This window comes from Gekko japonicus, unplaced genomic scaffold (assembly GCF_001447785.1).
Source record: "Gekko japonicus isolate JY-2015 unplaced genomic scaffold, Gekko_japonicus_V1.1 scaffold110, whole genome shotgun sequence".
Lineage (NCBI taxonomy): Eukaryota > Metazoa > Chordata > Lepidosauria > Squamata > Gekkonidae > Gekko > Gekko japonicus.
In genome coordinates, this window is record NW_015173675.1 from 30,101 (window position 1) to 98,866 (window position 68,766).

At 53.8% G+C, this 68,766-nt stretch overlaps 3 protein-coding genes across 8 annotated transcripts in view; 1 reads left to right on the forward strand and 2 right to left on the reverse strand.

Moving 5' to 3' along the window:
• Window positions 1-8,265: 8,265 nt before the first annotated feature.
• Window positions 8,266-18,688, reverse strand: LOC107120259 (H-2 class II histocompatibility antigen, E-S beta chain-like). Its single transcript, XM_015422910.1, has 5 exons — window positions 18,518-18,688; window positions 12,894-13,172; window positions 10,350-10,631; window positions 9,457-9,517; window positions 8,266-8,362 (listed from the first exon to the last, which is right to left on the reverse strand). Exons 1-5 carry the CDS (start codon window positions 18,615-18,617, stop codon window positions 8,266-8,268), a joined length of 819 nt encoding a protein of 272 aa, XP_015278396.1. The 5' UTR covers window positions 18,618-18,688.
• A 2,392-nt stretch (window positions 18,689-21,080) lies between these two features.
• Window positions 21,081-30,418, forward strand: LOC107120268 (mamu class II histocompatibility antigen, DR alpha chain-like). Of its 2 annotated transcripts, none has more exons than XM_015422919.1 (5): window positions 21,081-21,202; window positions 26,255-26,512; window positions 26,703-26,981; window positions 29,227-29,413; window positions 29,687-30,418. In XM_015422919.1, exons 1-4 carry the CDS (start codon window positions 21,136-21,138, stop codon window positions 29,379-29,381), a joined length of 759 nt encoding a protein of 252 aa, XP_015278405.1. In that variant the 5' UTR covers window positions 21,081-21,135; the 3' UTR covers window positions 29,382-29,413; window positions 29,687-30,418. The 2 variants fall into 2 exon arrangements, with proteins under 2 accessions (XP_015278405.1, XP_015278406.1); XM_015422920.1 differs by having other exon boundaries at window positions 29,227-29,377.
• Window positions 30,419-58,293: 27,875 nt separating this feature from the next.
• The window catches only part of BRD2 (bromodomain containing 2), a 15,929-nt gene continuing 5,456 nt past the window's right edge, over window positions 58,294-68,766 (reverse strand). For 3 of the 5 annotated variants that reach the window (XM_015422940.1, XM_015422943.1, XM_015422939.1), the window contains exons 2-12: window positions 68,593-68,766; window positions 67,137-67,274; window positions 66,809-66,950; window positions 65,621-65,826; window positions 65,127-65,501; window positions 62,981-63,109; window positions 62,621-62,866; window positions 62,314-62,516; window positions 61,759-62,072; window positions 59,276-59,398; window positions 58,294-59,176 (exon numbers count right to left, since the gene is read on the reverse strand). The exon at window positions 68,593-68,766 is cut by the window's right edge and continues 130 nt beyond it. In XM_015422940.1, coding sequence (XP_015278426.1) covers window positions 59,037-59,176; window positions 59,276-59,398; window positions 61,759-62,072; window positions 62,314-62,516; window positions 62,621-62,866; window positions 62,981-63,109; window positions 65,127-65,501; window positions 65,621-65,826; window positions 66,809-66,950; window positions 67,137-67,274; window positions 68,593-68,766 — 2,190 coding nt within the window. In that variant the 3' untranslated portion in view covers window positions 58,294-59,036. Of the gene's footprint in view, window positions 59,177-59,275; window positions 59,399-61,758; window positions 62,073-62,313; window positions 62,517-62,620; window positions 62,867-62,980; window positions 63,110-65,126; window positions 65,502-65,620; window positions 65,827-66,808; window positions 66,951-67,136; window positions 67,275-67,680; window positions 67,758-68,592 lie in introns of those variants that run through there. The other 2 variants (XM_015422941.1, XM_015422942.1) reach the window with 2 other exon arrangements.

Sequence of the window (68,766 nt, forward strand, 5' to 3'; positions counted from 1 at the left end):
TTTCGCTTCCCCCCCCCCGCCCGCCCCCAAGCGGAGCCCAGCGTTTGGGGGAACAAGAGAGGGAAGGCGGCAGGGATCCAAGAGGCTGCGCATCCCCCCCCCACGCACAGCGAAAGCCACTTCGGCCTCCACTACACCCCTGAGCAGGAAAGGTGTATGGGGAGGTCCCTAGCGACAGGGAGGGCATCTCCGGTGCGGCCCCCTGACTTACTGGCAAGGCCCCCCCCCCCGGACTTCCCATCCAGCCCCCAAGCGGCAGCAGGTGCAGGGAAGGAGCCGGGTATATTCCTTTAATTCAATTACCCAGTGACACCCCCAAAAAATGTAAATGCCCCCGGCACTAAAGACCCTGGCTAGGGGCGGAGGGGGGGGGACCCTCACCTCCAGGGTGTGGGGGCCCCCACGAACTCCCCAACAAAAGGCCTTAGGCGGACTGGGGAGTGGGGGCCCTTTCTGACCCTCACCCCCCCATCTTCTAGAGGGGGAGAAAAATAGGCGCCGCCCTTACAGGGTTGTCGTAAGATACACCTGAAGCTCCCTATGAATGCTAAGTGCAGGAGGCGTCAGGAGGAGCCCTGGTCAGGGGTGTGTCCGCTTCCCCATGCATTCATATAAATCCACGTTTGAAGAACAAAGTAGAATTTATTATAAAGCGATGATTAGATCAGAACACAAGCATTGTTAGGAATAACTATAAGCCCCCTAAGGGAACATAATAAAGGAACTTTGAACCAAGAGAGGACCAATGAGTCTATTTCCCACTGGCGGGAAGGTAGATAAAACAAGCGCCCAATTCCTTGGGAACTCAACGGTTCTGCAACATAAACACTAGTTCAGTTCTCAGGCATGAGATACCTAATTAGCCAAGCAATGCCATAACTCCATCCCACCTCCAGCTGGTTGACCTTGAGCAGTTCCGCAGATGTAGCAGCAAAGACAATAAACATCTACTCGGGAAAATACAAGGGGGATGGGCCGGGTGCATAGTAAAACAGAAATTGAATACAACATATAATGGCAGCTTGCTGACATACTGCCTACCTGAAAATACACTTTACCCACCTTCTCCCGGCACGGGCGGGAGACCTCCCGGTTTGTCCGGGAACTTTGAATGAAACTCTCTGAGCATGTAAGGGGCCCGAATATCCCCTTCTTCCACCCATTCCCGGTGCTGGGGTCCGAAGTCAACCCATTCAATCAGGTAAAATAGTTTACCATGTTTCAATTTACAATCTAGGATGTCCGCAATTTCGAAATGTTCTTCACCCTCTACCAAAACTGGGGGAGGGGTCGTTTGTGTCGTCCTCCACTGGGAGCCATCCAAGGACTTCTTCAGGAGGCTCTGCGGCGAAGTGGCCCTTCTCTCCGCACCTGAGACAGAGCCCCATTTTATCCTGAGGTCTCGTGCTGCTTCCGACAGGCGTGGGGTTCTTGCCTTCGGTGTGGTTGGTTGACTCGTCTTCCCTCCGCTGGCTGCCATGTCAAGGCGTAATGTCTGAAGACGGCTCTCCGTGTTTTCCGCTTCTTGGGTCCACGCCGTCAGTGAGCGGGGGTCTACCGATCGCAGTACCGTCTCTTGGATATCTGGATTCAGCCCCACCCGGTACATCTCGACGAGGACGTGGTCCGGCCAGTCTCTCAGCTTCGCCGCGTGGTTTTGGAACTCAGCTGTATACTCTCTAACTGACCGCCTTCCTTGTTTAAAGGTGCGCAAGAAAGCCTTGGCTCTTTGGTCTGCATTCACATCTTCGAAGCATGTTCTTAACACCCACATAAATGCCCGTAAATTAAAAAGTTCAGGGCCTTGGTTATCGTGCAACCCCACATACCAGGTCGCTGCCACCCCTTTCAGTCTGGCGGCTATCACATCAATTCGCCCGCTGTCATCCTGGAACAAGTGACTGTGCTGCGCTGCGAATTTCTGCACCCTCACCGTGAAGAAGGCGAGGTCCTCCGGGTTTCCGTCAAAGGTAGCCTCCAACAGGTCCTTCGGCCTTGCCCGCGGTCCCATCAGCATGGGCCCTGGTACCCCCGGTACCCCCGGTAAGGGAAGAGCAGGGGCTGCCGGGGCTCCTGGTTGTGCTGGCAGGAGCGGTGGTTGCTGGCCTGGCGGGACCTGTGGTTGTTGACCCAGTTGGGGGGGCGCCTGCTGTGGAATCAACGGTGGTTGCTGAAGAGCTTGTGCCGCCGCCGCCTTTGCAATGCGTAGGTCTATCATCCCCGGCAATGCATCGAAGACATCGGCCACCGTCCGCATCAGCTGCTGCATGGTCCTGTCGATGTCGTCTAGTCGATCTCCCATCGCCTCCTGCTCCCCAGTTGGCACCGGTCTTCTCCCCCTCTCGGTTGGCTGCTCCATGCCCAAGAGGTCTTCTTCCTCTCCGGGCCAGTCCCCGGGAAGACCCGTGTCCCTTCCTCGGTACAACCCTTGGTCGTACATACTCTCGCAGAGTCCGCTCCCACGGTGCGAGAAAGTTTCTCATGTGCCCTGCGAGTCAAACATAGTCCAATCGTCCCAGGCGGGTGCTGCTCCTTTGCCCCACCAGGAAGGGGTCGGACGTGGCCACACTAGCGGTACCTGTTTCGGCACAGCTCCCCCCCCGCTCCCGTCGCTGGCACCGAGACCGGTACCGACGTAGCTGTGGTGGTAGGGGGGCTAGAGGTGACCGGTGTGGATCCCTCCGTGGTTGGTAGTTTCTCCTCGGCCCCGCTCATGATCTCTCAGATTCGGGGTGATGAAGAAAAGGGGGATTCCTAACAAAATGTCCGCTTCCCCATGCATTCAAATAAATCCACGTTTGAAGAACAAAGTAGAGTTTATTATAAAGCGATGATTAGATCAGAACACAAGCATTGTTAGGAATAACTATAAGCCCCCTAAGGGAACATAATAAAGGAACTTTGAACCAAGAGAGGACCAATGAGTCTATTTCCCGCTGGCGGGAAGGTAGATAAAACGAGCGCCCAATTCCTTGGGAACACAACGGTTCTGCAACATAAACACTAGTTCAGTTCTCAGGCATGAGATACCTAATTAGCCAAGCAATGCCATAACTCCATCCCACCTCCAGCTGGTTGACCTTGAGCAGTTCCGCAGATGTAGCAGCAAAGACAATAAACACCTACTCGGGAAAATACAATGGGGATGGGCCGGGTGCATAGTAAAACAGAAATTGAATACAACATATAATGGCAGCTTGCTGACAGGGTGTTTTTAGGCCGATCCTGCACTGAGCAGGGGGTTGGACTAGACAATCTCTATGGCCCCTTCCCACTCTGTGTGCTTCTATAACTCTTCCGGCCCAGAGGGCCAAACCAGGATCCAGAAAGCCAGTCAAAAAAACCACATCCCTCTGAAGGAAAGGCAGATGGAGGGAACTTTTTTGCCTGCTGAGCTCTGGAGCCAGCCCGCTTTGCTTCTCAAGTGCCTGTTGGAAGAGAACAATGAGGTTCTGGCACCGCCGGGCCTCCGGCCTCTCCCTTCCTTTGAGCCAAGCCTTGTGGGAGGCACAGCTCTGGCCTGCAAGGGATTCCAGACTGTGCCTCAGAGGGGCTAGATGCATGACATCGCTTCACCTCAGGCACTAACAGAGACTCTGGGTGTGAAAGGACCGGGCAGTGAGGCGCGCTCTCTCTCTCTCTCTCTCTCTCACACACGCACACGCACACACACACACACACACACACAGATCAACATGGGTCACCGTCTTAGTCTGTCTGCCACAGCAGAAAAGAGGAAGAGTCCAGGAGAACCTTATAGACTAACACAATATGTGGCAGGGGAGGAACTTTCGGGAGCCACTGCTCACTTCTTCAGATACAGCTAGAATGGGAGTCCTTCTGTCTTCATACCTTGGAAAGGGAAGTGACATTGGAAACCACAACATTCAAAAACCAGTGGAGGAACATTCAGTCACTACTGACTTACGGTTCTCTTACCAAGGAATTTAAAAGGGAGATTAGAAAGAGAGACTGCTGAATTGCAACTGAGGATAAAGCTCAAGACAATGCACCCTCCTGGACTGAATTGAGACCTTGGTTTCCTGTCTCATTACCAACGCTGATTTCTCCACACTGACTTTTTGTTGTTGTTGTTCAGTCGCACAGTGAAGTCCGACTCTTCGCAACCCCACGGACCACATCACGCCAGGCCTTCCTGTCTTCTGTCATGCTCCGGAGTTTGCTTAATCTCATGTTCATTGCATCGATAACATGACTGACTACCCGATAACATGACTGACTACCACACTGACTACCCCTCTACATATCACACCTCATCCAGTCACACCTGCTACTCTCATTCACCTGCTGGGTTTTTTTGGCATCTGAAATCGCTCCACTCTCCAAGATATAAGGGCAGATGGACTCACATTTGTATCTGAAGCGTGTGCGCGCGCACATAAAAGCTTACACCTTGAATAAAACTTTATTGGTCTTAAAGGTGCCACCGGACTCAAACTTTGTTTCACATTCGAACTGGATCTGTCTCTGAAGAAGTGAGCCATGACTCCAAAGAGCTCCTCCCCTGCCACAAATTCTGCTACTCTTTAAGGTGTTCCTGGACTCCTGCTGTGTTCTACTGATGTGCACACAGAGGCAGCCCTTGGCCTGCAGCCGTAGACTCCTGAGAGAGAACCACACTGTGCAACTGCCTTCCTTCCTCAGCCCACCAGGGGGCAGCCGTTCTCCACACACGGACCCGCTCAGAGGGGATTTCCTCCAAAGCAGAGGACAGCAGAGCCTTAAAGTGCCACGGAAAATGGGGCTCTGCGAGTCCCAGTCCTAGTGTTGAAAGGTCTCCCGGACTGACTGATCTCCTCCTGCCCCTTCTGCTGATGAGGGGAGTTGCATTGCTCCGAAGCTTGTGTATTCAGACAGCAACAGAAGAGACCCCCAGAGAACTTTCTCACCTCGCCTGTTCCCCTCAGGGTCCCAAATGAAGAAGAAGAGTCCGTTTTATACCCCGCTTTTCAGCACCCGAAGGAGTCTTGGAGCAACTTACAATCACCTTCCCTTCCTCCCCCCACAACAGTGATAAAATATTTATTTTTTTAAAAGAAATGTTCACACAAAAAGAAATGTTCACGCAAAAAAATGTTCACAAGCATACTTTTAGCACAGAGCCAGACTGAGCAAGGGATTCAAAAGAAATGGGTACAACGCAGGTTCCCTTCCCAGTTCCGAGGCCCTGCCTCTGTGTCTCCCGCTGCCCAGCGTCTGGTCACCACAGGGACAGATTACTGCCTTGCACGCCCCTGGATGAATAGCCACTTGCCAACTGCCTGCCCGCCCCCTGGCTCTCCTTTCAAAACAGCATGTCCAAGAGGGTGGAGGTCTATGTGCTACAGAGAACCACTACCAGCATCAAAAGTTATAAAATATTTATTAAGAAAAAGAGAATGATCACACTCACACAAAAAGGAAATGTTCACAAGCATACTTTTAGCACATCACCAGGCTGAGCAAGGGATTCCAAAGAAACGTGTGAAGCGCAATTCCTCTGTCCCGCTCTCTATTCATTCCCTAACAGATGTTAAAATGTAGAACAGCCTCCATAGGTTAGGAAGTTACAGATCTCTACTGAGTTACCTTTACCTTGATGATCACGCCAGCTCTTCAGGCCACTGCATGATCAATGCCCGAATTCCCCAGACCCCAGTTAAGAACTCTGACTGCTCTGATGGACCCAGCACAAAAGAGACCCTCTTCCTTGCTGCAAGGAGTTTTTTTTTATCATGTCTGCTTCTCCACCCACTGACCAGCTCAGGCCAGAAATTTCATTTTGGGAACCTCTGTTGTATTTTATCCCTCCTCCTTTCAAAATATCTCTCATCAAACAGACCTGCAGGAGTCCCCGTATTGTACCAGCTGGTCACTGTAGTCAGGAGTCGCTCCCCTCTTCAGGACACGCTCCCCTTGCCCACAGAACGAACCTCCTTCCCCACAGAGGAGGCCCCCAAACCCTCTCCTCTCCCTGCCTGTTTCCAAGGCAAAGCCCGCTTAGCTCAGAGTCACAGACGCATCTCCAAAGAAGGGTTCATTCTATTTTTATTAGACGGTTCCTCCAGCCACAGCGAAGACAGGTTAGTGAGCAATATGAATTCTGGAAAGTACAGATTTATAAGCAGTGGTCTGGTTGCAACACCCGTTCTCAGCCCCTGCTCACGGACGCCCCCCCTCCCCGACTGCACCTGGAGCTTCCAGCTGAGTCCAGAGAGAGAGGAGGGCGGGAATCTTACAGGACCAGCCAGGCAACAAGATCAAAAGCCGGTTTGAGCAGCAAATTCCGACTCCGAACACCAGAGACCCCCTTGCCGGAGGAGAAGGGCTGACGGTGGCCACTCAGTCTCCCTGCCTGTTCCTGCAAAGTGGGGCAAAGCATGTCACCTCCATTTCTGTAGCTGATGACAGTTGCCAACCTCCAGGGGGTGCCTGGAGACCGCCAGACAACAGAGGTCCGTTTCCCCGAAGGAGGAAACGGCCACTTTGGGAGGGGGGGTCCAAGGCATCCTACTCCACTGTGGTCCCTCCCCTTCCTCAGGTTCCACCCTGATGTATCCAGGAATCTCCCAACCTGAACATGGCAACCTTTGGGGGTGCAGTTCTGGAGGAAGGGAATCCCGTCCTCCTCCGGACATAGCAGAATGAGTCCCCTCTCCCAAAACACCAGAAGGGAAAGACAGAAGAAGCCAGCTGCAGGGTAAGGGGGGAGCCGTGCTGGGCGCAAAATGTCCATCCATCCTCAGTCCATCTTCAGGCCCTGGCAAGGGGCCCTTGGTGACAGGAAGTGCTTCTCCACAGGGAGGGTCCTGGGGCGGGAAGGGTTAACCGATGAGCGCTGTTGGGGAAAGAGGGGGGGGAGTGTCGTCAGAAGGGGAAAGGTCCATGCCCAGGGAGGGGGGCAGAGACCGGGGAGCTCACCTGGGCCTCACGAGCTCCGCCCACAAATCCAGGGATATCCATCCTGTCCCCACCCACCCCACCCCCCTTGCAGGTCGCTGCAGGTAATGCCTGTGGGGGGGGCAGATTCAACTCGCAGGAAAGGTTTTCAGACTCTCAGAGCCCTCTTGGTGTCTTGTGGCCCCTTTTGAGCGGGGGGGGTTCCTGATTTTTTCGTCTGCCTGGAGTCTGGGTTGGGGAGGCGGGCGGCAAAGAAGCAGAGAGACCCTTACCTGTGGGGGGCGGAAGGGGAGTTCCTGCAAAAGAGAGAGAGAGAGATTTGCTTTATTTATTAATTCACCTCTCCCTGCCTTAGGAGCTGCGGTGGCTCAAGTGGTTGAGACACTGAACTGCAGGCTGTGGAAGGTCGATAGTTCAGCCGTTCAAGACCCGAGTGTGCCACATGACGGAGTGAGCTCCCGTCTCTCGTGCCAACCTAGCCGTTCGAAAGCCAGAAATTGCAAGTAGATAAATAGGTACCACTTCAGTGGGAAAGTAACAGCATTCCGTGCACCCTGCCATTTAGTCATGCCGGCCACATGACCATGACTACGGAAATGTCTTCAGACAGCGCTGGCTCTTCAGCTTTGAAACGGAGATGAGGGCCGCAACCCTAGAGTCAGATTCGACTGGCTTTCACGCAAGGGAGCCTTTACCTTTATCCCTCCAGGAAGAAATGACGAAAATATCACAGCTTAATAATCCAAATAACGTCCCTCCAATCTGCCCACCCCCCAAGGTGCCAGCTGTTCACATCCCCTCCAAGGCCCTGGCAAGCAAACAGGCCCTGCGGCCCCTACGGAAGGTCTCGGAGGAGGGCCCCCCTCACCTTTTCAGGGACCCCCTTCCCCAGAGCGGGAGGTGTTGTGAAGTAGGCCAGGGGGAGGGGCTCTGGTCACGGGGGGAGGGGCCTCTGGTGGGTGCCAGGGAAGCCTCCCCCCAGAGTGGAGGAACGGCCCACCTGCGGGCAGCCAGAGGACTGCAGTTGGGGCCCAGGAACACCTGGGGGGAGAAAATCCTTCCCAGACTGGGAGTGGGGGGGGGCAGCAGGTTTGCTTCCTGCCGAGGGTCCAAAGGCCCCCCTCCTGACACCCTGTGGCCAAAAGGCCTCCCTGGTTCTCTCCTCTTTGCTCCCTGGGTGCCCCCGGGGGCGGGCGAGTGACTCTCTCTCAGCCCCGCCCGCCTCATAGGGGCGTTGTTGCGAGACTAAAGTGAGAAAAGGGGAACCACAGATGTCAGATGAACCGGGAGCCCTCCACCGCTCCTGAGGTCAGGAGGGACAAGCGAAAATACGGACTTGGACAGAGAGTGATTAAAATGTGGCATTCACTGCCAGAGGGCGTAGTTACGGCCACGGGAATAGACAGCTTTAAAGGGGGACTGGATGGATTCAAGGAGGATAGTCAGGCAGTGGCTGCTGGCCCTGGTGACGATGGGGAACCTCCACCCTCAGAGGCACTAAGCCTCTGGATCCCAGAGCCAGGAGGCAGCCTCAGGGGGAGGCCTCGGCCTCCAAGCCCTGCTGTCAGCACAGCAGAGGAACTGGCTGGCCCCTGTGTGAGACAAGAGGCTGGACTGGAGGGACCCTCACTGGCCTGATCCAGCAGGGCTCTTGTGAGGTTCTTGTCTCAGGGACCCCCTTGCATGCCCTTCCTCTTGGGAACAAGGGTGAGGAGGGGTCTCCTCAGTCCCTCAGCCTGAACATGGAATCAGAGGCGGCCGCAGCTGGACTCCTCTCCAGGCCAGTCAGGTCTCCTCTGACCATCAGCAGTGCTCTCTCCGGGGTCCTCAGGCACAGGGGGGCCTTCTCCATCACCAACTGTCCAGGTATCTCAACTGATCGCATTGCCAGGAATTGAACTGGGGGCTTCCTGCGTGCCCCCAGTTCGATTGATTGATGGACCAAACCTCCATGAAGCTCTCTCACCCTCTTTTAAAAGGCCATCTGTGCTCACCGACAACACTACATCCGCTGGCAGAGAATTCTGCAATTTCACTACTCCTTCAGTAAGGAAGGATTTACTTGGGTCTGCCCTGGGCCCATTTCCCAACCGCTTCACTGGGTTCCCCAGAATTTTGATGTTGTGGAAGAGGGAGAAAACTCTCTCCTGATCCATTTCCTCCACCCCAGGCATCATTTTACAGGCCTCTACCATGCGGGCCACCCCCCCCCCCAGTTGTCTCTTTTCTGAACTGAAAACTCCCAGACCCTTTGGCCGTTCCGCATGGGGAAGGGGCTCCGACCCCTTCATCCTCTCAGTCGCCCTCCTCGGTGTTTTTTCCAGCATTCTGAGTCCGGTCTAAACGGCTCAAGAAAGTAAAACATTTGACTGTATCCCTAGACAGTTGGGGGTCATCTTGTCGGCTTGGAAATGGCAGCCCCCCAAACTGGCTGTGAGAAGAGCCCCCCAAGGACATTTTGACATTGGGCCCCCTCATTTCTCCCTGTCCAGTCGATCTGATTAGGGACAGATTCTGGAACAGGAGGGGGAGTGTGTGTCCCACCCCCCCCCACACCGAACGGCCCCCACGGCCCCCGTCCACACTTTGCTCCTGGCGGAGTCCGACGTCTGTGGCTCTGTGGGGAGAGAAGGAGCCTCGCGTGAGGAGATGGATCGGGGCCAGACTTGGCCTTTGGGCCCACAGATTTTGAAGGGAGAATCGGGTTCTTTTTAAAAAGGGGGGTAGGGGAAGAGTGAGCAGGGATGAAACCAACCCTGTGAGGGGGGCAGCTGCCATCAAAATAATGTGACTTTGGTGTGCACAGCCCCACCCGCTTTCTAAGAACACTTGGCAGACAATGGGAACATTAGCAAGGGCTTCATCCCACACTAGAGAGGGGCTTAGAGGACAAGAGAGCATAAGAGAAGCCAGCGTTGGATCAGGCCAATGGCCCCTCCAGTCCAACACTCTGCCACACAGTGGCCAGAAACACCAGATGCCCTCAGGATGTCCAGCAGTGGGGCCAAGAGGACACTAGAAGCCCTCCCACTGTTGCCCCCCCCCAAGCACCAAGAAGGCAGAGCCTCCCTTGCCCCAGACAGAATGTTCCCTCTGGGCCTTGTGGCAAGCAGCCACTGATGGACCTCTGCCCCAGATATTCATCTAGTCCCCTCTTGAAGCCGTCCACGCTTGTAGCCACCACCACCACCACCACCACCACCACCACCACCTCCTGCAGCAGTGAATTCCAACCACATTGGAGATCCCTGTGCTGCGCCCTGGCAAGGGCTGCATCCCACCCTAGAGAGGGGCTTCAGCTCCCTCACGGAAAAGGGGAGTCCTTGACAAGTGTGGGGGACTCACTGCACCGTCAACTGGTCAGTTGATGCAAGCCCTTGGAACTCCCGACCACTTTATGGAATCGTGTGTCCACGGGGGAGAGGGCAAGGCCCTCCGGAGTCTCTCACCCCACTTCACGGTGATGGGTTCCTTGCGGCTGCTGTGTTCCACCTGGCAGGCGTACAGGTCTCCCCGCTGGGGCACCGTCTCCAGCATCGCCTGGTACTGGTAGGTCCAGTCCGCGTTCTGGAGCTCCTCCGCGTAGCCCACCCCCGCCGTCTGCTCCTGCCCGTTCTTTAGCCACGTGATCTTCACCCCCTGGGGATAGTAGCCGGCCGCGGTGCAGATCAGGAGGGTGTGGTGGGCCAGGGGGTCCCCCTTGGTGGGGGAGATCGTCACCGTGGGCACAACTAGAAGTGTGGTGAAAAGAGAGGGGGGGATTTCAGAGATGGAGGAGAACCAGAGAAGCAGAGACAGATGGAGAAGAGGAGGACTTTCCCATGTCTGCAGCTGACATATTTCTAAAGGCACAATCTCGTGGCCTCTCCCACCCTCCAGGGCAGGAAGTATAGGAAGCTGAGAGAGGTGTGTTTGTGTGTGTCTCTCTGTGCAGGGGTCCGGAGGTGAATTCCTGGCTCTTTGACTGCGCCCCCTAATCGAAGGCCTGGTGGAAGAGCTCCATTTTATAGGCCCTGCGGAACTGTAGAAGGTCCGACAGGGCCCTGATGTCCTCTGATGTCCTCCAGGAGCTCATTCCGCCAGTACGGGGCCGCCACTGAGAAGGCCCTAGGCTCTGGTGATGGCCAGTCTGGCATCCTTTGGGCCAGGGGCAGTCGGGCGGTTTTGAGTCCCCGACCTCAGTGCTCTCTGGGGAACATGTGGGGAAAGGCGGTCCCTTTAGGCTCAGGATCCCAGTTTCTGCACCATGATGGGGCCATGAAGTGACGGGACCGTATTTTCACCTGTTCAGTCCATGTCCCTAGCAACATTCCCTCTAAGGTGAGTAAGTGTGAGCCAGCTCACAGTTTTTTAGCCTCAGCCTCACACATTTTTGCCTTAGCTCAGGAAGGAGGGCTCCAGAGCAAACTAATTGATGCAGTAGCCAAATCGCTCGCTCACAACTTTAGTTCCCATAGCTCACACAGTAGAATTTTTGCTCACAAGACTCCACAGCTTAGAGGGAGCATTGGTGCCTAGCGACAGGTGAGCCCCTGGGGATGTTACAAGTTAGAACACTTCTATTTAGTATTTACTGGGTTAATACTGTGTACTGAATCACATGTTTGCTTGTATCGTATCTGTTTAGAGAGCTAGGAAGCCCGCCAGATTCAGACCTAGTTTGTTGTTCTGATTGGGGAATGAAGTGGCTACTTTTAGCATTTTATGACCCTTTGTCCGAGAGCAAGAAGAAGCTCCAGTCTCCATTAGTCTTAGAATGACTTAACAAGTCTCCATTAGACCTCTGCCATGTAAGGTACTCTCTTTGTTAGTCTGTCTAGCAGTGAGGATGTAGAAATAAAGCTCTTTGTTATTTTTCATCCCGTATACCCTTACCCATGCTAGGTTGTAGTAAACTTTTATATTTTAAACTACCATGGACTCAGACTCATTTATATTCTGCTAACTCTGCTGATTAACTTTAAGAAATTAAACACGAAACTCCAATAGGGGGAAACCCTGAAAAATCCAGAAAAAGGTGTGTGTGTGTGTGGGGGGGGCTTTTTTCAAATTTTCTGATGGAAAGTTTGACCAAAAGTTAGGGCAACACTGAAAAGAGACTCCATCAAGGTATTTTCTTTTGGAATGGGTAAAATGACTCCTACGGTTATGAGAAATGGTCTTTGACCGCAAAGAAACATTCATTCAAAAGGACTCTTCAGGCCAGGTTTTTCACACTCCAAACATCTAGCGTGGAAAAGCGTGCACATATTTCCAGTGGGGAAACTAGGAAATTTTGGGGAAGACTTGGGGCTGGGGGGAGCTCACATGAAAGGCGGCCTCTTTTTGAGGGATCAGAGGCAGGTCTGACAGAGCGTTTCTCTTATTCTGAATAATAGGCGTTATCTTGGGGGGGGGGGGTTGGGTCCCCGGCGAAATTTTCCAGCCTCCCCCGGGGCGACCAGTGCAGGTAGACTTAAAAGCGCAGGCAGGCAGTTCCGGGCGCCCTTGTGCTTCCCCCCCCCCCACTTAAGAATGGGGGGGAGATCCAGAGGGGGGGGAGGGGAGTCCAACTTCCTGCGTCGGTCCTTTGTCCTGCCTGCACGGTACACGCGCCCTGCGCCCGGCCATGGCAGAGAGGCAAGCAGGGAAGCGGCTCCCACCCCCACCAGGCATCTCCAGGGCAAGGGAGGCGCCTTCGCCCACGTCCGGGCAGGGGAGCAGAGGCAGGCGGAAGGGCCGCCCTCCGCCTCAACGGGAGCCGGCCTTGCGAATGAAGATGGAGCCGCTCCCGCTCCACACCCCCCAGCCTCGGGTGGAGGGAAGGAGGAGGGCTGCCCGAGAGACGACGCCCCGCCCCCCCCCGCGCGGGGCTTCCTGCCTGGCCTTCCTCCTCCTCCTCCTCCTCTTCCCCCGCTGGCCGGGAGCCCCAGAGGGAGGAGGGGCGGGGAGGGGCGCCCCCTCCCGCCGGTGCCCGGAGCCCCGCCCCTTCCCCTTCGCCCCGCCCCGCTCACCTTCCCTGCCGACCACCTGCCCCGTCTCCATCACCCCGTAGTTGGGGCGGCAGAGGGCGTCCACCACGCCCCGATTGTAGTCCAGCACCTCCTTCTGGCTGTTCCAGTAGCGGGCGTCGGGCTGGCCCAGCTCGGTGAGGGCCTCGTACCACCCGGTGCGGCTGTCGAAGCGGGCGATCTCCTGCCGGTCGTAGATGTACCTGTACAGGAAGCGGACCTCCCCGCGAGCCCCGTCGGCGTAGCCGCACTCGGCCTTCTCCTGGGCCAGGAAGTGGGCGGCTGCGGGGGACAGACACGGGGGGGAGGTCTGGTGAGCGGCTCCCTCTCTCCGCCTCACCCCCCCCCCGTCCCGCAGGGGGCTCCGGAGCCTGGCCGCCTCTCCCTCCCCGAGGGCCAGCCCCGCCTCCCCCGCCGCCGCCGCCGGAGGTCAGAGAGCCCAACGGGGAGGGGGGGGGGTTGGTTCTCCTCCGGAGACCCCTCTCGGATGGAGCCTCCAGCTCTCAGCGCTTGCCTTTTCTAACTCAGAAGCAGAAGAGATTGGATTTACACCCCATGGCCCTTCACTTGGAGTCTCAGAGCGGCTGACGAACTCCTTTCCCTCCCCCTCCCCCTCCCCACAACAGACACCCTGCGAGGTGGGTGGGGCTGAGAGAACTCGTAGTTGTTGGATCTATTTCTTTAAATGTGTTGGATCTATTTCTTTAAATGTTTCGGTCCACCGTCCTGGCTTTGCCATGTGATTTGACGCTGGATTTGGTGGAATTCAGCTTTTAATAAGTACAGGATCCAGGGCAGGAAGGCACAGGAACGGAGTTCGGGCTGGCTCCTGAGTTAGCCACGCCCAGCAGGAACTCATTAAGCATAATAGGCCACACCCAACAGCAGAAACTCATTAGGATTGGCTACATTAGGGGCGAGTGGCCTAACATGCAAAGGAGTTCCTGCTACAAAAAAAGGCCCTGGGTTTTGACAACGAACAAGGTCAACAGAATAAGAAGCAAAAGGTGGGTGTGGCTGGATGGCCATGGGGGTGTGGCCTAATATGCTAATGAGTTCCTGCTGTTGGGTGTGGCCTATTATGCTAATGAGTTCCTGCTGGGCTTTTCCTACAAAAAAAGCCCTGACGGGATCCATGAGGATCCATGTAGATTTGGCTTTTCCTTTCCCCCCCTCCAGAAGTATCATTAATTACAAGCCCAGAAGACCCTGTAAGTGTGCTATGACGCGCACCCCCTTTATACTGTCAGTTCTGTGAGGGTCTGCATGTCAGGACCTAGTCAGAGTCGATTTTATTTTTCCTGACCAGTCCTCTACACCCCCAATGCATAATATTCTCTTCAGGGTTTGTATTTTTCAGACTGTCTTCTTTGAGGACTACTGCACAGTGTATGGCTCCCCAGAAAGTCAGGCACCAATACTTGTAACATTCAATAAGGCACCGTTATTTTATTGTTGCACAGCAAACACAACAGGGGGATGGAATATGGTTACATGGGATGTTCAGATACTTTGTTGAATGAACAAATCACTTTGCCTTGGCTTAGGTTGTCCGCTTTCCACTCTTAGTTCAGTACCTAGATGTTCCTTAGTTCACACCACACAACTCAGATCTCACTCTCCAGTCACTCCTTTAGTGGTTAATTTTTGGCTTTTATTTGCCTGGCCCCTTTGAGTCTAACTGGTCACCTAACCAGCCTTCCAGACTCCTCTCTCCAGACACTCTAGCCTTTACTCAGCCACTTGATAAGTCCCGTAACAGGCTGTTTCCTCAGAGCTCTGTTAGCCGATTGCTCCTGCTAACTTCTCTGTCCAACTCTCCAACTGCCTCTCCCAACTGTCCGCTAGGTCAGTTTTCTGTCACTCCAAGAGTGCTCCAGCCAAAAGGCCCCCTCCCCTCTCTGTCATGTGACTCAGCAGGGATCTATCTTAACATTCTGCTGGTCCCAGATTTTCAATTCCGTCACATGTGCTGACCCCCCATCCAACAGGAGGGGTCTTTCCAACCACCAGTGGACCCCACAGGGGTACCCCAGGAGTCTACATACCAGGCATCTTGTCATAAGTGGACACAAAGATGGAAGCCAGGACTGGCAGGCCAGAAAATCACACCTAGGACGAGACCCTGGGAAAGCCCATGAGATCTTGCCCTAACAGCTGCCCCCCCCCCCCCCCCCCACACACATATCTGCATGCTCCAGACAATGGACCCGGACTAGCCCCAGGGCCAACTCCTTCAGTTTCCCATCCTTCCTCCTTCATAACAGAACTTCTGCATTTCCTCTGCAAACCAGGTGGTTCAACCAAGCACTATTCTTCTCATTCCGATTAGATTAAATTAGCAATCCTTTAGGTCCCCAGATCACCGGAGGAGCAAGCAGACACCGGAACCCAAAACCTGCTTTACATGTAGACGAAATCTCCGGTCTCTTTTGTCCCATCCTGAGAACTGTTTCCAAAGTTACATTGTTTCCCTCCTGATTGATCTCATCACACCTGGGATTAATCCCACCAGTGCTTTCTCCGAGGGACCCCCCGCACAGTGGCAAGCCCTCTGGGCACATTTTGGGTATAACCAGCCCCGCAACATGCCCATTCAGCATTCCTGTTATCTCAGGCACCCACTAACACACACAAGCCCCGCATCTGGAATACTGTGTACAGTTCTCGTCAGCACATTTCAAAAAAGATATTATGGCGTTGGAAGAATCAGGTGGAAACTTTTGTCTGTTCACTGCTGGGGAGGGAGGGGAGGACCTTTGCCGCTGCAGTTCTGGGGAGTGGGCGGGGTCCCGGCACAGAGGAGCCCCAATGTGAATTCAACCTGGGGCAGCGTCATCAGTCTCCGGGCAGAAGCACCGGCAACTGCTCTCCTGGAGGAAGATTGTTTTTCACTGAGAGCATCAAGGGAAGGCAGAGGGAAGATTGTGTGTGTATCACTCTGGGGGTCAATTCGAGAGCCCCGTTTCCCTCTCCTGCCCCTCTTCCTTTTCCTAGGCAGCCTGCCCCCCTGCAGAGGTGAACCCCACCCGGCCCCCCTGCTTGGAAAAAGGGGGGCAACTTGATGGTCCCTCTGCTATGCTTATGATTTTTTAAAACAATCCCCTTCAGCAGGCCTTGGGTGGGTGGGGGAGATCTGTCTTATATTTGCTGGGGGGGGAGTGACCCCCCCCAAACCCCACTTTTCTCCCCAGTGATGACCCAAAGGGGCTTTCATCATCCTCCCTCTTCTGTTGTATCCAGACGACACCCCTGAGAGGTAGGTCAGGCCTGTAGAGAGAGTGACTTGCCCAATATTACCCAGAGAGCCTGGGGGGGGGGGTGATTCGAACCCAGCTCCCTCCCGATTGTAGTCACTGGGTGGGAGGGGTTCCATAACATTCTCATGCTCAGCCCTGGCTTGACTGCCCGGAGAGTGCGGGAGGGGGGCTCTTCAGGACCCACGAAGGGGGTTTCCGCCTGGGAGGGGCCGGAGAGCCCACTTTTCTCCCCAGTGATGACCCAAAGGGGCTTTCATCATCCTCCCTCTTCTGTTGTATCCAGACGACACCCCTGAGAGGTAGGTCAGGCCTGTAGAGAGAGTGACTTGCCCAATATTACCCAGAGAGCCTGGGGGGGGGGGGGATTGGAACCCAGTCCCACCCGATTGTAGTCACTGGGTGGGAGGGGTTCCATAACATTCTCATGCTCAGCCCTGGCTTGACTGCCCGGAGAGTGCGGGAGGGGGGCTCTTCAGGACCCACGAAGGGGGTTTCCGCCTGGGAGGGGCCGGAGAGCAGTGCCGGCTCACTCACTAGGCGAACTAGGCGATTGCCTAGAGTGGGCCGGCCCTTAGGGGCGCTAAACTGCACCCAGCCCCATACTCTGGGAGTTTTTTGATTATTTGTGTTTTTCATTCTTCCTAAAATGCATTTATTTTTGAAAATTGGTGGGCACACAGGGGTGGGTGGGTGCCAGAAGGGATCCTCGCCTAGGGTGCAAAATAAGCTAGGGCCAGCCCTGCCGTAGAGGCTGAGGAGGCTTCCAGGAATCGGATCTAGATCTCCTTCGCCGTCTCCCCCCTCAGCCTCCTTTCGCCTTAGGCCAGGCTGGCGGCTTCGGGGCTCCAGTGGCAGGGAGTTCCAGGGGGAGGGTCATGGCCAGTGGCAGGGAGCCAGCGTGGAGTCATGGTGAAGAGCAGCGGAGTCTAATCCGGAGAACCGGGTTTGATTCCCATGGCCAGGTGACCTTGGGCCAGTCCCAGTCCTCTCCGGACTCTCTCAGCCCCTCCTGCCTCACAAGGGGATTGTTGTGGGGAGGAGGGGAAGGGAAGGCTGCTTCGTCCACTGCTTCGAGACTCCTTAGGGTAGAGTAAAGGTAAAGGTTCCCTTGCTCGAAAGCCACCCGAGTCCGACTCTAGGGTTGCGGTGCTCATCTCCGTTTCCAAGCCGAAGAGCCAGCGCTGTCCAAAGACGTTTCCGTGGTGATGTGGCCGGCATGACTAAACACCAAGGCGCACGGAACACTGTTACCTTCCCACTGAAGTGGTACCTATTTATCTACTTGCAATTTCTTGCTTTCGAACGGCTAGGTTGGCAGGAGCTGGAACCAGAGACGGGAGCTCACTCCGTCATGCGGCACCCAGGTCTCGAACTGCTGAACTACCGACCTTCCACAGCCAGCAGTTCAGCGTCTTAACCACTTGAGCCACCACAGCTCCTAGGGTAGAGTAAAGCAGAGCATAAAAACCTCCTCTTCTTCACCTGCTTGCCACACAGAAGGCTGCGGGTTCAATCCCCGGCACCTCCAGCTCCAAAGATCAGGTGGGAGTTGGTGGGAAAGGCCTCCGCCTGGGACTCTGGAGAGCCACTGCCTCTCTGAGTGGACAAAACTACCTCTGATGGGCTGAGGGGCTGAGTCGGTGTGAGGAGAACATGGAGGAGAGCCAGGCAGAGCCGTGTTGGGGTCCCCTCTGGGGAGGGGGGGTTATGAATGGAGTAAATCAGGGATCTGCCAGGGCAAGAGGGAGGGGGAATTGGGAATCCCCTCCCCTCCAGGGTCAGAAAGAGGGCCCTCCCTCAATCCCATTTTGAGGGGAAGGGGCCCATCGCTCCAAGCCCCCCTCCCATTTACTCCCCCCCCCACTCCACTTAGGGAGCTGCGGTGGCTCAAGTGGTTAAGACGCTGAACTGCAGGCTGTGGAAGGTCGGTAGTTCAGCGGTTCGAGACCCGAGTGCGCCGCATGACGGAGTGAGCTCCCATCTCTAGTTCCAGCGCCTGCCAACCTAGCCGTTCCAAAGCAAGAAATTGCAAGTAGATAAATAGGTACTACTTGGGTGGGAAGGTCACAGCGTTCCATGCGCCTCCGTGTTTAGTCATGCTGGCCACATGACCACGGAAATGTCTTCGGACAGCGCTGGCTCTTCGGCTTGGAAGCGGAGATGAGCACCCCAACCCTAGAGTCGGACTCGACTGGCTTTCGAGCAAGGGAACCTTTACCTTTTTACCACTCCACTTACAGGGGGGTCCTCCCACACCATGGACCTGAGATGGCCCCATCAGAACCAACAGTCTCTCGCAGCCCCCCCCTCCCCACACACACGTACATTCCTAATTCCTCCCTCCTACCCACCAAAAGCTCTGCTTACCCGGAGGGGTCCGGAGTCTCGTCTCTATTGCATAGACGACCAGGGACGGCCCCAAGAGCAGCAGCAGCAGCGTCTCCAGCAGGATCAGACCGGGCCCCATGGCTGCCCCCAAGGAAAACCCCACACTGACAGCCTTGGGGAGAAACTTTGATGCCCGCACGGGAGGGAAAGGAGGGCTTTTGCCTCTTAAGTCTTGGGGCGTGGGCGGGGCCTAGGCGCAGAGGAGCACCAATGAGGATTCCCTCCGAGGCAGCGTCATCAGTCTCCGGGTAGGAGCACCCGCGGCAGGTCCTGTTTGGGAAGATAGTCTTTTTTACCGACAGCTTTCGAAGGGGTGCCTGTTTTGTGTGGAACCCATGCGGGGTGCGGGGTGTGTGTGTGTGTGTTTCCAGATCAATAAATGACGGGCCCCTTCTGGCTCAGCAAACAAATGTGAACTTGCTCCAAAAGTACAGGGGGGGGGGAGAACATTCAAGGTGTTAAAGGGTCATCGATATAGCAAACATTTATCCTAAACCCAGCAACTGTACAGATAACAAATGACGTAGTGATTCAGATTTACACCGTTTCTCGTGGTGCATTTTATTGACAGGAAAAAAACCTTTCTGGATCCCTCCATGAATCATTCTTTTTGTGTCTTTCATTCTTCCTAAAATGCATTTATGTTTGAAAATTGGTGGGCGCAGGGGGGGGGGAGGCGGCAGAAGGTAGCCTCGCCTAGTGTGCAGAAAACCCTGGGACCGTGTTGGGATTCCTTTTAAGTAAGTCAGCAGAGTATTAAGAGACTGAGTCCATGGTGTGTTTAAAATATAAGAGTTTATTATAAACCTAACATGGGGAAAAGGTACACAGGATATGAAAACAACAAAGAGCTACTATGCCTACATCCTTGCAGCTAAAAAGGTAAAACGGAAAGGGCCGAATGGCGTCTCCTTCCCTCTCAGAACAAAGAACGGGAAGAGAAGCCATAAAATGGTAATACACCTTGACACTTTAGTCCCAATCAAATCCCTAGATCAGGAATGTTCAGAACAATTTAATTTGCTTTGATAATTATTGAAGGTGAATGATAACAGAAAAAAGATGAATGTATATGAATAATAGTAAAAAGTTATGTTACCGGTAGATTGTGATAAAGGTATAAAGAGGTATGGAGCGGATTTAAGATATGGGCTGGAGGTTGGAGCACTGTGGGAAGCCGAGAAAGCGGTGGGAGATAGGAGAAAAGGATGTATGACAAATTGAAACAATGTTTAATCTATTATTACATCCTAATAAAATGGGTTTTTTTGGGGGGGGGGAAATCCCTAGATCAGGGAGAAAATTCCCGGGCTTCCTATTGTCTAAACAGATTGTGACTTAACAAAGATAATTAATTCTGTAAATACTGAAGTGTTTTGACTTGTAGCACCCAACAGACCGGCCCTGTGTACAACTAAAGAGGAAACTGAAGGATTCGTGTCCATTAATTTAGCAAAATCTGAATCCACAGGCTCTTCAGTGTCCTTCAGGAGGAGCACTCAGAGGAAAGGCAAATTCTAGCAAACGGTGTGTCCCTGAACACACAGGGGGAAAGAGAGAGAGAGAGAAAGACCCAGAGGTGAACTTAAGGAACTGGAGGGCTGCCTCTTCCCCGTCTTCTCTTCCAGGGCGCTTCTTGCTCCTCCTCCTCCTGCTGCTGCTCTGGGGTCCTTTCTCTGGTTTGGGGGGCCTGCCAGGAAATGAGCCCTTTCCTTCTGTCAGGCTCTGGGCCTTTTCCCTCCTGCTGCTGTAGGCCAGACCGACAGACCGAGGGGGTTCCGGTGACCCCCTTTCCCTGCTGCCCCCGCCTTGTGACCTTTGGCTCCCCCAGGCCCCAAATTCCAAACCGTTTAATAGGAATGGGGGTGCGCGCAGGGAGGGCGGGGTATAGATGTGAAATAAATAAATGTAATGTTAAAATGCAAATGAGAGCCAGTTTGGTGTAGCGGATAAGTGTGCGGACTCTAATCTGGGAGAGCCGGGTCTGATTCCCCCACGCCTTCACTTGCAGCTGCTGGATGACCTTGGGTCAGTCGCAAGTTCTCTCAGAGCTGACCTTGAAAAGAGCCGTTTCTGTCAGAGCTCTCTCAGCCCCACCAACCTCACAGGGGGTGTCTGTTGTGGGGAGGGGAAGGGAAAGGAGTTTGGAAGCTGCTCTGAGACTCCTTCGGGTAAATCCAATCTCCTCTTCTTCTTCTTCAAATGACAGGGGGGTCGATTTATCCTTTTCCTTCTAGGGATACCACTGCCTGGGCCTTGCATCCCGGATGTCCCCCCCACACACACACCCGCAGCCTTCACCCGCCTCCTCCCGCCGGGACACTTTGGGTCCAGTCTGGAAGACCAGAAGGAGAAGATGGAGGCTCTCTAAGGCAGCTCCAGGCGCCTCCGTCTATCTGCCGCTCGGGCTGAGTTCTGGGGCTCTTCTACCCGGCAACAGCTAGGTCAGCACACGGGCCTTTTTCTCATTGGCTGCCTCTCCCCCATCCCCGCCCCAAGCCAGGACAGCGCTCGATCCTGCGCCTCTCTGGCCCCACTGTTTGCCCCATTGCTGCCTGTCCCTCTGGTCACGTCCCGCGTCTGAAAGAGCAACAGGGATGAAGGGCTTGGCCGGGTACCTGTGGCTGCCGCTCCTGCCCCTCCTGGGGGGGCACCTGGTGGCAGGTAAGAGAGCCGCCCCAAAAAAGTCCCCGCAAAAGTGCCTTTTTTGGGGGGGAGGGGGGAACCTGACAGGGAAATAGATAGTGGGCAGGGAGAAGGGAGGGGGGGGAGAGATAGGTTGGACGTTCACGGCTCTCTCTGGGGGGAGACGTCGGGGTCTGAGAATCGCCTTCCGTGAGAAAGTATTGGCAGCAGTGTTCCCTCTAAGCTGAGTTAGTGTGAGCTAGCTCACAGTTTTTTAGCCTCCGGCTCACACATTTTTGTCTCAGCCCCGGGAGGATGGCTCCAGAGCAAACTGATTGATGCAGCGGCCAAATCAGCTGCTCCCAACTTTAATGCCAGTGGCTCGTAAAGTAGATTTTTTGCTCACGAGACTCCACAGCTTAGAGGGAACATTGATTGGCAGGCTGGAATTCTCCCTCGGACTTTCGCTCCTCCTCTCCTCGAAATCCCCCCCCCTCCGGAGAAGCAAATGAGATCCACCACTGAACCCCCCCCCCAAAAAAAAAATTGCACAGTACGGGCGGGAGGGACTGGATTCTCTGCTCTGAATGACTTGGGGAAGGGGGTGTTGGCTCTCGTCTCCTTCCTCCTCCGCACTAATTCTGGCTCCGGCTCTGGGGTTCAGCCTTTCCCCCCCCACGTGCCCCCCCATTCCAACCCCAGAAGTCTGTCTGTCTGAAGGTCCGTCTTTTTTTTTGCCCCCCCCCAAGGGGATTTTTTAAAATTGATTTTCTATAAACAACAAAGAAATATAGGAGGGGGAGTCTAATATCTACGGGCGAAAGGAAAGCTAACCACTAAAAACCCAAGTCGTGAAGGTCATTACATAAGCTTATCAAATGTTAGTCTAATCGACTGATAATACAATCAGTGTTCCCTCTAAGCTGAGTTAGTGTGAGCCAGGTCACAGTTTTTTAGCCTCCGGCTCACACATTTTTGCCTTAGCTCAGTAAGGATGGCTCCGGAGCAAACTAATTGATGCAGTACCCAAATCGCTTGCTCACAACTTTAATGCCCGTAGCTCATAAAGTAGAATTTTTGCTCACAAGACTCCACCAGCTTAGAGGGAACATTGAATACAATGCGCTTGAATGTTTAAATCTAGCCGATGCTCCCCAGAACCCGATAACAGTCACTGTTTAAGGCAATCACAAAAGCATCAAACTTTTAAAAAAAAAAACACAGCTTCCTAAAGGTGGAATTCAGAGTTCTTCCGCATCTAATTTCTTGGCACTTCTTTTCCTCAAATCATAGTCTCTTTTTGGGGGGGGCCGTAGCCCCCAACTCCGAAGGTCTGTCTTTTTGCACCGTGTTTGGAAGGGGCGTGGGGAAGAGAATCAAAGGCCTGTCTGACTCTGGGGAGGGGGAGTCCAAGGCCCCCTGCCAGCTGCAGCCCCCCTCCCTCTCCGGGATCCCTGGACCCAAGCCCTTGAACTGCCTGTGCCCCGGGTGCAAGTTCTGCCCGTCTACAGAGCTGGCTCAGAGCTCAGGCGGGGGAGGAGGTGCCCCCCAGAACTGAGGGGGATCCCTGCCCGGCCGCCTTTGGTGATGGTGGCCACAATCCTTTCCCGGAGGAGAGGGCCTGTCGCCTTCCTCCCCCTCCTCTTCCCTGGGGGGGGGCAGGACCAGGATCACGTGCCTTTCAACAGCGAAGAGCAGGGCAGGCTCACTCTGGTCTACCGGGATCGCAGCCCTTGGGGAGGGCTTAGTTCATGCCAACCCTGCGGGGCTGAAAATCGGGGTAGGGCTTCCGAGAGCCGCTATGACCCTGATCCAAGCCAGGTTGGTGTGTAGTGGGTTAGAGCGGCGGACTCTAATCTAGGGAACCGGGTTTGATTCCCCACTCCTCCTCCACATGCATCCAGCTGGGTGACCTTGGGTCAGTCACAGTTCTCTCAGAGCTGTGTTCTCTCAAGAGTAGTCCTCAAGAGAGCTCTCTCAGCCCCACCCACCTCACAGGGTTGTCTGTTGTGGGGAGGGGGAGGGAAAGGAGATTGTCAGCCGCTCTGAGATGCCGAGTGAAGGGCGGGGTATAAATCCAATTCGTCGTCTTCAAATAGCTTAAGGAAGGGGAAAAAAACACTTGGTTGGCTGTTAACATAAGAGCATAAGAGAAGCCCATGTTGGATCAGGCCAATGGCCCATCTAGTCCAACACTCTGTCACACAGTGGCCAAAAATACCAGGTGCCCTCAGGAGGTCCAGCAGTGGGACCAGGACACTAGAAGCCCTCCCACTCTTGCCCCCCCCCCCAAGCACCAAGGAGACAGAGCATCCCTTGCCCCAGACTGAGAGTTCATACAAGAACACAAGAGACACCAATGTTGAATCAGGCCAAAGGCCCCTCCAGTCCAACACTCTGGGTCACACAGTGGCCAGAAATACCAGGGGCCCTCAGGAGGTCCACCAGTGGGGCCAGGACAATAGAAGCCCCCTTCCACTGTTGACCCCCCCCCCCCAAGCACCAAGAAGACAGAGCATCACTTGCCCCAGAGCCCCTATCTATACCTTGTGGCTAATAGCCACTGATGGACCTCTGCTCCATATGCTTATCTAATTCCCTCATGAAGCCGTCCATGCTTGTAGCTGCCGCCAACTCCTGTGGCAGTGAATTCCATGTGTTAATCTCTCTTTGGGTGAAAGGAATTGGAATATCCTAGGCCAGGTTGTCTCCAGACACACACGCACACCCAACATGCTATCTGCAATAGAAGGTAAGTTTGTGTAGTGCTTAAAGTATCAGACCAGGGTCTGGTTGGAATCTCCACTCAGGTTGAAATCCCCCCCCTGCCATGGAAGCTTGCTGGGTGACCGTGAGCCTTTCACCCACTCTCAGCCTTGCCTACCTTGCAGGGTTCTTATGAGGATAAACCAGAGGAGAACCGTATTCACCTGCTCTGGGCCTTCCCTTGGGGAGAAATGAGGGACAAAAAGAAACAAACAAATAAACTCTAACTTCTGTTCCTCTTTTGTTACCACTGAACCAGAGGGACATTTATTATCATGCATGTAGAGAGAGGGGAAGCAACCTTTTACTACTTGGATAGATTACGGGGAAATATTAATTCCCCCCTTCTGTTGATAGGATCAAAAAAGATTTCCTGCTACACTTCTGCCAACGATTCTAAGTTGCCAACCCAGGACAGATGAAGAGGAGTTGAGACTGGAAAAGAAGTGAGGGGCAATAAAAATCAAAAGTAGGGATAGACGAATGGCAGGTCATGAAAGGAAGAGAGCAAAATGAAGGAGGAGAAAAGTGTGGGAAAGCGTTAGAGAAATATAAGAAAAGACAACAAAAGGATTTTAAAATTATTTTGCTACTATACACTAACAACGCTGCCCCTTTGCAAGACCTGGCTGTGCAGGAGCTGGGTGTGACTAAAGTAGGGTTACCATATTTTGAAAAACAAAAGGAGGACAAATTTCCTGACTGACTACTTCAAAGAAGTGATCGCTACGACAAGTCTCATTTTAAATACTCCTATATTTAAGCTGTGATTATTGCTACAAACTAGGAATATTCCTAACCTTCCAACCCAATAGGAGGACGTTTTCATCAAAAAAATTTTTTAAAGCGCCCACAAGGGGACAGGCACCAAAAAGGAGGGCATGTCCTCTAAAAGGAGGACATCTGCTAACCCTCACTAAAGGGAAAAGGAAACCATAGACCTTGTTAGGAGGCTTCATCCTGGCATTGATTTTGGCTGGTCCTGGCTTGTCTCGCTGTGCTCCAGTGCTGGCTTGGCTGATGGGCTTAGCAGGATCTGAGAAGTAACTTAGGGTTACCCTCAGCCTCCTGTAAGACCAACAACATTTTAATGCTGGCTTGGCTGCAACCAGGGTTTCCCCTCAACCTCTTAGTAAACCTTGCCGAGAGGCCCGGCCAGCAGAGTCTGAGCTACAGCCACTTATGGAGGTCTGCCTTCCCTGCACCCCAGTGGCTGGAGGGCAGAACTGAATAAGAACATAAGAACATAAGAGATGCCAATGTTGGATCAGGCCAAAGGTCCATCTAGTCCAACACTCTGCATCACACAGTGGCCAGAAATACCAGTGCCATCAGGAGGTCCACCAGTGGGGCCAGGACATTAGAAGCCCTCCCACTGTTAACCCCCCCAAGCAGAAGAGACAGTGAGGGGCAATAAAAATCAAAAGTAGGGATAGACGAATGGCAGGTCATGAAAGGAAGAGAGCAAAATGAAAGGGAAAGGCAATGAAAGTTTTTGCTTTATTTTGTTACCACACGTTAACAGGGCTGCCCCTTTGCAAGATCTGGCTGCGCAGACAAAAATCATGGAGCTGGGTGGAACTCAAGGAAGAGGGAAACCTCAGACTGGGGGAGATAAAGACCTTATTGGGAGGCTGCATCCAGGCCAGGCCCGTAGCTAACATTGGCCCCACGGGGCCTGGCCCCCTTGTGTTTCTTCTGGGGCCCCTCCCTCCGGGGCTGCCCCCAAAGTGCTCCAACTTACCACCTGCACTGTACTTCTATTTAATTAGCTGGCGCCCCCCCCAAGGCCCCCTCCCAAAGAATTCCCTAGCTACGGGGCTGATCCAGGCCATGACTGTAGCTTCTCCTGGCTGGTCCTGCCTTCTTTCAATGCTGGCTTGGCTGCAGCCAGGGTTTCCCCTCAACCTCTACGTAAACCTTGCCGAGAGGCCCGGCCAGCAGAGTCTGAGCTACAGCCACTTACGGAGGTCTGCCTTCCCTGCACCCCAAGTGGCTGGAGGGCGGAACTGAATGCAGCATACTCAGGCTTCAGGGGTCCTCCAGGTGACTTGGGCTCCAGGAATCCCCCCACCCCAGTCTTCACTCCTTGGAATCTGTGGATTGGGGGGGGGGTGTTGGATATAATGCCTCCAAGCTTCGATCTGAAGGATTCAGAGAGTTTATTCAAGCTGCTGAGAGAGGCCTGGCACTGAGTCTCTGGAACTGCCCCCTTTTCTTGCTTGGCTTCTCCCAGATCTTGCATGTATGGATGGTGGAGAGACCCAGAGCATGGTCCCATCTCTTCGGCTCATGCTGCACCTCTCTCTCTCTCTCTCCCTCCAGCGGAGGAGGTGCTATCGCAGGTGGCCTTTGTGCAGCGGAGCCTGACCTCGGAGAAGGGGCCCGGCGAGTTCATGTTCGACTTCGACGGCGACGAGATCTTCCACGTGGACCTGGACCGCAAGGAGACCGTCTGGCGGCTGCCCCAGTTCCAGGAGTTCACCAGCTTCCAGGCCGAGGGCGCCCAGGGCAACATTGCTGTGCTCCGCTCCAACCTGGACATCCTCATGCGCCGCTCCAACAACACCCCGGCCAAGAACGGTACTGATGCGGGGCACAGTGGGAGGGATGGGGTGCAGACAAGACCCCCTGTGCCCCAAAGGCTCCCCCTAACCCCCACTGCCAGCCTCCTGATAGGGGCTCCCCAAAGGAGTCTGCCTGTCGCTCCCCTGGCTTTTGCTCTGAGCCCTGACAGCCACCCTCTCTCTGACTCCCCCCCCCACGCATATAGTCCCCCCCAAGGTGCTGGTGTACCCGGAGAAGCCGGTGGTGCTGGGGGAACCCAACGTGCTCATCTGCCTGGCAAACGAGTTCTCGCCCCCGGTGATCAGCCTGACCTGGGTGAAGAACGGGCAGGCGGTGAAGGCCACGGAGGAGACCGACTTCTACCCCAACACGGACAACTCCTTCCGCAAGTTCTCCTACCTGATCTTCGTCCCCAACGCCGAGGACATCTACTACTGCCGGGTGGAGCACTGGGGCCTGGCCCAGCCCCTCACCAAGGAGTGGAGTAAGGATCGGGACCCCGGGGGTGGGTGGGGAGTCAGGGCCAGTGCGCACCCTGGGGGGAACTCAATAGACCACTGCACTCTCGCTTGGTGACTCACATGTCTGAAAGGGGGTCAGGTGCCACAGACAAGGACACTCCTGTTACGTGACAAGCCCTCCAATTCAGAACTGTCCAGGGGAGGCAATTCACGCATTCAGCCCGCAGATTCATCCAGGGGTGAACATAACATCATAAAAGACGCCAATGTTGGATCAGGCCAAAGGCCCATCCAGTCCAACACTCTGGGTCACACAGTGGCCAGAAAGACCAGGTGCCCTCAGGAGGTCCAGCATTGGGGCCAGGACACTAGAAGCCCCCCCACTGTTGCCCCCCACCCCCAAGCACCAAGAATACAGAGCATCACTTGCCCCAGACCTAGAGTTCATATAAGAACATAAGAGAAGCCAATGTTGGATCAGGCCAATGGCCCCTCCAGTCCAACACTCTGGGTCACACAGTGGCCAGAAAGACCAGGTGCCCTCAGGAGGTCCAGCATTGGGGCCAGGACACTAGAAGCCCCCCACACTGTTGCCCCCCACCCCCAATCACCAAGAATACAGAGCATCACTTGCCCCAGACCTAGAGTTCATATAAGAACATAAGAGAAGCCAATGTTGGATCAGGCCAATGGCCCCTCCAGTCCAACACTCTGTGTTACACAGTGGCCAGAAATACCAGGTGCCATCGGGAAGTCCAGCAGTGGGGCCAGGACACTAGAAGCCTTCCCATTGTCCCCCCCCCCAAGCACCAAGACTACAGAGCATCACTTGCCCCAGCCTGAGAGTCCCTATCTATCCCTTGTGGCTAATTGCCACTGATGGACCTCTGCTCCAGATGCTTATCCAATCCCCTCTTGAAGCCATCCATGCTTGTAGCCGCCACCGCCTCCTGTGGCAGTGAATTCCATGTGTTAATCACCCTTTGGGTGAAGAAGTGCTTCCTTTTATCCGTTCCAACTTGGCTGCTCACCATACGCACCTTCCCTTGAAGGCGGAAGGGCCTAACCCTGGGATACTCAGCTATCAGGGGAAGAGTAAAGGGGACAGGGGGCTGGCCCCAGGGACTCCTTCCCTGTCTGTGCTTCTTGAGAAGGGTCCTTTTCCCATCATCCCACAGGAGCCTCCCACGAGCCACGGGACTCACCCCTCCCTCCCCCTCACCCCCAACACTGAACGGAGCAGATCCAGCCCTCACTGGGGTTCATTGCCCACACCCCAGCCCCCCCGATTGCCCTCCGTGTCAGGGGTGAAGCGGCTCCTCCATTCTTGGGGGGGGGGCTTAGCCTTCCTCACTTGGTGCCCCTGGGCCTGATCCTGCCCAAAGAGACTCTGAGACCCTAGGAAAGTGTGAGAAATGCAGGCCTGAAGAAACCAGCAGTCCTGTTGGGGTTCGTTCTGGGACTACCGCTCTTGAATGTCTTCAGGAAGGGTGAAGAGACCCGCGCTCCCTCTAAGCTGTGGAGTCTCTTGAGCAAAAATTCTGCTCTGTGAGCTCCTGGCAATAAAGCTGTGAGCCGAGCGATTTGGCGGCTGCGTAAATCAGTTTGCTCTGGAGCCCCGTCCTTCCTGAGCGAAGGCAAAAATGTGTGAGCCGGAGGCTAAAAAACTGTGAGCTGGCTCACACTAGCTGAGCTTAGAGGGAACACTGGTGAAGACAGGCCTGTCTGTAGCAGTAGAAAAGAGCCAGAGTCCAGGAGCAACTTATAGACTAACAAAATTTGTGACAGGGTATGAACCTTCATGAATCACTGCTCCCTTCTTCAGATACTTCTTCAGGTATCTGAAGAAGGAAGCAGTAACTCGTGAAAGCTCATCTTGTGCCACCAACTTGGTTCGTCTTTAAGGTGTTCCGGGAAGGGTTTCTGGGTCAAGGAGGGGAGCAGAATATGAAGTCCCTGGAGGAGGCAGGATCCGAGGGGCAGGAATCCCAAGGCAGGGTATGAGCGTTCATGAGTCACTACTTCTGAACATATCTTCAGATACTTCTTCAGGTATCTGAAGAAGGAAGCAGTAACTCGTGAAAGCTCATCTTGTGCCACCAACTTGGTTCGTCTTTAAGGTGTTCCGGGAAGGGTTTCTGGGTCAAGGAGGGGAGCAGAATATGAAGTCCCTGGAGGAGGCAGGATCCGAGGGGCAGGAATCCCAAGGGAGGCGCTGGATCAGGCCCCTCCTCCTCCTCCTTCTGCTAACCCGCCTTCCTCTCCCAGATACCAACATGCCCGAACCCCTCCCGGAGACGGCGGAGAACGTGGTCTGTGCCCTCGGCCTGGCCGTGGGCATCGTGGGCATCATTGTGGGCACCGTCCTCATCGTCAAGAGCCGGCAGAAGGACGAGGGCAACTTCCGCGGGGGGAACCTGTGAGTTCCGCCGGCAGCTGCCAGGCCCAAAGATGGGTGTGTGTGTGTCTCATGTTGCCAAGTCTGAGGGGATTTCTGTCTGTGAGTGGGGTGGGCAGAAGTCGGTGAAGAATGTGGACAGAGAGGGAGGGGCTGGGAAGAAGAGTGCTGTTTTACAAGCGGGGGAGGGGGACAGGGCTTTCAAAGCCACGCCTGAAGTGTGTGGTGGTGGTGGGTCTGTGGGTCTGTGATGCTCCAGGGGGCTCCTCTTTGGAGAATCTCATTGGCCAGGTGCGTTCTCTCACCTGCCCTGTTCTCCTTCCCTTCCAGGTAATCGAAGGTGCCGCGCCCTTCAACTCGAGACATGCCTCTGCCTTTTTCCCGACCCGCATCCTTTGCTGCTCTTTTCTTGGCAAGGCCTTTCCTCCTAGGGAGGAAGCTTTCCTGATCCCCAGCAGCCTTTAATGTGACTCCTCCCACCAATATGGGGCTCACACTGAAATGGCCCTGCAGGGGCCCGGCCGGGTAGCCATCCGGGAAGGAGTGAGAGAGGGGCCCCCTCTCAGGAGTGCCCCCCACGGGAGGCCCCCCCAGAAGGGCTGCGAGCTCCTGCCTCCCGCAACAGTTTTCCCTACAATCAAGTAAGACCCTCTTCTCTCGCCTTACCATTAATGGCCTGAGTCCCTTCCTGATGCTCCAGTGTCTCTCCCCAAGGGTGGGACTTCCTTCCAGTGCCCGAGACCCCCGAGTCCAGGCGTGCAGGTGGGGACTGGCAGTGAGGTGCCGTCTGTCTCTCTGCACTTGCCTTTTTTAAAATTGGGAGTGGGGAAACAAATCAAAACAAATGGAGACCTGGTGATTGTATGAACTTCGCTTGCTGTGACTGCTTGGCATTTGCCTACGTCAAAACGTCTTCCTAAAACTGTGTGCTAATTTGCTGTTCACTTATGTAGAAGTGTCTGTCTCTGCGTATGAACTGTTAACTCCCATTCCAATGTTATCTGAGGAACTGCGCCTGCACACGGAAGCTCACGCCTTGAATAAAACTTTGTGGGTCTTAAAGGTGCCCCATGACTCGGACTTTGTTCTACTTCTTCAGACCAACACAGTTGCCTGCCTGGAGAAGCCATTCAAGTGCCGTAAAATGTAACACGAGGTACCAGAGAGATAAACTTTATAAAGATGATTTCAGATGCCGAATGGCAATAGCAGGCTTGATTGAATTAGATGTGATACGCAGAGGGGCGGTAGGCATGGAGATATCAGCATGGGTAATGAGACAGGAGACCTAGGTCTTGATTTGGTACAGGAGGATTCAGTCCAGGAGGATGCAAAGAATAAATGGAGATAAGTCTGAAGAAGTGAGCAATGATTAATGAAAGCTCATGCCCTACCACAAATGTTGCTAGTCTTTAAGGTGCTACTGGACTCTTGATCTTTCTACTGCTATTAGAAACCACAACATTCAAAAACCATTGGGGGGACATTTTAACCTTCCAGAACATTCAGTTGCTGACCTAAGAGTAGCAGTCCTCTTACAAAGGAATTTCAAAGGGAGATTAGAGAGACTGCTGAATTGCAACTGACAATGAAGCTCAAGACAATTGTCAGGACCCACAGCCAACAACGCAGTACACGCATTCAGGAACGGTTATACTTTTATTGCAGAGCTAAAGATGCAGTAACATAGGCACTGTTAAGAATGGCGGCGGCCCCATGGGCATAATAGGATATAGGGTATCCGTATGCACACACACATACACACAGTACTGGCCAATTAGGCGGCCTCCTGCGCGCGGGCTAAGGCTTAGAGACAGTTAGGTAGCTGAAGCTGAGAACGAACACTCTCCCACGGCACCTAATGAAATCCCAGACACTACAACACCTTCCTCCACATCTGTATAGATAAGTGTTTTGGCGCACAGCAGAAAAAGCACAGAAAGGAATGCAATAGCAATTAACCTGAAAGGAAAGCAATAGCAATTAACCAGACACAGACCAACTTCCCCAACTTTCATGGCAGCATAGCTGACAACAATGCATCCTCCTGGACTGAATTGAGACCTAGGTTTCTTCCCTTATTACCAATGCCTGCTATTGTCTTTTGACATCTTAAATCACTTCACTCTCCAAGATATAAGGACAGATGGACTCACATTCTTGCTGTAACTGAAGAAGGGAGTAGTGACTCATGAAAGCTGCCACAAATTTTTAGTCTTGAAGGTGCTCCTGGACCTGGACTCTTCCTCCCTTCCGCTAATAAAGAACGCAGGCTGTGCTGTTAGGTTTCTTTCCCTCCCATCTGTTTGAACTGGAAAGGGGGGGGGGTCTTTCCAAGTGCCATGGGTCTTTCTCTCTCTCTCTGATGAAGTGTGCACACACACGAAAGCTTATACCTGGAATAAAACGTTGTTGGTCTTAAGGGTGTCACGGAACTCTCTCTCTCTCTCCCTTTCACCCAAAGGAGAGGGAGGAGCCCTAATTCAATTGAGGGAAGGGATGCTTGGCTTTCTTTCTCTCCTCTGGAAGCAGGAAGCTGGAGAGGAGAGAGCTGAGCAAAAGCAAGTTGTGAAGCAGGAACAGGAAGCAGGAGGGAGCCAGTTGCTCGCGGGCCGGATAGGAGCCCTGCAGGGGCTGGATCCAGCCCGCGGGCCGTATGTTTGACACCCCTGCATTAAGACATCATGTACAGCAACAAATATAAGTTCCACATACAACAACCACTAGACACGCACTGAAATTATAAAAGATGTGTTTCAGGCAATGCAGATAGTATATGAATCAATGGAATAGTGCCGCTCCAAATAATAATTATAAAGTTTTGCTGTCGATCAGGCCTGTGTATATTGAGGAAGAGCCCCCCACATCAGAGAGGATAACTTGGTACAAAGACACATTCTTGTGATACAGCAAAATCCTTGGTCAGGACCTGGAGACAGCCCTCCCCCCCCAACACAATTAGCCTGGGGGCTTCCCTGCCACAAGACGTGACAGACCCATGCTTAATAAACATTTTATTTAACTTTTCAACAAATATGAACATCGTACAATAGTAGAATGACATTCAAATATTGAATTGGAACAAATACAACTTTAAACAAACATATATTTAACATTGTACAATTTTGCTAAAGGCAAGTCTAATAAATGTGAACATTTCTTAAATCTAGAGTATCCAGCCACGCTTGACAAAGTCAAAATATTGTGGGTTACAGAAATGTTGAACATTTTCCAAAACATATTCTGCATCTTCTAAAATCGGTGACCATCGAAAGAAGAATGATTGAGGGTCATAAAAAGGATCAGAGCTTGACAGTTTGTCTGATATTTTATCCATCAATAGGTGATCCCATGCTTAAAAGGTAAAGGTAAAGGTTCCCTTGCTCGAAAGCCAGTCGAATCCGACTCTAGGGTTGCGGTGCTCATCTCCGTTTCAAAGCCGAAGAGCCAGTGCTGTCCGAAGATGTTTCCATGGTCATGTGGCCAGCATCACTAAACACCAAGGCGCACAGAACGCTGTTACCTTCCCACCGGAGTGGTTCCTATTTATCTACTTGCAATTTCTTGCGTTCGAACGGATAGGTTGGCAGGAGCTGGAACTAGAGACGGGAGCTCACTCCGTCATGCGGCACACTCGGGTCTCGAACCGCTGAACTACCGACCTTCCACAGCCTGCAGTTCAGCGTCTTTACCACTTGAGCCACCGCAGCGCCTGATCCCACGCTTAGAGGGTTTCAGAAGAGGAGGAGAGGAAACAGTGGGGGAGGAGCGTTCCATCGAGGGCAGTCAATTGTGGTTGCTAAATGGAACCTCCATCCTCAGGAGCAGTGCACCGCCGAATGCCCAGCTGGAGCAGGGGAAGGCCTTCGTGCCCAGCAAATGGGCTTCTCGGGGACATCTGGTTGGTTGCTCAGCAGCAGGGGAAGGTGGACTAGGAGAACAATTGGTCTGATCCCACAAGCCTACTTTCCAGTCCTGTTCACTTTGATTATGGGGGGGAGGACGAATGTAGAATACAAGCGAGCAATGCTCCCTCTAAGCTGTGAAGTCTTGTGAGCAAAGATCCTACTCTGTGAGCTGCTGGCATTAAAGTTGTGAACGAGCAATTTGGCTTCCGCATAGATTAGTTTGCTCTGGAGCCCTCCTTCCTGAGCTGAGACAAAAATGTGTGCGCCGTAGGCTAAAAGAACTGTGAGCTAGCTCACACCAACTCTGCTTAGAGGGAACAGTGCAAGCGAGTATACTTAATGATCCAGAGCTGGGAGGGGGTGATGCAGCCTGCTGTTCATCGCACCACAGGAGAGGGTTGCTGCCAATCACCAGTCCCCTCCGCCTATGTTGCACCTTCGGAAGGGGGGGTGGGCTACACAGGGAGCCCCCCAGGAGAGCTTCTGTGACTGGGGACCTGTGGGAGCAGCCCCCCCCGCCTGGGGGGGTTCATTGTGGGCACCGCCCTGGCAGGAAAGATGCCTCCCCCCTCACCCACATCACCCCCAAGGAGGCCTGGGAACCTACCTTGGCTCCTGAGAGATCTATTTCCTCCAGGGACGCTCCCGCTGCCCTCCCCCCAGCCCCCAGAGGCCGCTCCCTGGACACCTTCTCCTCCGACTCTCCCACCTCCAGCTTCCCAAACCGGCCAGCTCAAGGGTGCAGGCCTGGAGCAGCCCCCGACCCGGAGGATGCCACGCCCTCCGGCCCCCTTCCCATCCCGGAGCCTTCCATTCTCACCCTCTGAGTGACATTCTTGTGACCCAGGAGAGACTTGGTTTAGGGTCATGAGGAGAAGGGAAAAGCCAAGCGCTTCTCACCTCCAGTCAGCCTCTCTGCCCTGTTGTCGGTCCCCCAGAGGGTCTGGTTGGCCACTGTGTGAGACAAGATGCACCCTCCCTGGTCTGACCCAGCAGGGCTCTTCTTAGGTTCTCCTCAGGGGAAGGCCTCGGCCTCTATGCCCAGCTGTTGGCCCTCCAGAGGAACTGGCTGGCCCCTGTGTGAGGCAGGATGCTGGACTAGATGGACCCTCCCTGGTCTGACCCAGCAGGGCTCTCCTGAGGTTCTCATCAGGGGAAGGCCTCGGCCTCTATGCCCTGTTGCTGGCTTTTCAGAGGAACTGGTTGGCCTCCGTGTGAGACAGGAGACTGGACTAGGTGGACTCTCACTGGTCTGATCCAGCAGGACTCTTCTGATGTTCTTGTGAAGGCCTTGTCCTCTCTGCCCTGTTGTCGGCCCTCCAGCGGAACTGATTGGCCACTGTGTGGGACAGGATGCTGGACTAGATGGACTCTCACTGATCTGATCCAGCAGGGCTCTTCTTATATCCTTAACAGGGGAAGGCCTCAGCCTCTCTGCCCTGTTGTTGGCCTTCCATTGGCTTCTGTTATGTTCTTATATGAACTCTCAGTCTGGGGCAAGGGATGCTCTGTCTTTTGGGTGCTGGGGGGGCCAAAAGTGGGAGGGCTCCTAGTGTCCTGGCCCCACTGCTGGACCTCCTGAGGCCCCCTTGTATTTTTGGCCACTGTGTGACACAGAGTGTTGGACTGGATGGGCCATTGGCCTGATCCAACACTGGCCTCTCTTATGTTCTTATATGAAAACTAGGTCTGGGGCAAGGGATGCTCTGTCTTTTGGGTGCTGGGGGGGGCAAGAGTGGGAGGGGGCTTCTAATGTCCTGGCCCCACTGGTGGACCTCCTGAGGGCACCTGGTATTTTTGGCCACTGTGTGACACAGAGAGTGTTGGACTGGATGGGCCTTTGGCCTGGTCCAACATTGGCTTCTGTTATGTTCTTATATGAACTCTCAGTCTGGGGCACCTGATGCTCTGTATCCTTGGTGCTTGGGGGTGGGGTGTTGGGTATTGCATGTTGAAAACACTCAGTGTGTATGGGGTTAAATGTCTGTTTTGTAGTTACAGGAAATCACATGCTTTTGTGTAAGCCAATGTTAGTTTAGGTTTGCCAGCCCGCGAAAAGCATCCCTGTCCCAGGAGTTTGATTGGGAGCAAAGTGTCAAAGTGTTTGCATTTTATGGCTCCTCTTCCCCTCTTTGTTCTGTTAGAAGAAGAAGCATGTAAGAGAAGCCATTGCAGCCCCTTCTAGTCTGTCCTTTGTAGAGTGAAGATGTAGGGAATAGCTCTGTTTGTTATTTTCCTCCAAGTTACCCTTCCCTATGGTAGAAACTTAGTAAAACTTTTATATTTTAAACACACATGGACTCTGGGTCTGATTATTGAACCCTGCATTGCTAAGATGTATTTTTAACTCTGCTGGATTGCGATTTTTCATAAAGAATCTCCAACATGGGGCAACAGTGGGAGGGGGCTTCTCGTGTCCCAGCCCCACTGGTGGACCTCCTGATGGCCCCTGGTATTTCTGGTCACTGTGTGACACAGAGTGTTGGACTGGATGGTCCAACATTGGCTTCTATTATGTTCTTATATGAACTCTCAGTCTGGGGCAAATGATGCTCTGTATCCTTGGTGCTTGGGGGTGGGGCAACAGTGGGAGGGGGCTTCTAGTGTCCTGGCCCCACTGGTGGACCTTCTGATGGCCCCTGGTATTTCTGGTCACTGTGTGACACAGAGTGTTGGGCTGGATGGGCCGTTGGCCTGGTCCAACATTGGCTTCTCTCATTTTTTTATGTTCTTAACATTTGTGGCCGCGGGAGTCAGGGCTCTCTTCTTCAGAGACCAAAACAGCTCCAATGTGGAACTGAAAGACGACAAACGAAAACCTCTAAGTCATGGACAGCTCCAAAGGCAAGAGACCTTTTTTTTTTTTTTTAATGTTTATTAAAATCAAATATAACATATAACATGTACAGTACCTGCATAACAGTATACCAAAGTTCTGAGAATCCAACATTACAAACCAGCCAGTTAATCCCCCACAAAGTTGTCATCAAACATCAACAGATATAACATAATAACATACTATTTTAGTATCAGATCTGTTATCAGATCCCATTTAATGCAGTCAGGTTTAAACTACAACAAATTTGGTGGGAGAGGCACCGGCCAGGAAAGGGGTGGAGGGGGGAGCCCAGTCCCCGGAGGCCCCAAAGGAGGAGGAGGCGGCCGGCTTCGATCCCTCCCCGGGCCCGCAGGACGGACGGGAGGTCCCGAGACAAGAAGAGACGCTCCGTCCAAAGACGGCAGCTCCCCTACCCGGCAACGGATGACGCGACCCACTTCGGAGCCGGCGATTGGCTGAAAAGGCTCGCCTTCCGACTCACGGAAAGTCCCGGCCAGAGCTCAGCCCTGGGAAGTCCCTGGCCCGCTTTCCCCAGGCGGGGGGTAGGGAGGGAGGATGCAAGTTGCTGGCCGCCGTCCCGGCCCGAAAGAAAGATCCAGACAGGCGAGAACAAGAATCCACCAGAGAGACCTTTTCTTAGCACCAACCCGGAGGCAGCCGGCAACCGCAGTGTTCCCTCTAAGCTGAGTTAGTGTGAGCCAGCTCACAGTTTTTTAGCCTCGGGCTCGCACATTTTTGTCTTAGCCCAGGAAGGAGGGCTCTGGAGCAGTGTTCCCTCTAAGCTGAGTTAGTGTGAGCCAGCTCACAGTTTTTTAGTCTCTGGCTCGCACATTTTTGTCTTAGCCCAGGAAGGAGGGCTCTGGAGCAGTGTTCCCTCTAAGCTGAGTCAGTGTGAGCCAGCTCGCAGTTTTTTAGCCTCCGGCTCGCACATTTTTGTCTTAGCCCAGGAAGGAGGGCTCTGGAGCAGTGTTCCCTCTAAGCTGAGTTAGTGTGAGCCAGCTCACAGTTTTTTAGTCTCTGGCTCGCACATTTTTGTCTTAGCCCAGGAAGGAGGGCTCTGGAGCAGTGTTCCCTCTAAGCTGAGTCAGTGTGAGCCAGCTCACAGTTTTTTAGCCTCGGGCCCACACATTTTTGTCTTAGCCCAGGAAGGAGGGCTCTGGAGCAGTGTTCCCTCTAAGCTGAGTCAGTGTGAGCCAGCTCGCAGTTTTTTAGCCTCCGGCTCACACATTTTTGTCTTAGCCCAGGAAGGAGGGCTCTGGAGCAGTGTTCCCTCTAAGCTGAGTCAGTGTGAGCCAGCTCACAGTTTTTTAGCCTCGGGCTCACACATTTTTGTCTTAGCCCAGGAAGGAGGGCTCCGGAGCAGTGTTCCCTCTAAGCTGAGTTAGTGTGAGCTAGCTCACAGTTTTTTAGTCTCAGGCTCACACATTTTTGTCTTAGCCCAGGAAGGAGGGCTCTGGAGCAGTGTTCCCTCTAAGCTGAGTCAGTGTGAGCCAGCTCACAGTTTTTTAGCCTCGGGCCCACACATTTTTGTCTTAGCCCAGGAAGGATGGCTCCAGAGCACACTAATCTATGCAGGAGCCGAAGCGCTCAGTCACAACTTTAATGACAGCGGCTCCCAAACTAGAACTTTTGCCCACAGGGCTCCACAGCTTAGAGGGCACGCTAGCTGCAAACCCCCCCCCCCCAATCTAAAACTAAAGAAGAAGAGATTGGATTTATACCCCGCCCTTCACTATTCAAAGGTGCCTAAGAGCGGCTGACAAACTCCTTTCCCTTCCCCTCCCCACAACAGACGGCAAGGTCTCCAGTCAAAGAAACTCCCCCTCCACATTTCTCCGGCAACCAGGACCTTCAGGCCCGCTCTCTGCATGGCAAGCTCCTGGGGTTGCCAGCCTCCAGGCAGGGCCTGGAGAGCCAGTTTGGTGTCGTGGTTAAGTGTGCGGACTCTAATCTGGGAGAACCGGGTTTGATTCCCCACTTGCACCTGCTGATGTGACCTTGGGTCAGTCACAAGCTCTGGCACAGCTGTCCTCGAAAAAGAGCAGTTTGTGTCAGAGTTCTCTCAGCCCCTCCCACCTCACAGGGTGTCTGTTGTGGGGAGGGGAAGGGAAAGGAGTTTGTAAGCCGCTCTGCAACTCCAAGTGAAGGGTGGGGTATAAATCCAGTCTCTTCTTCGTCTTCATCTCCCGGCATTACAACTGAGCTCCAGTTACAGGGGTCAGTTCCTACGGCTCCTTTGGAAGACGGGCTTAGGCCCTTCCAAAGTCCCCTCCCAAACCCCCGAACTCCCCCAGGCTCAGCCCCCAAAATCTACAGGAATTTCCCAGCCCAAAGTTGGGAGCCCTCAGCCCCATGGTGCTTCAGGCCAGGGGTCGTGAAAGCCAGAGGCAGGAGAACAACTTGCCACGTGATAAATAAATAACTGCACTCCACAGCACACACACACCCTCTCCATCCTCCTGGGAGACCCCCTCCTCAGCCCTAAGGTGCTTTGCTTCCTTGCGTAAATTCATGACTGCCCATGGCTCATGTTGTCCTTTGGACAGTTTTTTCCTCCATGGTTTGGAGCTGATACTTTTCCAGTTCCTCATCCTTCTAATGGTGTCTGTGTCTCTGGGCAGAAAGAAGAAGAGCTGGTTTTATACCCCGCCCTTCACTACCCGAAGGAGTCTCAGAGCGGCTGACAAACTCCTTTCCCTTCCCCTCCCCACAACAGACACCCTGTGAGGTAGGTGGGGCTGAAAGAGCTCTTGAGAGAGAGGACAGCTCTGAGAACTTGTGACTGACCCAAGGTCACACCAGCAGCTGCATGTGGAGGAGTGGGGAATCAAGCCCAGGTTATCCCAGATTAGAGTCCGCACAGTTAACCACTACACCAAGAACGGCTCTTATCAGAACCACGGCTTGCCCAAGGTCATCCAGCCAGGTGCAAGTGGTGGAGTGGGGAATCAAGCCCGGTTCTCCCAGATTAGAGTCCACACACTCAACCACTACACCAAACTGTCTCTGGAGGAGGAGGAGGAGATTGGATTAATACCCCACCCTTCACTACCCGAAGGAGTCTCAGAGCGGCTGACAAACTCCTTTCCCTTCCCCTCCCCACAACAGACACCCTGTGAGGTAGGTGGGGCTGAGAGAGCTCTCTCTCGAGAGGACAGCTCTGAGAACTTGTGACTGACCCAAGGTCACACCAGCAGCTGCATGTGGAGGAGGAGTGGGGACTCAAGCCCAGGTTCTCCCAGTTTAGAGTCCGCGCTCCTAAACACTACACCAAACTGGCTGTCACACCAAAGGGGAAGGCCAGTCCAGATACGAGGGCTGACCACACAAGGCATGGAGAGGTATATTGTGATGTTTCCAAAATGACCCAAGGAACAGTCGGGGAAGCTTCAGTCTCCTTTTCTGTTTTCATGGCCAAAAAACAAATAGGGGTTTAAAAACATGAAATAAAATTGCATAAAATAAAATTGGGGGGGGGGGGAGCAGACTGCAACCTTTTGCGCCCTTGAACCTGAGTCCTCTTCCTCTTGGCCGACCATCACCACTGCGGCAAAAACAGAATGTCAAACTCCAGCCCCGACTCCCCTGCCCCACACGATTTCCCAAGCCCCCACCACCAGTGTTCCCTCTAAGCTGAGTTAGAGTGTGAGCGAGCTCACAGTTTTTTAGCCTCTGGCGCACCCATCAGGAAGGAGGGGCTCCAGAGCAAACTGATTTATGCAGGAGCCCGATCGCTCGCTCGCTCACCACTTTAATGCCAGGAGCTCACCAAGTAGGATTTTCGCTCACAGGACTCCGCAGCTTAGACGGAGCAGCACTGCCCACCACCCAACATTTTTCTGGCTACACTCCATGGCGTCGAGTCCCTCGACGGTTCTTCGCATGGAAAACGGACGCCGGGGAGAAGCGCGTCTCCTCCTGCGCCGCTCCTGCGGACGCCACGCGGTTCCGTGTGGCTGCGCAGCAAACAACCCGGGCCGGAGGGAAGCTGAATTGCAGCTCAGAACCCCTCCTCTGGCTCTGGGGACTTCTTTCTGGAGGAAAGGGAAAGTGGAAGTCCCTCGGAGGGATAAACAAGATCGCTTCCCCCTCCCTCCCCCGGTTCTGGGGAATTCCCCCCCCCACTGGTCCCCCAGCCAGGCGGGGGGGGGGGAGGAGAGTTGTTTCCCCAAGCAAGAACAGCTTCCCCTCCCCGACCAATCAGCTCCCAGAGCCCGGTCCGCGTCACCAGTTGCCGGCAGGCTCCGGCTCAAAACAGCGAGGAAAGAAGTCCATTCCATTCCAGAAGTGCTGGCTCGGGAGAGGCACTTTGCACATGCTCAGAGCCAGCCGCCAGGCGGCAATCCAGGGCTTTGTGGGTCTCTGCTCTTCTTCTCCAGCTCCCGCCAGGGAGAAGGCCCCGTGAAGCACCAGCGCTGCCGCGGCTGTCTATCTACCAAGCCCCCCCCCCATGCAATTTTCTCAGTGGAGGTGGGTAAGCAGTGGGGTACCGCAGGGATCAGTACTTGGTCCACTGCTTTTTAACTTGTTCATAAATGATTTGGAGTTGGAAGTAAGCAGTGAAGTAGCTAAATTTGCGGATTGTTCAGGGTGGTGAAAACTAGTGAGGATTGTGGGGCACTCCAAAGGGATCTGTCAAGGATGGGCAAGTGGGCGTCATCATGGCAAATGGGGTTCAGTGTGGCCAAGTGCAAGGTGATGCACACTGGAGCCAAAAATCCTAACTATAAATACACATTGATGGGGTCTGAACTGGCAGAGTCTGAACGAGAGAGAGATCTTGGAGTTGTAGTAGGTAACTCACTGAAAATGTCGAGACAGTGTGTGACTGCAATAAAGAAGGCCAATGCTATGCTGGGGATTATTAGGAAGGGTATTGAAAACAGATCAGCCAATATCATCATTTGTTGTTGTTGTTCAGTCGCACAGTCGAGTCCGACTCTTCGCGACCCCATGGACCAGCTCCCGCCAGGCCTTGCTGTCTTCCGCCGTCCTCTGAAGTTGGCTCAATTTCATGTTCGTTGCATCGATGACACTGTCTAACCATCTCATCCTTTGCCGTCCCCGTCTTCTTTGACCTTCGATCTTTCCCAGCATCAGGGTCTTCTCCAGTGAGTGCTATCATGCCCCTATATAAATCAATGGTGCGGCCTCATTTGGAACACTGTGTGCAGTTCTGGTCACCACACCTTAAAAAGGATATTATAGCTTTGGAAAAAGTGCAGAAAAGGGCAACTCAAACGGTAAAAGGGTTGGAACACTTCCCCTGTGAGGAAAGGTTAAAGCGCTTAGGCCTTTTTAGCTTGGAGAAACAACGGCTGAGGGGAGACATGATCGAGGTTTATAAGATTATGCGTGGGATAGAGCAGGTAGAGAAAGAGGTACTTTTCTCCCTTTCTCACAATACAAGAACTCCTTGTGGGCACTCCATGAAATTGCTTGAGTGGTCGTGTTAGAACGGGTTAGAAAGGAAGTCCTTCTTCACCCAAAGAGTGATTAACACTTGGAATTCACTGCCACAGGAGGTGGCGGCGGCTACAAGCATGGACGGCTTCAAAAGGGAATTGGATAAGCATATGGAGCAGAAGTCCATCAGTGGCTATTAGCCACAAGGTATAGATAGGGACTCCGGGGCAAGTGATGCTCTGTCTTCTTGATGCTTGGGGGTGGGGGGCAACAGTGGGAGGGCTTCTAATGTCCTGGCCCCACTGGTGGACCTCCTGAGGGCACCTGGTATTTCTGGCCACGGTGTGACACAGAGTGCTGGACTGGATGGCAACAGATTTTTTTTTTGGGGGGGGGGTTAGGCCTCCCTTTGAGGCCGATTGCCCTGGGACATTGCAGGCGAAAACGTCCCTTCTTTTAGAGGGTTTTTCCTCCCCAGGATAACTGCTGTGTGGAGACCTTCCAGCGAGCAGAAAGGCAGCACAATTTCTGGGGGTGTGGGGGAAGCGGGGCTCCAGCCTGGCTCCTTCAGGCGCTAGCTTTCTGCTTGCAGGGAGTGGAGACACTATTCCAGAAACAGCAAAAAAAATCCCTTGCATTCTGCCCCTGTGGCCTTCAGGACCCTGCAAGAGACGACCAGCGCTCCAGGAATCTCTTGAACAGCTTGGTGGGGGGGGGTGCACAGAGAGAGATCCTCCCCTAATCACTGGGGCTCACCTGCCTCCCGAGCCCTCTCAGCAGAGCCCTTCGGCCAAGAGGCACAAGAACACACACACACACACCCGTGCGGCTGAGCAGTCGACGGGATGCAGCAGACGCACTCGGGTTTCGCTTCCCCTCGGCCCCCCAAGCGGAACCCAGCGTTGGGGGAAGCGAAAGAGAGAAGCTGGCCCCGATCCAAGAGGCTGCGTTCACCACGCAGCGAAATCCATTCCAGCCTCCAGGACGCCCGTGAGCGGGAACCGGGAGCAACCAGGGTGTGGGGGGAAGCCCCACACTGCAGAACGGAAGCCCGGGCCCCAGGGCCGGATGAGCCCCCCTGGGCACGATTGCTCCCCCTCCCCGCCAGTCATGCATTTCTGGGCTTCCCTTCAAATCACCGCAGCTCTCCACAGGGGCTCAGAGAAGGCAAACCCCTCCCCAAGCGTGGTTTGGTCGCAGAGGAAAGGGAAGTCCCCAGTGCGAGTCTCGCCTCTCCCAGGAACTTGCTAACCAGGCGGGGACTCGGGATCCTTTTCGACCCTCAGGGGGCCCCTGCCCTTTTCAGTGTGGCGGGGATAAAGATACGCACCTACCTTACAGGGTTGTTGTAAGAATTGTTGGAGATAAGATACACGAGAAGCTCCATATGAATGCTTAGTGCAGAAATTTAAATGCCCCCCGGCGCTAAAGACCCTGGCTAGGGACGGGGGGGACACTCACCTGAAGGGTGTGGGGCCCCCCAGGAACTCCCTAACTCCCTTAGGCGGACTGGGGAGTGGGGGCCCTTTCTGACCCTCACCCCCCCATCTTCTAGAGGGGGAGAAAGATAGGGGCCTCCCTTACATGGTTGTTGTACAAACTATTTGAAGATAAGATACACATGAAGCTCCGTATGAATGCTAAGTGCAGGAGGCGTCAGGAGGAGCCCTGGTTAGGGATGTTTTTAAGCCGATTCTGCACTGAGCAGGGGGTTGGACTAGATGATCTCTATGGAACCTTCCAACTCTGTGTGGTTCTATGACTCTTCCAGCCCCGGGGGGCCAAACCAGGATCCAGAAAGCCAGTCAAAAACACCACATCCCTATGAAGGAAAGGCAGGTGGATGGAAATCATTTCCCCGCTGAGCTCTGGAGTTAGCCTGCTTTGCTTCTCGAGTGCCCGTCGGAAGAGAAGGGTGAGGTTCTGGCACCGCCGTGCGTCCGGCCTCTCCCTGCCTTTGAGCCAAGCCTTGCGGGGGGCAGAGCTCTGGCCTGCAAGGGATCCCGGACTGTGCCTCAGAGGGGCTAGATGCAGGACATCTCTTCACCTCAGGCACTAAAAGAGACTCTGGGTGCGGAAGGACCGGGCAGGAGGTTCACATTCGCCCCCCTACCAATAAGGCATCTTAGTCTGTCTATCACAGCAGAAGAGACCCAGAGTCCAGCAGCACCTTAAAGACGAACGCAATTGGTGGCAGGGGAGGAGTTGTCGTGAGTCATGGCTCACTTCTTCAGATACGGCTAGAATGGGCGCCCATCTGTCCTTATACCTTGGAGAGCAGAGTGACATTAGGAGCCACAACATTCAGAAGCCAGCAGGGAAACATTTTAACCTTCCAGGACATTCAGTGGCTGCTAACTTACGAGCAATGCTCCCTCTAAGCTGTGGAGTCCTGTGAGCAAAGATCCGACTTTGTGAGCTGCTGACGTTAAAAGTTGTAAGCGAGCGACTTGGCTCCTGCATAAATGAGTTTGCTCTGGAGCCGTCCTTCCTGAGTGAAGACAAAAATGTCTGAGCCAGAGGCTAAAAAACTGTGAGCTGGCTCACACTCACTCAGCTTGGAGGAAACACTGCTTACGAGAGCCAATTTGCTGTAGTGGTTAAGTGCATGGACTCTAATCTGGGAGAACCGGGTTTGATTCCCCACTCCTCCACTTGCACCTGACTGGATGACCTTGGGCAAGGCGTAGCTCTGATAAGAGCTGTTCTTGAAAAAGAGCAGTTTCGGTCAGAGCTCTCTCAGCCCCACCGACCTCACAGGGTGTCTGTTGGAGGGGAAGGAGTTTATAAGCTGCTCTGAGACTCCTTTGGGTAGTGAAGGGCGGGGTACAAATCCAATCTCTTCTTCTCTTGCACAGGAATTTCAGATCAGAAAGAGAGACTGCTGAACTGCAGTTGATAACGAAGCTCAAGACAATGCATCCTCCTGGACCGAATCAAGACCTGGGTTTCCTGTCTCATGACCAACGCCGATTTCTCCACGCCTACCACCCCTCCGCATATCACACTTAATCCAATCATGCCTGCTGTTGTCATTCACCTCCTATCGTCATTTGACGTCTGAAATCACTCCACTTTCCAATATATAGATGGACTCATATTCTAGCTACATCCGAAGAATTGAGCAGTGACTCATGAAAGCTCCTCCCCTGCCACAAATTTTGCTGGTGTTTAAGATGATCCAGGACTTTTGCTGTATTCTGCCGATATGCACACAGTGGCAGTCCTTGGCCTGCAGTGGTAGACTCCTGTGAGAGAGCCACACTGTGCAACTGCCATCCTTCCTCTGCCCAAAGGGGGGCAGCCCTTCTCCACACATGGATTTCCTCCAAAGGAGAAGCCAGCAGAGCTTTTATACTGCCACAGGAAACGCAGCTCTGTACCTCCCCCTGGTGTTGGAAGGTCTCCTGGACTGACCAGTCTCCTCCTGCCCAGTTGGATGTGGTGGATAAGAGCGGTGGACTGTAATCTGGGAGAACCGGGTTTGATTCCCCACTTCTCCACATGCAGCTGCTGGCGTGACATAAGAACATAAGAGAAGCCAGTGTTGGATCAGGCCAATAGCCCATCTAGTCCAACATTCTGTGTCACACAGTGGCCAAAAATACCAGGTGCCCTCAGGAGGTCCAGCAGTGGGGCCAGGACACCTGAAGCCCTCCCACTGTTGACCCCCCCCCCGAGCACCAAGAATACAGAGCATCCCTTGCCCCAGACATAAGAACATAAGAGAAGCCTGTATTGGATCAGGCCAATGGCCCCTCCAGTCCAACACTCTGTGTCACACAGTGGCCAAAAATACCAGGTGCCATCAGGAGGTCCAGCAGTGGGGCCAGGACATTAGAAGCCCTCCCACTGTTGACCCCCCCCAAGCACCAAGAATACAGAGCATCCCTTGCCCCAGAGCGAGAGTTTCTATCTATAAGAACATAAGAGAAGCCAGTGTTGGATCAGGCCAATAGCCCATCTAGTCCAACATTCTGGGTCACACAGTGGCCAAAAACACAAGTCCCACTGTTGCCCCCCCCCCAGCACCAAGAATACAGTGCATCACTTGCCCCAGCCTGTGAGTTCCTATCTGTACCTTGTGGCTCATAGCCACTGATGGACCTCTGCTCTGTATGTTTATCCAGTTCCCTCTTGCAGCCGTCCATGCCTGTAGCCGCCACCACCTCCTGTGGCAGTAAATTCCATGTGTTGATCACTCTTTGGGTGAAGAAGGACTTCCTTTTGACCGCTCAGCAATTTCATGGAGTGCCCACAAGGAGTTCTTGTCTTGTGAGAAAGGGAGCAAAGGACTTATTTTTCGACCTGCTCTATCCCATGCATAACCTTATAAACCTCGATCACGTCACCCCCCTCATCCGTCGTTTCTCCAAGCTAAAGAGCCCCAAGCACCAAGACCTTAGGTCCAGTGTTCCCTCTAAGCTGAGTTAGAGTGGGGTAGCTCACAGTTTCTGAGCCCCTGGCTCACACATTTTTGCCTCAGCTCAGGAAGGATGGCTCCGGAGCAAACTCATTTATACGGTAGCCAAATCGCGGGCTCACAGCTTTAATGCCAGGCGCTCACCAAGTAGCTTTCCAGGGGGCAAGGGCACTCACCTCTGATTTGCAAGCCTGTTCCTTCACCTCTGTCAAGACTAAAGGCCTCCGCGGCCAGTTAGGGCTAGAGGCGTCTTTCTCTCTGACTTTCAGAAGGCTCCCAACAGAGTCTCCATTCTATTTCTAAACTAAATATCTGAACATCGAATTCTGGCTGCGCCTTCTGTTTAATCCTGACCCGAATTCCTTTACCTTTTTAATGCTGACAGATCATTATGAACCTAATTGGCTGAAAATAGTCCCCCCCAAAAATTAGGTCCTCGGGAATACATCTAGATCCGCTTTACGTATCGTCTGCCTCCACACTATTTTATACAATTAAACGCAGGCTTCTAGACATTCAATTTCAGCGCCCGACTGAGGCAGCCAGGAAAACCTGTTCCCCAGTTCATCTGGGGTTATCCCAGACACTGGGCCAGACAGCTACTTTTTTTCCTGCTCTAACTGATCCCCATCAAAGAAGGGCATTTATGTTAGCCAGATTTAACATATTGCCATCGGCCATCTTCTCTGGAAGATGCCAAAAAATCCCCTATGAACTTAGGCAATGCCCCTGCGGTCCATTTCCGTTTCCCATGTTCTTTTAAACTGTCCATTTTATACTAAGATTCGAGGGAAATTTCTGGACTCCCTTCTTTTTACATGGCGTGGTCTTCCTGAGAGTGTCAAGGTCCAGTCGCTACTCGCTGGGCAAAAAGCTTCTATAACTTTTAATGTCGCTTGTTTTCTTCTATCTGTTAATTCGAACCAGGGAAACTATTAATCGATCAGTTCTTTTTTGTTGGCTGTTCGACAGCCATACCTTTGATGTATCCCTAAATTTTAATCTTCTCTTATCTCTTACATGCCAATAAAGGTTGTCCGTCTGCCTGTCTGTCTGCAGATGAAGCGGCCTTCTACGGAACCAGACCCGGGGGTCCATTAGTCAGAAATGCAGGGCCTCCCCAGGGGCTCAGATCGAGATGGATGGCTGTGTCAGTCTGTCTGCAGCCGGAGAGAAGAGCCAGAGAGTCCAGGAGCCCCTCCGACCAAGAACACTGGTGGCAGGGGAGGAGCGGGTGCGAGTCACGGCTCACTTCTTCCGAGACAGCGAGAATGTGATCGACCCAGGTGGGGTTGCCGTGTGGGTCTGAAGCAGCAAAACAAAGTTGTCGTGCACACGAAAGCTTATACCGGGAATAAAACTTTGTTGGTCTTAAAGGTGCCCCTGGACTCCAACTTTGTTTAGAAGAAGATCGGATTCATACTCCGCCATTCACTCGGAGTCTCAGAGTGGCTTACAAACTCCTTTCCCTTCCCCTCCCCACAACAGACCTCCTGTGAGGCGGGCGGGGCTGAGAGAGCTCTTTCCAGAACTGTCCTTGAGAGAACAGCTCTGAGAGAACTTGTGACTGACCCAAGGTCATCCAGCAGCTGCAAGGGGAGGAGTGGGGAATCCAACCCGGTTCTCCCAGATTAGACTCCCCGCACTTAACCACGACACCAAACTGGCTCATAGCATGGAGGACAAATTAGGACAGATGGACTCCGATTCTCGCTGTCTCTGAAGAAGTGAGCCGTGACTCACTAAAGCTCCTCCCCCGCCACAGATTTGGTTAGTCTTTAAGGTAACAGCATTCCGTGCGCCTCGGCCTTTAGTCATGCCGGCCACATGACCACGAAAACATCTTTGGACAGCGCTGGCTCTTCGGCTTTGAAACGGAGATGAGCGCCGCAACCCTAGAGTCGGATTCGACTGGCTTTCGAGCAAGGGAACCTTTACCTTTAAGGTGATCCTGGACACAGTCTCGGGCCGAGGTCTTTCCCAGCACCTCCTGCCTGGTCCTAAATGCTGCCAGGGATTGAGCCTGGGACCTTCTGCGTGTAAAGAACCGAAGAGCCTGCTGGACCAGACTCAATCCAGCATTCTGGCTGCCTCTAGGAAACCCACGAGAAGGATGCCTGCCCCAGCTGGATCTTGCCTGGGCTCCACAGTAACAAATTTAAGCACAAACACCTCCGGTCCGGGAATAACTGAGCGACAGCCCCTCCCGATATTTCCCCAGCGAATCAGTTTCAAAGTATGCAGCCTGTCTCGAAGTGGGAGTTTAAGGCTTGTTTTGGTCGGGGGGGGGGGGGATCCTTCCGTCCCCATCCCCACCCCCAGTTCTGAGCCTCAGTCAGAAATAAGCTACTTGGTTAAGATTCAAATGCTCACTGACCCACATTACTGCTTCCCCCCACCCCCCAAAAAAACTTATGGCAATTGAGTTACATCACCCAGTAAGTGGCATGGTAAAACACGGATCTGAACCCACGTCTTTCTGTCCCACTAAACCACACAGATGCTCTTTTCACCTCTGTCCATGTGAAGACTGTCCATAGAGACATCGCCCTGCCAACAAAAGTCCGCATGGTCAAAGCAATGGTATTCTCAGTAGTCATGTATGGCTGCGAGAGTTGGACTATAAGGAAGGCCGAGCGCCAAAGAATAGATTCTTTTGAACTATGGTGCTGGAGAAGACTCTTGAGAGTCCCTTGGACTGCAAGAAGATCAAATCAGCCAATCCTAAAAGAAATCAACCCTGACTGTTCCCTGGAAGGCCAGATAATGAAACTGAAGCTCAAATACTTTGGCCACCCAATGAGAAGGGAGCCCTCACTGGAGAAGACCCTGATGCTGGGAAAGACGGAAGGTCAAAGAAGACGGGGATGGCAAAGGATGAGATGGTTAGACAGTGTCATAGATGCAACGAACATGAAGTTGAGCAAACTTCAGAGGACGGCGGAAGACCGGAAGGCCTGGCGGGATCTGGTCTATGGGGTCGCAAAGAGTCGGACTCGACTCTGCGATTGAGCGACACAAAGTTCAGAAGGGGAGATTTGCCTTATACCAAAGATATTCCAGGAGTACAACGGCCATCGAACCCAACGTTTCTGTGGGTAGGAGAGGTGAAAAAGGCATGCAAATCCCTTCCCCCCCCCACCACCATGCGGAGAGGCACCTTATGCGTCTGGACTCTGGACGTGAGAAGCTGTGTGTCTCCTGTTCTGATCCTTCCAATCCGTTTAGTTAAACATGTCTACCCCTTTTCTTACGCTTCAATACTCTGGCTTCTCTTCAGATTGTACATATCTTTCGCCTCTCCCCCAAGGTTCAAGATGAACTTTGAGGATGCCCTTAACAAGCACACTACCTGCAGCAGGGGAGGTGGGACGGTTGTGCGAATGCTCAGGTGACAACCGTCACAGGTAGGCAACGTGCTTTTACTTCGTGGTCACTGTGCCTCACACGGATGGGTGCCCAATATTCCCCCCCTCTAAGCTGTGGAGTCTGGTGAGCAAACATTCTACTTTGTGAGCCCCTGTGATCGAGCGATTTGGCTAATGCATAGAATTAGTTTGCTCCGGAGCCAACCTTCCTGAGCTAAGACAAGAACGTGTGAGCCATAGGATAAAAAACTGTGAGCTAGCTCACACGAACTCAGCTTAGAGGGAACACTGGTGTAGACTACCACGCTCTCTCCCCTGGAAGTGGGTGCAGGAGCTAGTGAAGAGAAGGCGGATTGGAGAAGAGATTGGATTTATACCCCGCCCTTCACTACCCAAAGGAGTCTCAGAGCGGCTTACAAACTCCTTTCCCTTCCCCTCCCCACAACAGACACCCTGTGAGGGAGGCGGGGCTGAGAGAGCTCTTGACAGAAACGGCTCTTTTTCAAGAACAGCTCTTATCAGAGCTACGGCTTGCCCACGGTTATCCAGCCAGGTGCAAGTGGAGGAGTGGGGAATCAAACCCGGTTCTCCCAGATTAGAGTCCACACACTCAACCACTACACCAAACTGGCTGTTTGGAGAAGCCGTTGACCAAAGGAAGTGTCTCCATATGTTCTTGTGTCGAGTGCATGATGCTTCCCAATTGTTATGGGATGTGCCCAGTAGCCATTGGCAATGCTCAGGAAGCAGGATTCACCGGGCAAAGTTCAGGAAGCAGGCAAGGTTGCCGCAGACCTGACCAAGTGAGCTCCAGGTCACAATGGTGGTGGGTTTCCATGGCAGCTGGAGGATCAACTCAATGGTATGGAAGACCCTCCAGCTGAGGTCAGGAGGAGGCAACCTCAGGGGAAGGCCTCGGCCTCCGGGCCCTGTGGTTGGCCCTCCAGAAGAACCAGTTGGCCACTGTGCGAGACGGGATGCTGGACTAGATAGACTATTGGTCTGATCCAGCAGAGGGCTCTTCTGATGTTCTTGTGTTCTTATAGAGTCCCCGTGAAGACACAGGTTGGCCTTTGTAATTGCCAGCAGAGGAAACGAAGAGTCCCACAGGAGGGTGTGCAGTCCAAAAAGGAAGCCCATCCCGCCCTAACATCAAGCGAGTGCAGGGTCTTTTGTGCTTTGTTCTTAGAAGGGGAAAAGGTAGGTGGGATACGGTCCTGGTTCAGGGGGAAGATCTGAGACAACTTTGGGGAGGAAGGAAACGAAACGTCTGCACATCACGTGGCCTTGTTGTGACAAAAATGAGGAACAGTAATGTAAGAGCAGCTATGACATCGACAACCTTCTCTTGCTGATTTCAGGTGGGTCGCCATGTTGGTCTGAAGCAGCAGAACACGAAAGTGTAAGAACATAAGAGAAGCCATCTTGGATCAGGCCAATGGCCCATCCAGTCCAACACTCTATCACACAGTGGCCAAAACCTGAGGGCCATCAGGAGGTCCACCAGCGGGGCCAGGACTCCAGAAGCCCTCCCACTGTTGGCCCCCCCAAGCACCAAACCCACTGCCCCACACATAAGGACAGAAGAGAAGCCATGCTGGATCAGGCCAGTCCCAACACTCGGTGTCACAGTGTGGCCAAAACCCAGGGGCCATGAGGAGGTCCCCCAGTGGGGCCAGGACTCCAGAAGCCCTCCCACTATTGGCCCCCCCAAGCACCAAACCCACTGCCCCACACATAAGGACAGAAGAGAAGCCATGCTGGATCAGGCCAGTCCAACACTCTGTGTCACAGTGTGGCCAAAACCCAGGGGCCATGAGGAGGTCCCCAGTGGGGCCAGGATTCCAGAAGCCCTCCCACTGTTGCCCCCCCCAAGCACCAAACCCACTGCCCCACACATAAGGACAGAAGAGAAGCCATGCTGGATCAGGCCAATGGCCCATCCAGTCCAACACTCTGTCACACAGTCCCCCCCCAAAACAACTAGGTGCCATCAGGAGATCCACCAATGGGACAAGAATTAAACTTTGTTGGTCGTAAAGGTGCCCCTGGACTTGTGCTGAATTTCCAAGCTAACCGAGAGTTCAAGCCTTTTTCACTATCAATGAAATCTATTTGCTTAGGGTTATTTTCATCTTGGACAGTTAACTGAAGCAGTTACAGATAAGTTAATTGCTTTTTAACAGAGGTTGAGTTGAGATTGGCCTTATCTTGCTAGATCGGATGTAACTCCTACTCACCTGCCGATTGGTTCACTTGCACTTACGTTGATCATCTCATAGATAAGTTATGCACCAATCGGGTGTTTAGATAATAACCACATGAGTAGGAGAGAACAGATTTAGAGACAGAGAAGATGTGAAATTTTCTCTAAATATGCTCTGCCCTGATAAGCAAATCATATTCCTCTGGGTGGAGGTCTCAGACGATTGGTACGATTTCTGGGTGTGGAACCTGGGCCCTTTTGATCATCCCCAAAAGCAGCGAGGCAAAACGCTGAAACTTGATTTGCTTTTTAAACTGTGACTCCTCATAGGAGGATTAAAGAATGTTAGGAACTTGGATCGTTTTAGCATTCATTTTCACAGTAACGGTAGGGTTAACTTTTATTTGCTTGTGTCAAAGAGAACAATTTATTTTCTCAATAAAAGATAAAAGTCTCCAAAGGTGTTTGGTCTGGTTTGCTGGCTAAAGTTCAAAGAATCTAACTCCCCCGCCCGTTACTATTTTGTATTATCAGAACTAAGGGTGTGATGAAGTCATTGACACCCCTGAGAACGTGGTGACGGCGCTCATCTTTTTTGAGGGGATAACAACATAAGAGAAGCCAATGTTGGGTCAGGCCAATGGCCCACCCAGTCCAACACTTTGTCACAAAAATACCAGGTGCCATCAGGAGGTCCAGCAGAAGAGCCCTGCTGGGTCAGACCAGTGAGGGTCCATCTAGTCCAGCCTCCTGTCTCACACGGCGGCCAGCCAGTTCCTCTGGAGGGCCAACAACAGGGGAGAGGCCGAGGCCTTCCCCTGAGAAGAACCTCAGAAGAGCCCTGCTGGATCAGACCAGGGAGGGTCCTTCTAGTCCAGCATCCCGTCTCACACAGCAGCCAGCCAGCTCCTCTGGAGGGCCAACAACAGGGCAGAGAGACCGAGGCCTTCCCCTGAGAAGAACCTCAGAAGAGCCCTGCTGGGTCAGACCAGTGAGGGTCCATCTAGTCCAGACCCCTGTCTCACACGGCGGCCAGCCAGTTCCTCTGGAAGGCCAACAACAGGGCAGAGAGGCCGAGGCCTTCCCCTGGTGAGAACCTCAGAAGTGCCCTGCTGGGTCAGACCAGGGAGGGTCCTTCTAGCAACCTTCTAGTCCAGCATCTTGTCTCACACAGAGGCAAACCAGCACAGACAGCGCCCCCCCCCCCCCACAAACAACTCCTTACCGACAATAATGCAACATCTCATTGGAACATGGACACTGGGTCCAGAGCTTGCAATAAACCCAATGCCAACTTTGCAGCCACAAACACCCAGACAACACAATTACTGGACTTAACAACATCAACTGCACCATTTCAGGCAGATTCATCTGCTCATCTTCTAACACTGTATATGCCATTATATGCCAACCATGCCCTTCGGTTCTCTACCTAGGACGAACAGGACAAACCCCACGCCAGAGGATAAATGGACACAGACGTGACATCAGGAATCACAAGACTGAGAAACCTGTAGAACACTTCAGACATTCAGTGGCTGACCTCAAAGTAGCTGTTTTTAATACAAAGGAAGTTCAGGAACAGAATTGGAAAGGGAAACTGCTGAATTACAAGTTATTACGATACTTGGAACAAAAACCTCCCCAGGACTCAACAGGGATATTGGTTTCTTATCCTATTACATGTGCTAACTCATTCAGTCCTCACATATGTATTCTCAGCAGAAAGAACTATACATCCTCTGTATTTTAGCGTACTTCGTTTTCATAGTAGTATATTAGAATACTGAATGTAATGCAAGGAATACTGGAATGTTTTGCTGACATACCACTGCACCCATCTCAAACCACAAAGAAAAACATGTTGTTACGTTACCTCCATTGAGAGATGGCCTCAATTTACTTCCCAATTAGAAAAAAGGCCTTTACACACTCATCCCTTTCCCCCTTTAATTAAATTAAAACTGGTAACCGTATAACCTTAGTCTTGTCTTTGCATATCTCAAAAATATCTTTATCATGTTACATGGTATGCAAGTTTGAATCTTACCTCCCCCATTCCACTGAATTTGAAAAAGTGTGCTTTGCACATGAAAGCTCATACCTCAAACCTTTGTCAGCCTTAAAGGTGCCACTGGACATTTGTTCTAATGGCCAGCCAGTCCCTCTGGAGGACCAACAACAGGGCAGAAAGGCCGAGGCCTTCCCCTGAGAAGAACCTCAGAAGAGCCCTGATGGGTCAGACCGATGGTTCACCTAGTCCAGCATCCCGTCTCACACACAGGCCAACCAGTTCCTCTGGAGGGCCAACAGCAGGACAGGGAGGCCGAGGCCTTCCCCTGAGAAGAACCTCAGAAGATCCCTGCTGGATCAGACCAGGGAGGGTCCATCTAGTCCAGCCTCCTGTCTCACAGAATGGCCAACCAGTTCCTCTGGAGGGCCAACAACAGGGCAGAGAGGCTGAGGCCTTCCCCTGAGAACCTCAGCCCAGCTGGATCAGACCAGTGAGGGTCCCTCTAGCCCAGCATCCCGTCTCACACAATGGCCAGCCAGTTCGTCTGGAGGGCCAAGAAACAGGGCAGAGAGGCAGACGCCAGTGAGGGTCCATCTAGTCCAGCCTCCCGTCTCACACAGGGGCCAGCCAGTTCCTCTAGAGGGCCAAGAAACAGGAAAGAGAGGCAGAGGCCAGTGAGGGTCCATCTAGTCCAGCCTCCCGTCTCACACAGGGGCCAGCCAGTTCCTCTGGAGGGGCAGCAACAGGGCAGAGAGGCCGAGGCCTTCTCGATAAGAGCATTAGAAGATCCCTGCTGGATCAAACCAGGGAGGGTCCATCTAGCCCCACATCCTGTCTCACACAGTGGCCAAGCAGTTCCTCTGGAGGGCCAACAAGAGGGCATAGAGGCCGAGGCCTTCCCCTGATGTTGCCTCCTGTGGGGTATCAGAGAGTGATGGCCTGTAAATCTGGAAATTCCCTAGAAGATCCCTAAAGACCAATGAGGGTCCATCTAGCCCAGCAACCTCACACAGTGGCCAGCCAGTTTCTCTGGAATGGCCAACCACCAGGCATACAGGCCGAGGCCTTCCCCCAATATTGCCTCCTGGCTCTGGGATTCAGAGGTTGACTGCCTCTGAATGTGGAGGTTCCCCTCAGCCACCATGGCTGTTCTAAGACTTATCCTCCACGAATCTATCTAATCCCCTTTTGAAGGTGTCCAGTATCAGGAGTATGGTAAAAGCATTGGGAGTGAACTCCCCCATCCTTGTTGAGAGCTTGGGACAGGTTCAATGGCCCGTCTGTTAAGGAAAGATGGTGGATAAAATGGAAGCTGCCTTCTACTGCCTCACAGACCCCAGGGTCTGCTAAGCCACGGCCCCTCCCCAAAGCTCCTTATTGACCGTGTGTCAAATTCTACGGCACAACCAAGCTTTACAATGAGCCACACAAGGACATCAGAAGAGCCCTGCCGGATCGGACCAATGACCCACCTAGTCTAGCATGCTCTCTCAGTGGCCAACCACGTCCTCTGGAGGGCCAACCATCAGGCATAGAAGAGTTGGTTTTTATAACCTGCTTTCCCACTACCCGAAGGCGTCTCAGAGCAGCTTACAATTGCCTTTCCTTCCCCTCCCCACGACACCCTGAGAGGTAGGTGGGGCTGAGAGAGCTCTGACAGAAACTGTGACTGACCCAAGGTCACCCAGCTGGCTTCAAGGGGAGGAGGGGGCAATCAAACCCAGTTCTCCAGATTTGAGTCCATCGGACCTAACCACTACATCAAACTGGCTTCCCCCAATAGTATCTCCTGACTCTGGCAGTGGAAGGCGTAGCGGCTCTGAATGTGGAGGTTCTCCTCAGTTACCGTGGCAAGCAGACATGGTTACTTATCCTCCACGAATGCATCTAATCCCCTTTGAAAGCGGTCTGTATCCGTGGCCATCACTGTGGCGTCCTTCCTTATAGGGGAGACGGTAATACCTTTAAACACTCTCTGTGTACATAAACTTGGTAGTTTTCTGCTGCCACTAGTAATTAAAATTCCAACCCTCTCTCTTTTGGTAGTATGACCTAGGGTCTGGGCACTTAGGAGGACTATGTGGCCCTGAGGAAGGACTCTTCTGATTTCTGGGATACGTTTAAACAAAAACTGATTTATTAAATAAAGAACGAAATAGGTTTCTGGTTATTTTGAACAGTTGCTGAAGAAAGGAACTTGTAAATATAACTGGCAAAGCTTGGTGCCACAAACAGTCTCTCAAACTCCACTCTGACAGGCATAGACAGTCTAATCTTTCTCATACATACAGCCACACAGACTAATCTCTATGTTTTATTCACACAGAATAGAATCAACTCTCTTAGTCACACAGACTAAACTGTTGGTCTTATTCACACAGAATTAGACTCAAGATTCCATAGACACACAGACTATGTTCTCTCTTCAAGCTTCACACACAGAATCCTTCTAACTCTCAGAGCCACACAGACTCTCCTCGAAACTCTTCCTTACTTGTCTATCTCATATCAGACTCTCCTCACACACATAGAATCCTCTCAGACACCCCTTTTCCCACACTCTCAGTCAGCAGCCAATCAAATCACACTTGTCACCCTCTATCACTCTTCACATATTACAGCTGACAAACTAAACCTTTAAAGGAACACACACACCAAAACATGGAATCATTACGATCACTATAACCTCTGGCAGCGAATGTCACAATTTTAAATTACATAAAGCAGCCTTGGCTGGGAGGGCGGGGTATACATTTGATTAAAAAAATAACATAAAAATTCCCCTTTGTCCATCCTGAATTGACTGCCCATCACAGCATGCCCTCAAGTTCTAGTCTTTTGGGAGAGAAAAATTTACCTCGAACTCTCTCTCCACCCCAGGCATAATTTTGTGTGTCCCCCCCCCCCGTTGCCCTTTTTTTAAACTTAAAAAGCCCCGAACTCTCCAAGCCTCTCCTCCTAAAAAGGAGAAGAGATTGGATTTATACCTTCACTTGGGAGTCTCAGAGCGGCTTACAAACTCCTTTCCCTTCCCCTCCCCACAACAGACATCCTAAGGAAGGGGCTCCAGCCCTCTCATCATCTTGGGTCGCCCTCCTCTATACTTTTTCCACCTCTGCAATGTCCTTTTGGAGATACAGTGATCAGATACGGAGAGATCAGAGCAGCACACTTCAGGAGCGAGCAGTGTCTCACAAAAGCTCATGCCCTACAAATGTAGTCTCTGAAGCACTGCTGGACTCTCTTCTACGGCCGAAGAATCCACTGAGCTTCTCTCTGCCCCCCCCCCCCCCCAGTTCTCCTTTAACCATCCATCCATTCCTTGGTCATCCACAGGCCCAACCTCCCCTTCCCTAGCCAGTTTTCCTGCTCCCTGGTGTATCTGAAGAAACGGCCACTTCTTTGGAGAGACGCTCGGGTTTTGCCATTCGTTCTTCAAATGCTTGTGGCTCGGCTTATTGTCAAATCACGTTTGTTTCGCCAGAAGTTGTGCTCCTGGTCAGTTGGGCCAGCCGTCCAATTTTTAAAAGAAAGCGTGGTGTGGCAGTTCAGAGCGACAGACTCTAAACCTGGAGAGCCAAGTCTCATTCACCACTCCTCTACAAGAAGACAGCCGGGTGACCTTGGGTCAGTCACGGCTCCTTCGGAGCTCTCAGCCCCAAAACATAAGTGTAGCTTGCCACCTAGTGGTGCATAACACTAAAAGACTTAGAACACAAGGCTGCCAGACAATCTTAAGTTCTTTCTGGCTATACGCCACACAGCGTCCTACGGTTATTATCACTACACCTCCCGTTGGCTCTGCGAAGTCACCCATTCTCCCTCCTTTGGCCCTCCTTGGAAAGCCAAATTCATTCAGTTGACAAAACACGTAAATAACCCAAAGGTAAAAGGTAACGGTTCCCTTGCTCGAAAGCCAGTCGAATCCGACTCTAGGGTTGCGGCACTCATCTCCGTTTCGGACAGCCAGCGCTGTCCGAAGACGTTTTCCATGGTCATGTGGCCGGCATGACTAAACACCAAGGTGCACGGAACGCTGTTACCTTCCCACCAAAGTGGTCCCTATTTATCTACTTGCAATTTCTTGCTCTCGAACGGCTAGGTTTGCAGGAGCTGGAACTAGAGACGGGAGCTCACTCCGTCATGCGGCACCCGGGTCTCGAACTGCTGAACTACCGACCTTCCACAGCCCGCAGGTCAGCGTCCTAACCACTTGAGCCACTGCAGCTCCAAACCACCCAAAGCCCATCCCAAATAACTCAGTGGGGCTCTTCTATCGGCTCGTCTCCTTTGCCAGGGCAAGAGTGCCTCAAACACACGCTCTGGCAGCCGGCCAAAAACATCTGAAAGCCAGTGTGGTCCTGAAGGGAGAGGTGGTGGTGGTGGTAAAGGCAGGCAGAGCGGGGCTTTCTGGAGATGTGAGGCAAAAAGAGGCAGCCACACGCCGGGGGAATCCGGGGGGGGGGGGGGTTGAAGGAACAGGTCAGGGCCACAGGAGCCCGACCCCTGTGCATAAGGAGGGCCCCACAATATGGCCTCCCAAGAGATGGTGGCGGGACAGCCGCTTGCTGGCGTCATCAGGAGAATGTGCCTCACACTCCACCCGCATACTGACAAGGCAGACTCCAACCAAATACTGGGAAAAGGAGCCCCCCATGCCTCTGAGAGAAGACGGAATTGGGCAGGAGGAGCGGGGCCTGCTTCGCCTTGGCCCCTCGGCAGCCAAACCCCGCCCCCCCCATCTCTCATTACAAAGGCAGCACCAGAGTGCATAATATTTTTTTTTATTTACATGTTAAAGAGCCAGAAAGTTTAACATACAGTAAGATGAAACGGAGCCCCAGGAGTTCCACAAGGGCAGGGAGGAGGGAAAATCAAAGGAACAGTAGAAAAAGAATTGTACAGTCAACATAAAAAAAAAAAACCCAAGGGGGGAGCCGGGGTCTGCCCCGTCCCCCATGGGGAGTGGGTGAAGAACATGCTGTCTCCCTTTCGCCCGGGTACATCCACAGGGGGGCACACAGGGGCTCCACCTCCCAGGGAAAACCACTGATGGAGAAATAAATAAAAAAGGGCCTCGGCCGCGGGGAGCAGAGGCGCTCCCCCCCCAAACTGCGTGGGGGTCCCAGTACGAGCGAGTGACCACCACCCTCCCCCCCGCTCGGCAATCCCCTCCTAGGAGGGAGGGCCTCACAAACCAAACTTGCTGAACGCTTCATAAAAACCACAAGTTTTAATTCAACCAAACAGTAAAACACTGCTCCCCCCCCTTTGCCGGGGGGTGGGTGGGCAAACTGTACAGAGCCCCCCCCCGCCCCCATGCCACAGCACAAACACAGCCGGGGGCCAGCTCGTGCCCCAGAGTCCAAAGGGGGGGTGGGGGAGATGGGCAGCCGGCCGCGAGGGCCCCCTTCCCCCCGGCAGCCAAGTCCCTTCCCGACTTGAGTTCTGGTCCTGCAGAACCTCTTCCCGCGCCAGGGGCTCCTCTGCGTCCCCCCGCCCCAGAAATCAGCCGCCTAGCTGGAGTCCGAGTCACTCGTGTCGGAGGAGGAGGATGAGGAGGACGAGGAGCTGCTGGAGTCCGAGCTGGAACTGCTGGCGCTCAGGCGGGAGACCGACACCGCCTGCTGCTGCTGCGACTCCGGCTTCTCGTGGGCTGAGCGGGAGAGAAAAGGAGAGAGGGGGCTGGAGTGAGCGGCCAGGCCCTGCAGGCTCCAGGGGGAGGGGGAGGCCCGGCACTCGCTCACTCACTCACCCTTCTTGGGGGGCTTCTTGGCCGAGTTCAGCTGTCCGCTGACGTCCTGCAAGCGCTTCTCCAGCTCCCGCTTCTTCTCCAGGGCCAACTCCTCCTTCGTCTTGCCCACCGGCTTCTTCAGGGCTGCGGAGGGAGGAGGGGAAGGGGGTGTGTGTCAAAGACCGCTCGTGGACCCCCCCCAAAAAAAACCCCTCACACTCACACCTAAAGCTCCCCCTCCAAGCTGCGGAGTCTCGTGAGCAAAAATCCTACTCGGTGAGCTCCTGGCATCAAAGTTGTGAGCGAGCCGCTTGGCCGCTGCATCAATTAGTCTGCTCTGGAGCCCCATCCTTCCTGAGCAAAGACAAAAAGGTGTGAGCCAGAGGCTGAAAAAGGGTGAGCTGACTCACATTAACTCAAGCTTAGAGGGAACACTGCCCACACCCTTTGCTCGACACACACTCCAAAGGCACAAGCAAGTCTTCTTTCCTCAAGGCCGCTGGCTTGCAGGACACAGGCACCCCCGGCCCAGTTGGGGGGGGGGGGATGGCTGGTCCAGTCACCAGTGTCCCCTCTCAGCTGTGCGAGCGTGACCAGCTCCACAGTTTCTTAGCCTCCGGCTCACACATTTTTGTCTTAGCCCGGAAAGGATGAGGCTCCAGAGCAGACTCTAATTGATGCAGCAGCCAAATGGCTCGCTCAAAACTTTAATGCTAGGAGCTCACAAAGTAGACATTTATGCTCACAAGACCTCCGCAGCTGAGAGGGAGCACTGCCAGGACGAGGCCACCGGTCAACTCCAGAGCAGAACTGCCCAGACCTCAACAGAGCCAGCTCCTGGAGCAAGAGATGTCTAAATCCTCCAAAAATGGAGGCGAACAGGAACAGGAAGCTGAGCCGCCAAACACCCGAGACAACTAATGACAAAGGACTCCGTCCAAACAGATCCCCTTTCATGGCCTCTACACGCTTCCAGGAAGCTCTACAATTCCCCCACGTGTTAGAACTGGACAGAGCACGGTTTCCAAAAATCTCAGCCTTCTCCCTTCTTAGAAAAAACAACATGCATACAACTCCCCCCAAAAAAGTCTCACAATTTTGAAAAGTGGCACAGAAAGATTTACAGGGGCTGAGCACCAGAGCCCAGCATACCAGAGCCACACAGAAACTTAATCCATCATTACATCCAGTTCTGAGTTGGCCACACAAGGAGGCCAGGAGCAGATGGGGGATTTTCCAACAAGTCGGGGGGGGCGGGGGGGGGGGGGACCCCAGGTGTGCAAAAAACCAAAACGAAATAGGAAAGGTGCTGGGGATCAGAAAGCCCCCAAATCACGGAAGCCATAAATGCCGCTTTAGGGAAAGTGCCTCAGGGAGATCTTGCAAGAGTCACAGGAGACCCTCAGTGGCCGTTCTGGGAGCTTGTAAGGCCATCCACCACCAACAACGCAAAAGGTTCGAAGGCTCCATTCATGGTAGCCCGGGGTGGGGGTGGGGGTGGGAGAGAGAATCACACCAAAGAAAGTGGGAGAGAAGAGGAAGCTAAAGAAGAAGCATTAAAAGGGCAACAAGGAAAAGTAAAGATGGATGTCAGACATGCCAGATGAGGCCCCCGGAGGGCTTCCATCAGGCCCGCAGTGGAACTGGCCATCTCTTTGCTTCCAGTTCTGCTGCTGCCGCATCCTAGCTTGCTTCGCCAGACTCTCTTAATCACCCCGCCCTTTCATGTTTTCCCCTGGGTCCTGGACTCAGAACCCTGAGCATGATTTCTGTGGTGAATGTCAATCAATCAAAAGTAGGTTTGCAGCTTACAGAGCTAATGTTCTGAACATGTTTTTATTTTAAGCAAAAAAACCCCTTTGTGTTTGTGTCCTTTATAAAGTTTATATCTCCACTACCTGGCATTACAGTTTATGACACGCCCGGCCCGGCCCGGCAAGGTCTCATTGATGTCAGATCTGGCCCTCAGAACAAATGAGTCTGACACCCCCGATGAAGAGCATGTTCATATAATGGAGCAGAAGTCCATCAGTGGCTATTGGCCGCAAACTATTGATGGAACCCTGTTTTGGGCAGGGATGCTGTCTTCTTGGGGCTTGGGTGACAACAGTGGGAGGGCTTCTGAAGTTCAGGCCCCGCTGCTGGACCTCCTGAGGGCACCTGGGTTTATGGCCACTGTGTGAGACGGAGTGTTGGACTGGATGGGCCATTTACCTGATCCAACAGGCCTTCTCTAATGTTCTTAACAGAAAACAGGTACAGGAGTGAGCGAGAGCAGAGGCTGCATGGCGGGGGTGGGGGTATTTTGGAGAGGCTATAGTCCAGGAGAAGGCGGACAGGGAAAACCAGCCGGGGGTGGGGGGAAGGAGACTGCCCTGAGTCCCCCACTGCCCTGAATGTCTACCCCCTGGAAGAAAACCCTCCTCCCTTCCCCATGTTGATTTCTCTCCACCCACCCCCCGGAAATGAGACCTGGCCCCTGCCCCCCCATGGCCCCCACTCACTCTCGCTGTAGGGCTTGCGGGGCTTCTTGCGCAGGCAGGAGAGGACGTAGCGCTCCAGCTCCCGCAGGGTGGAGGGCTTGAGGGTCTCAAAGTCGATCTCGATCTCCTCGGGGTTGGAGTCGCGCAGGGAGGGCTCCCGCGACTGGATGATGTGCACCACCCGGCCCAGCTTCTCCCCCGGCAGCTTGTTGATGTCCAGGCTGAGCTGGCGCTTCTCGTCGTAGGTCATGGGCTTGCTCTCCTCCTCCTCCTCCGAGTCGTACAGCATGGGGACAGGCGGGGGGAGGGCCTTCGGGGGGGCCTTCTTGGAGTTCCTGGGGAAGGGAAGGGAGGAGACAAGCCACGGGGCATTAGCAGAGCGCACCACCACCACCCCGGCCCACGAGGCGGCTGGTGTTGAGCCGCAGCCGTCAGCCTGTCTTGGCTTGGTTGACACAAGGACTTCACCACGGTCGATCTGCCGGGGAAAGAGGGTCATCACGCAGCTGGGAAAGGACTCTCAAAACATCGCCCCCCCCCCCGATCTGTCCCCAGTCCCATCCCCCCCCCACTCACTTGCTGCTGCCACCGCCACTGCCTCCCGCTTTCTTGGACTTCTTGAGCTGGGCCTGGTGGGCCCGGGCCTCCTCGTCCCCTGCTTTGGCCTTGCGCTTCTCCGACTTCTTTTTCTTCTTCTTCTCCTTCTTGTCCCGCTTCTTCTTGGGCTTGGAGACTGGTCCCTGGGAGAGGGCCGCCAGCTGCTCGTGCACGGCCCGCAGCTGGAGGGGAAAGGAGAGAGACACGGAGTGGCGGGGCGGCTCTCGGTGGCTACGGCCTGGCCGCTGGAGGGAGGCGCCCGAGAGCGGGGCCCGCTCTGCCTCACCTGTTCCTGGAGCTCGGCCAGACGGTTGCCCCGTTCCTCCTCGGAGTCGGAGCTCTCCTCGCTGTCGGAAGTGCTCTCGCTGCTGATGTCGTCGTCTTCGTCCCCTTCCTCCTCCTCCTCCTCGTCGCTGGAAGACTCGTCTGTGGAGGACTTCATCAGGAGCCCCGGCTGTGGGAGTGACGTGGAGGGGGGGTTGATGTCTAGGGGTTCATCTGGCATCTTGGCGTAGCTGAACTCAAAGACATCCTGCGGAGGGAGGGAGGGAGGGAGAGAGGAAGGAAGGAAGGAAGGAAGGAATGACGACCGCCAAGGGCAGAGGGGGTACGGTGTGCCCGCCAGCTCCACCGCCCGCCGGCTTACCTGCAATTTGCGAGCCATGGCCACCACGTCGTGGTCAGGAGGGTTGTACTTGTAGCAGTTGGAGAACATCAGCCGCACATCGGACGCAAACTCCTGTGCATCGCGGTATTCCCGGTTCTCCATCTTGCGCTGTGTAAACAAGGCAGGCAGAGAGGGATACTTACAAGAAAGGGCCAACAGAAGAACATAAGAGAAGCCATGTTGGATCAGGCCAATGAACACCCCCCCCAGTCCAACGCTCTAAAGCAGGGGTGTCAAACATGCGGCCCGGGGGCCAGATGAGGCCCCTGGAGGGCTTCTGTCAGGCCCGCAATGGAACTGGCCATCTCCCGCTTCCAGTTCTGTTGTTGCTGCTGCAGCATCATAGCTTGCTTTGCCAGACTCTCTTAATCGCTCGGCCATTTCTGTTTCATGTTTCAACCTGGGTCCTCGACTCAGAACTCTGAGCATGAGATTTCTGTGGCAAATCTCAATAAGTCAAAAGTAGGTTTTGCAGTTTAAGAATACACACTTAAACAGCATTCTCAAGATAGCAACAGCACAGACATTTTGATGCAATAATTCAGAGCAAGAGGTGTCAGTTATCAGACACTGTTAAATAAACAAAATGTTGCAAGAGGGCTAATGTTCTACGCATGTTTTTATTTTAAGTTTAAAAAAACCCCAAACCTTTGTGTTTGTGTCCTTTATAAAGTTTGTATCTCCGCTACCTGGCATGACATTTTATGACACATGTGGCCCGGCCCGACGAGGTCTCATTTATGTCAGATCTGGCCCTCATAACAAATGAGTTCGACACCCCTGCTCTAAAGTGTCACCCAGTGGCCAAAACCCAGGTGCCCATAGGAGGTGTCCAACAGTGTGGGTCAGAACTCCAGTGAGGCATCACATCAATCCCCCCCCATACAATCCAGGTTCCAATAGCACAATCGCAAAAAAGGCACAGCTAGTAAAACCCGCTACCCAATGTTCTTGTCCACACAAGAAACAGCTTTAAAATACAGAATCCGCTTCCGTGTATTTCAATGAGCAGATAGTGCGTACGGGGTTGAGAACCCGTGTCTCTCCTCACGGATGGGTAACCCTGCCCAAATTCCTCCTTCTCATCCGACATTCCCACATGGTATTCCCCCGTTTCACAATGCAATCTACAGCATATGATGAATTCACCCACTTCAGGGACTTCTGGCCCAACTAAAGCTTGCACTGGGGCTACTGCGCAGACTCTAATCTGGGAGAACCGGGTTTGATTCCCCATTCCTCCACTTGCACCTGCTGGATGACCTTGGGCAAGCCGTAGTTCTAATAAGAGCTGTTCTTATTTATTTCATTTATTGATTAAATTTATACCCCGCCCTACCCCACAAGCGGGCTCAGGGTGGCTTACATAATTGGTCTACAGGTGACCGTACATTCACATAAAAACAATTTAAAATTCAATACAATAAGCTAGAACACAACCTCAAAGTGCTAGTGCACTGAATGCCTAAGATGGCACGCTGAAATTACCATACAACCACAGTTTCGCTCAATGATCTTTCAGAGCACGATGGTAGCGGCCAGATATTTGTACTATGGGCTGGCTCATTGGTGGTTGGGGGTGGTGGCTCCTAGTTGAAAGCCTGGTGGAAGAGCTCCATCTTGCAGGGCGTGCGGAACTGCATAAGATCCCGCAGGGCCCTGATCTCCCCTGGGAGCTCGTTCCACCAGGGCGGAGCCGCCACCGAAAAGGCCCTGGCCCTAGTAGTGGCGAGCCTGGCATCCTTGGGGCCCGGTAGGGCCAGTCGGTTCAGGGACCCCGACCTCAGTGCTCTTTGGGGTATATATATGGGTAAAGGCGGTCCCGCAGGTACGTTGGACCCTTGAAAAAGAGCAGCTTCTGTCAAGAGCTCTCAGCCCCACCTCACAGGATGTGTCTGTTGTGGGGAGGGGAAGGGAAAGGAGTTTGTAAGCCTCTCTGAGACTCCCTCGGGTAGTGAAGCGCGGGATATAGATGCACTCTCTTCTACTGAAAGAACTAAGGGCAAGCCCCAACTGCTTTGCCGTCTGTCCACCACCGCCCCCTATACCTCGATGGGGGTCAGAGCCCTGGGGTGTCTTCCCCATCACCGCCAGCCCCTGCATGACAAACACCTCCCCCCCCTACCTTGATGGTGCTGAGATCCATGGGGTGCTTGATGATCTCGTGGTAGTCATGGAGTCCGAGCGCAGAGGCGTCCACCGGCTTGTAGAAGGGCCAGGCGTAGGCGGCGTGCTTCTTGGACACCAGCTCCTTGAGGATGCCGTTGCAGTACTTGAGCTGCTCGGAGAGCTTGCCCCGCTTGGAGGTCTGGTGCTGCTGGGAGTCCGGGAGGTCCTTGCGGGGGGGCTTGATGGGGCGGCCGCTCTCCCGCCGGGCGGGGATCTTGGCCGCCTTGACCTCCAGCACGCTGGCCGAGGGAGAGGACTCCCCCCCGCTGGTGGCAATGATGGCCGTGGGGGTCGGGGTGGTCGTGTCCGCTTTCCGCTTCACGCCCTTCTTCTGCGGAGGCGGGAGACAAAGAGCCCCGTGGACTTCCAGGCAGGGAGGCAAAGGAAGAGCACAGCCGGCGAGGCCCCCGCCGATCCTCCCCCCGCGCCCCGCCTCCGCCCCTTGCTCACCTTGGCCACGGGCGGAGCGGGGGCGGGCACTGCGAGCACCGGCTGGGAGGCGGCCGTGGCGTGGAGGGGTTTCAGGAGCGGCGTGGCGATGACGGAGGGGTGGGGGATGCTGATGATCGTGGTGGGGATGTCCGTGCTGGGGGGGAAGAGCTGCGTGTGGGACACGGAGGAGACGGCGGGGACCTGATGGGCTGCCGCCTGGAGGGCTGGGGAGGCAAGGGGAGGACGCGTCAGGACCCCGGACTCAGGCTGTCCGCGGCGGTTGCCTGCCGCCCTCACCAACACATGCCAAAGCAAGCAAGTGGGGCCCCCCCTTCTCGGTGCCCCAAACCAGGGGCGGCCGGGGGGGGGCGAAGGGGAAGCATGCTTTTCCTCCCTCCCTCCCTTTCCTGTCTGTCTCTCTCTCTCTCTCTCTCCACCTCCCACTCAATGTTCCCTCTAAGCCGTGGAGTCTTGTGAGTAAAAATTCTACTTGGTGAGCCCCTGGCATTAAAAGTTGTGATCGAACAATTTGGCCGCTGCATCACTTAGTTTGCTCTGGAGCCCTCCTTCCTAAGCAGAGACCAAAACCAGTGAGCTGCTGGGAAAAAGGCAGTGAGCTTGCTCACACGAACTCAGCTTAGAGGAAACACCGCTCCCACTGGCTCAGACAAATAAATACTATCAGCAAACAAGTATCATTGGGCAAATAAATATCATCAATTTCTGTTCTTACTCCCTTTGCTTTTATTTTTGGCAGTCTCCTTTATAATGTTAACAAAAAGCAAATCTGCACATTTTAATAAAAACATGTCATAGTTATGTCTTGCAACTCTCAAATACCAAACGTTTATTCTACGCGGCTCTTATGTTAAGCGAGTTCGGCCACCCCAAACCCACCTTTCTCAAGAGAAACCAACCCCCTTTCCCACCCCAAGCCGCCGGAACAGCATTCACCCCACACCCCTCAGGAGCTGCCAGACACGCTTTCCTCCTCTGCCCCCTTGAAATAGCCCCAGCGCAACCCCGGGAGCGTGGCTGGGCGTGGGTGAGCAGCCACCCAGTGGCGTCCCGATCCACACGAACCACTCTGGCTCTCTCCCGCCACCTGTGAGCTGAGAGGAGGGGAGACCCCGACCGGCAGCCCTCCGCAGGGTTCCATGGCCACGGGGTGTGTGTGTGTGTGTGTCCTGCCCCACAGCTACCTACCCGCCGCCCGGGAGGCCCCTTTCTTGTGGCTGTTCTTGGCCACCGTGACGACGATCTCTTGCTCCTCCTGGGGCATCTGGGCGACCTTCTGCAGGAAGATCTTCTCCAGGGTTTGGGCCATCAGCACGATGTCATCCGTGGGCTGGGAGGAGGGGAGGGGCCGTCAGCCAAGCACAAAAGGGAGTTCCTCGCCACACGGCAGTCTGGGGCCCACCACCGACCGGCTGTGCCTTCTCCCCCCCCCTCTTTCTGTCTCCCCCAATCTACGTTCTACCCACCAACTTCCACCGGCAGATTCCCCAGCCAGCCAGCCAGCTCCGGGCCCCACCTTGTTGTAGATGTAGCAGTTGGTGAACATGGTGTTGAAGTCCTGCATGCACTCGGCCGAGCTCCAGTAGTAGTTGTTCTCCAGCCGCCGCTTGATGGTCCCCATGTCCATCGGCTGCTTGATGATCTTGTGGTAGTCCTAGAGAGAAAGGAGCGAAGGAGGTCAGGCGGGCGGGGCAGACTCCCCAGGCACGCTCTGCCCTGCCCCTCTCGCCTGCCATGCCACACAGCGTGGTGGGGAGGGATCCCAAGCTGGTGCCAACAGAGTCCTGCTCGATACCCAAGGCATGGTTCTGCCCGGGGGGGCTCCTGCCTCAAAGACTGCCGGGGGAGGGCCAAGGACCGAGACGTCCCCCTTGCTCAGCAGAGCCTGGATTCCTGCCCCTTCCTTTTCCTCGGGGCAGCCTAGACCCTGCACCTGAAGGGAGACTCCCCCAAGGCACGGCTGTGCCGGGAAAGACAGGAGAGGCGCCCCCCGAGGGAGCGCGCAGAAGAGGCAGGGCAACGAGAAAGCTAGGCAAGCAGAAGCCTATGTGGGTTTTTACCTCCGGGCTTTAACTCCTTAGGTGCCACAGGCGCGGGGGGCCTTTAATTTGGGGGCCACGGGATGTCTTCTACAAAGTCATGGATGGGAATCTGCAAAACGCATTCAGGGCACAAGAGATTAGATTTCCGGGGTGGTGGCGGCGTGATAGCGCAAAAGCGGCTGCGTCATCTCATCCATACCTTTGTAGGGACCATCGGGGGACAACAGCTGTTCCTGGGGCAAGCCCAGGGGAGACTGAGGGAGGGCCTGCCGCTGGGGCTTGAGGACACCCAACCGCCCTTCACTAACACGGGAGAAGCGGAACAAGCCGGGGGCCAAGCCTTTGCGCCCTCCAGCCCAGCCCCTCCCACACTACAAGGAGTCTCGTTTATTTCCAAACTAGTCTCGGGCACAAATCAGGAGCTGCCTTCTCAAAGCAGAGAAAAAAGGCTGCCTTGCGTGCTTAAGAACCCTCATTTCCTACCACCAGCCTGCAAGAGAGCCCTGCCTGCCCCAAGTGGGGTGGGCTTTAACAGGGAACACCCCACCCCCACCCTCTAAGCTGAACTAGTGTGAGCTAAGCTCATGGATTGCTGGCCTCCGGCTTACACATTTTTGCCTTTGCTCAGGAAGGAGCAAACTAATGTATACAGTGGCCGAATCGCTCACTCACAACTTTATTGCCCATAGCTCACAAGGGAGACTTTTTGATCACAAGACCCCACAAGCTTAGAGGGAGCATTGCCCCCCACGCCCCTTCCTACTTCAGCGGGGCCTTCCCCAGAGAAGCCCATCTCCAGCACCACCTGTTGCCCACGGCAGGCGTGGGAGGGGCAGGAAGTGATCCGGTTGCCACAGCAACAGCCGAGGCGGCCTCCCTCCCTCCCCCCCCCCAGCAGGGAAGGAAAGCAGGCTGAGAGGCGCATGTTACCGGCAGGCCCAGCTTGACGGCATCCACCGGCTGGCGGAAGGGCCAGGCAAACTGGTGCTTCCAGAGGGCCTTCATCACCACTTTGTGGAGGTACTGCAGCTGGTTGGTTACCCGGCCGGGCTTCTTGCAGTTGGAGACCTCCGGCGGGGGCGGGTTGGAGGAGGCCAGCTGGAG

Excerpts from the sequence above, each read along its gene's own strand:
- LOC107120259 (XM_015422910.1), bottom strand. The coding sequence starts at position 18,617 with ATGGGGCCCGGTCTGATCCTGCTGGAGACGCTGCTGCTGCTGCTCTTG. Across the intron at positions 13,173-18,517 it reads GAGACTCCGGACCCCTCCGG|CCGCCCACTTCCTGGCCCAG; the intron begins GTAAGCAGAGCT and ends TGTCCCCCGCAG. Across the intron at positions 9,518-10,349 it reads ACCCATCACCGTGAAGTGGG|AGCCACAGACGTCGGACTCC; the intron begins GTGAGAGACTCC and ends CTCTCCCCACAG.
- LOC107120268 (XM_015422919.1), top strand. The coding sequence starts at position 21,136 with ATGAAGGGCTTGGCCGGGTACCTGTGGCTGCCGCTCCTGCCCCTCCTG. Across the intron at positions 26,513-26,702 it reads CAACACCCCGGCCAAGAACG|TCCCCCCCAAGGTGCTGGTG; the intron begins GTACTGATGCGG and ends CCACGCATATAG. Across the intron at positions 26,982-29,226 it reads GCCCCTCACCAAGGAGTGGA|ATACCAACATGCCCGAACCC; the intron begins GTAAGGATCGGG and ends TTCCTCTCCCAG.